Below are 71802 nucleotides of genomic sequence, written 5' to 3'. Positions count from 1 at the left end.
GACCCGGAGTGACCCCGCCCACCAAATCGGACCCAGAGTGACCCCGCCCACCAAATCGGACCCAGAGTGACCCCGCCCACCAAATCGGACCCAGAGTGACCCCGCCCACCAAATCAGACCCAGAGTGACCCCGCCCACCAAATCGGACCCAGAGTGACCCCGTCCACCAAATCGGACCCAGAGTGACCCCGCCCACCAAATCGGACCCAGAGTGACCCCGCCCACCAAATCGGACCCAGAGTGACCCCGCCCACCAAATCGGACCCAGAGTGACCACGCCCACCAAATCGGACCCTGAGGGGCCCCGCCCACCAAATCGGACCCTGAGGGGCACCGTCCACCAAATCGGACCCTGAGGGGCCCCGCCCACCAAATCGGACCCTGAGGGGCCCCGCCCACCAAATCGGACACTGAGGGGCCCCACCCACCAAATCAGCGCCTGAAGGGCACCCAAGTGTGAAAGTCTTGCAGGGGCAGCCCGGGCACCATTCCAAAGCACTATCTGTAGTTCCTTCAGGAAATACCCATCTAGTTATAGTGCTTTGTAAAAAGCACTGTATTGTTATTCCACCGTAGACAACTTCTTATTATAGTGCTTTGTAAAAAGCACTGTATTGTTATTCCACCGTAGACAACTTCTTATTATAGTGCTTTTGTAAAAAGCACTATATTGTTATTCCCCCGTAGACAACTTCTTATTCTTCTTATTCTTATTATTATTAGGCTTTTTTCCGCAATTAATGCGGCCCGAACCGCTGCACGCACAGACTCCAGTGAGGTGTCATTTCGAAGCCAGCGTCCACGAGAGGTGTGCTAAGTATTTTTCGTGTCGATCGGATTTGTAGTTTTGGCGCAATTAACGTTTGAAAATTGTTTTTCTCTCATTGGAATGCATTGCCAATGCATTTCAATAGGGAAATTTTGCCATAAGGTATAATGGCTGATATCTGAGGCAATTTAAAAAATAACTGCCAACTGCCACCTCGCTGATCAGCTCATTGATATGCGAAGCCAGACCCAGTTACTATGCCAACGCCTACAAACTCTACATGACCCCACCAGGACACAGTTTTGCCAGATAATATTAGCTCTTAAAGTGACCCGCACACCAAATCTGACCGTGAAGTGCCCAGTGCACCCCCGATCCCGTCTGTGAAAAGTAAGTGCACCCCCGGTCCCGTGTGTGAAAAGTAAGTGCACCCCTGTTCCTGGTGTGAAAAGTAAGTGCACCCCGGTCCCATGTGTGTGAAAAGTAAGTGCACCCCCGGTCCCTTGTGTGAAAAGTAAGTGCACCCCGGTCCCATGTGTGTGAAAAGTAAGTGCACCCCGATCCCGTTTGTGAAAAGTAAGTGCACCCCCAGTCCCGTGGGTGAAAATTAAGTGCACCCCAGTCCCGTGTGTGAAAAGTAAGTGCACCCCCGGTCCTGAGTGTGAAAAGTAAGCGCACCCCAGGTCCCGTGTGTGAAAAGTAAGTGCACCCCCGGTCCTGAGTGTGAAAAGTAAGCGCACCCCAGGTCCCGTAAGTGAAAAGTAAGTGCACCCTCGGTCCCGTGGGTGAAAAGTAAGTGCACCCCGGTCCCGTGTGTGAAAAGTAAGTGCATCCCTGGTCCCGGGTGTGAAAAGTAAGTGCACCCCCGGTCCCGTGGTTGAAAAGTAAGTGCACCCCCGGTCCCGTGTGTGAAAAATAAGGGCACCCTCGGTCCCGTGGGTGAAAAGTAAGTGCACCCCGATCCCGTGTGTGAAAAGTAAGTGCATCCCTGGTCCCGGGTGTGAAAAGTAAGTGCACCCCCGGTCCCGTGGGTGAAAAGTAAGTGCACCCCCGGTCCCGTGGGTGACAAGTAAGTGCACCCCTGGTCCCGTGGGTGAAAAGTAAGTGCACCCAGGTCCCGTGTGTGAAAAAGTAAGTGCGCCCCCGCCCCCCAAATCGGACCCTGAGTGACCCTGCCCCCGAATCGGACCCCGAGTGACCCGGACCCCCGAATCGGACCCCGAGTGGCCCCGCCCCCCAAATTGGACCCAGAGTGACCCCGCCCACCAAATCTGACCCAGAGTGACCTCGCCCACCAAATGTGACCCAGAGTGACCCCGCCCACCAAATGTGACCCAGAGTGACCCCGCCCACCAAATGTGACCCAGAGTGACCCCGCCCACCAAATCGGACCCCGCCCACCAAATGTGACCCCACCCACCAAATGTGACCCAGAGTGACCCCGCCCACCAAATGTGACCCAGAGTGACCCCGCCCACCAAATGTGACCCCGAGTGGCCCCGCCCACCAAATGTGACCCCGAGTTGCCCCGCCCACCAAATGTGACCCCGAGTTGCCCCGCCCACCAAATGTGACCCCGAGTGACCCCGCCCACCAAATGTGACCCAGAGTGACCCCGCCCACCAAATGTGACCCAGAGTGACCCCGCCCACCAAATGTGACCCAGAGTGACCCCGCCCACCAAATGTGACCCAGAGTGACCCCGCCCACCAAATGTGACCCAGAGTGACCCCGCCCACCAAATGTGACCCAGAGTGACCCCGCCCACCAAATGTGTCCCAGAGTGACCCCGCCCACCAAATGTGACCCAGAGTGACCCCGCCCACCAAATGTGACCCAGAGTGACCCCGCCCACCAAATGTGACCCAGAGTGACCCCGCCCACCAAATGTGACCCAGAGTGACCCCGCCCACCAAATGTGACCCAGAGTGACCCCGCCCACCAAATGTGACCCCGCCCACCAAATGTGACCCCGCCCACCAAATGTGACCCCGCCCGCCAAATGTGACCCCGCCCACCAAATGTGACCCAGAGTGACCCCGCCCACCAAATGTGACCCCGCCCACCAAATGTGACCCAGAGTGACCCCGCCCACCAAATGTGACCCCGCCCACCAAATGTGACCCAGAGTGACCCCGCCCACCAAATGTGACCCCGCCCACCAAATGTGACCCAGAGTGACCCCGCCCACCAAATGTGACCCAGAGTGACCCCGCCCACCAAATGTGACCCAGAGTGACCCCGCCCACCAAATGTGACCCAGAGTGACCCCGCCCACCAAATGTGACCCAGAGTGACCCCGCCCACCAAATGTGACCCAGAGTGACCCCGCCCACCAAATGTGACCCAGAGTGACCCCGCCCACCAAATCGGACCCAGAGTGACCCCGCCCACCAAATCGGACCCAGAGTGACCCCGCCCACCAAATGTGACCCAGAGTGACCCCGCCCACCAAATGTGACCCAGAGTGACCCCGCCCACCAAATGTGACCCCGCCCACCAAATGTGACCCCGCCCACCAAATGTGACCCCGCCCGCCAAATGTGACCCCGCCCACCAAATGTGACCCAGAGTGACCCCGCCCACCAAATGTGACCCCGCCCACCAAATGTGACCCAGAGTGACCCCGCCCACCAAATGTGACCCCGCCCACCAAATGTGACCCAGAGTGACCCCGCCCACCAAATGTGACCCCGCCCACCAAATGTGACCCAGAGTGACCCCGCCCACCAAATGTGACCCAGAGTGACCCCGCCCACCAAATGTGACCCAGAGTGACCCCGCCCACCAAATGTGACCCAGAGTGACCCCGCCCACCAAATGTGACCCAGAGTGACCCCGCCCACCAAATGTGACCCAGAGTGACCCCACCCACCAAATGTGACCCAGAGTGACCCCGCCCACCAAATCGGACCCAGAGTGACCCCGCCCACCAAATCGGACCCAGAGTGACCCCGCCCACCAAATCGGACCCAGAGTGACCTCGCCCACCAAATCGGACCCAGAGTGACCCCGCCCACCAAATCGGACCCAGAGTGACCCCGCCCACCAAATCCGACCCAGAGTGATCCCGCCCACCAAATCCGACCCAGAGTGACCCCGCCCACCAAATCGGACCCAGAGTGACCCCGCCCACCAAATCGGACCCAGAGTGACCCCGCCCACCAAATCGGACCCAGAGTGACCCCGCCCACCAAATCGGACCCTGAGGGGCCCCACCCACCAAACGGGCACCTGAGGGGCACTCAAGTGTGAAAGCCTTGCAGGGGCAGCCCGGGCACCATTCCAAAGCACTATCTGTAGTTCCTTCAGGAAATACCCATCTAGTATTATTATTGTAATCCGAACGTGGTTAACTTATTATTTTTAGGCTTTTTTCCGCAATTAATGCGGCCCGAACCGCTGCACGCACAGACTCCATTGAGGTGTCGTTTCGAAGCCAGCGTTCCTGAGAGGTGTGCTAAGTATTTTTCGTGTCGATCAGATGTGTAGTTTTGGCGCAATATGCGTTTGAAAATTTTGTCTCGATGCATTTCAATGGGGAAATTGTTCCAATAGGGTATAATGGCTGATTTCTGAGGCAATTTCAAAATAACTGCCACCTGGCTGATTAGCTCATTGATATGCGCAGTCAGACCCAGTTACTATGCCAACGCCTACGAACTCTACATGACCCCACCAGGACACAGTTTTCCAGATAATATCAGCTCTTAAAGTGACCCGCACACCAAATCTGACCCTGAGGTGCCCCGCCCACCAAATCGGCCCCCGAGGTGCCCCGCCCACCAAATCGGCACCTGAGGGGCCCCGCCCACCAAATCGGCCCCTGAGGGGCCCCGCCCACCAAATCGGACCCTGAGGGGCCCCGCCCACCAAATCGGACCCTGAGGGGCCCCGCCCACCAAATCGGCCCCTGAGGGGCCCCGCCCACCAAATCGGACCCTGAGGGGCCCCGCACACCAAATTGGACTCAGAGGGGCCCCGCCCACCAAATCGGCCCCTAAGGGGCCCCGCCCACCAAATTGGCTCCTGAGGGGCCCCGCCCTCCAAATTGTCTCCTGAGGGGCCCCACCCACCAAATCGGTCCCTGAGGGGCACCACCCACCAAATCGGCCCCTGAGGGGCCCCGCCCACCAAATCGGACCCTGAGGGGCCCCGCCCACCAAATTGGACTCAGAGGGGCCCCGCCCACCAAATCGGCCCCTAAGGGGCCCCGCCCACCAAATTGTCTCCTGAGGGGCCCCGCCCTCCAAATTGTCTCCTGAGGGGCCCCACCCACCAAATCGGACCCTGAGGGGCCCCACCCAACAAATCAAACCCTGAGGGGCCCCGCCCACCAAATCGGACCCTGAGGGGCCCCGCCCACCAAATCGGACCCTGAGGTGCCCTGCCCACCAAATCGGACCCTGAGGTGCCTCGCCCACCAAATCGGACCCTGAGGTGCCCCGCCCACCAAATCGGACCCTGAGGTGCCCCGCCCACCAAAGATGACCCTGAGGGGCCCCGCCCACCAAAGATGACCCTGAGGGGCCCCGCCCACCAAATCGGACCCTGAGGTGCCCCGCCCACCAAATCAGACCCTGAGGTGCCCCGGCTACCAAATCGGACCCTGAGGTGCCCCGCCCACCAAATCGGACCCTGAGGGGCCCGGCCCACCAAATCGGACCCTGAGGGGCCCCACCCACCAAATCGGACCCTGAGGGGCCCCGCCCACCAAATCGGACCCTGAGGGGCCCCGCCCACCAAATCGGACCCTGAGGTGCCCCGCCCACCAAATCGGACCCTGAGGGGCCCCGCCCACCAAATCGGACCCTGAGGGGCACCCAAGTGTGAAAGTCTTGCAGGGGCAGCCCGGGCACCATTCCAAAGCACTATCTGTAGTTCCTTCAGGAAATACCCATCTAGTTCTTCTTATTCTTATTATTATTAGGCTTTTTACCGCAATTAATGCGGCCCGAACCGCTACACGCACAGACTCCAGTGAGGTGTCATTTCGAAGCCAGCGTCCATGAGAGGTGTGCTAAGTATTTTTCGTGTCGATCGGATTTGTAGTTTTGGCGCAATGTGCGTTTAAAAATTGATTCCCCCTCATTGGAAAGCATTGCCGCTATGCATTTCAATAGAGAAATTTTGACATAAGGTATAATGGCTGATTTCTGAGGCAATTTAAAAATAACTGCCAACTGCCACCTGGCTGATTAGCTCATTGATATGCGAAGTCAGATCCAGTTACTATGCCAACGCGTACGAACTCTACATGACCCCACCAGGACACAGTTTTGCCAGATAATATCAGCTCTTAAAGTGACCCGCGCACCAAATTGGCACCTGAGGTGCGCAGCCCACCAAATCGGACCCGAGTGGCCCCGCCCACCAAATCGGACCCCGAGTGGCCCCGCCCACCAAATCGGACCCCGAGTGACCCCGCCCACCAAATCGGACCCCGAGTGACCCCGCCTACCAAATCGGACCCAGAGTGACCCCGCCCACCAAATCGGACCCAGAGTGACCCCGCCCACCAAATGTGACCCAGAGTGACCCCGCCCACCAAATGTGACCCAGAGTGACCCCGCCCACCAAATGTGACCCAGAGTGACCCCGCCCACCAAATGTGACCCAGAGTGACCCCGCCCACCAAATGTGACCCAGAGTGACCCCGCCAACCAAATGTGACCCAGAGTGACCCCGCCCACCAAATGTGACCCAGAGTGACCCCGCCCACCAAATGTGACCCAGAGTGACCCCGCCCACCAAATGTGACCCAGAGTGACCCCGCCCACCAAATGTGACCCAGAGTGACCCCGCCCACCAAATGTGACCCAGTGACCCCGCCCACCAAATGTGACCCAGTGACCCCGCCCACCAAATCGGACCCAGAGTGACCCCGCCCACCAAATCGGACCCAGAGTGACCCCGCCCACCAAATCGGACCCAGAGTGACCCCGCCCACCAAATCGGACCCAGAGTGACCCCGCCCACCAAATCGGACCCAGAGTGACCCCGCCCACCAAATCGGACCCCGAGTGACCCCGCCCACCAAATCGGACCCCGAGTGACCCCGCCCACCAAATCGGACCCCGAGTGACCCCGCCCACCAAATCGGACCCCGAGTGACCCCGCCCACCAAATCGGACCCCGAGTGACCCCGCCCACCAAATCGGACCCCGAGTGACCCCGCCCACCAAATCGGACCCCGAGTGACCCCGCCCACCAAATCGGACCCCGAGTGACCCCGCCCACCAAATCGGACCCCGAGTGACCCCGCCCACCAAATCGGACCCCGAGTGACCCCGCCCATCAAATCGGACCCCGAGTGACCCCGCCCACCATATCGGACCCCGCCCACCAAATCGGACCCCGAGTGACCCCGCCCACCAAATCGGACCCCGAGTGACCCCGCCCACCAAATCGGACCCCGAGTGACCCCGCCCACCAAATCGGACCCCGAGTGACCCCGCCCACCAAATCGGACCCCGAGTGACCCCGCCCACCAAATCGGACCCCGAGTGACCCCGCCCACCAAATCGGACCCCGAGTGACCCCGCCCACCAAATCGGACCCCGAGTGACCCCGCCCACCAAATCGGACCCCGAGTGACCCCGCCCACCAAATCGGACCCCGAGGGGCCCCGCCCACCAAATCGGACCCCGAGGGGCCCCGCCTACCAAATCGGACCCTGAGGGGCCCCGCCCACCAAATCAGCACCTGAAGGGCACCCAAGTGTGAAAGTCTTGCAGGGGTAGCCCGGGCACCATTCCAAAGCACTATCTGTAGTTCCTTCAGGAAATACACATCTAGTTATTCTTATTATTAGGCTTTTTTCCGCAATTAATGCGGCCCGAACCGCTGCACGCACAGACTCCAGTGAGGTGTCATTTCGAAGCCAGCGTCCATGAGAGGTGTGCTAAGTATTATTCGTGTCGATCGGATTTGTAGTTTTGGCGCAATGTGCGATTGAAAATTGTTTTTCCCTCATTGGAAAGCATTGTCAATGCATTTCAATAGGGAAATTTTGCCATAAGCTATAATGGCTGATATCTGAGGCAATTTAAAAAATAACTGCCAACTGCCACCTGGCTGATCAGCTCATTGATATGCGAAGTCAGACCAAGTTACTATGCCAACGCGTACAAACTACATGACCCCACCAGGACACAGTTTTGCCAGATAATATCAGCTCTTAAAGTGACCTACCCACCAAATTGTTACCTGAGGTGTCAGCCCACCAAATCGGACCGAGTGACCCCGCCCAACAAATTGGACCCAGAGGGTAAGTGCACCCCCGCCCCGTGTGTGCAAAAGTAAGTGCACCCCTTGTGTATGCAAAACTAAGTTCACCCCCACCCCAAGTGTATAAAAGTAAGTGCACCCCCACCCTGTGTGTGCAAAAGTAACTGCACCCCCGCCCCCGTGTGTGCACAAGTAAGTGCACCCCCGCCCCCGTGTGTGAAAAGTAAGTGCGCCCCCGGCCCTGGATGTGCAAAAGTAAGTGCACCCCCGACCCCGTGTGTGAAAAGTAAGTGCGCCCCCGGCCCCGGATGTGCAAAAGTAAGTGCACCCCCGGTCCCAGTTGTGCAAAAGTAAGTGCGCCCCCGCCCCCGTGTGTGCAAAAGTAAGTACGCCCCTGCCCCCGTGTGTGCAAAAGTAAGTGCACCCTGCCCCGTGTGTGAGAAGTAAGTGCGCCCCCGGCCCAGGATGTGCAAAAGTAAGTGCGCCCCCGGCCCCGGGTATGCAAAAGTAAGAGCGCCCCGGCCCCGGGTGTGCAAAAGTGTGCCCCGGGTGTGCAAAAGTAAGTGCGCCCCGGGTGTGCAAAAGTAAGTGTGCCCCGGGTGTGCAAAAGTAAGAGCGCCCCGACCCCATGTGTGCAAAAGTAAGTGCGCCCCCGGCCCCGGGTGTGCAAAATTAAGTGCGCCCCCGGCCCCGGATGTGCAAAAGTAAGTGCACCCCCGGTCCCAGGTGTGCAAAAGTAAGTGCGCCCCTGCCCCCGTGTGTGCAAAAGTAAGTACACCCCCGCCCCCGTGTGTGCAAAAGTAAGGGCACCCTGCCCCGTGTGTGAGAAGTAAGTGCGCCCCCAGCCCAGGATGTGCAAAAGTAAGTGCGCCCCCGGCCCCGGGTATGCAAAAGTAAGTGCGCCCCGGCCCCGGGTGTGCAAAAGTAAGTGGGCCCCGGCTGTGCAAAAGTAAGTGCGCCCCGGGTGTGCAAAAGTAAGAGCGCCCCCGACCCCATGTGTGCAAAAGTAAGTGCGCCCCCGGCCCCGGGTGTGCAAAATTAAGTGCGCCCCCGGCCCCGGGTGTGAAAAGTAAGTGCACCCCCGGTCCCGGGTGTGAAAAGTAAGTGCACCCCCAATTCTGTGGGTGAAAAGTAAATGCACCACCGCTCCCATGGGTGAAAAGGAAGTGCACCCTCGGTCCCGTGGGTGAAAAGTAAGTGCACCCCCGGTCCCGTGAGTTAAAAGTAAGTGCAACCCCGGTCCCGGGTATGCAAAAGTAAGAGCGCCCCGGCCCCGGGTGTGCAAAAGTGTGCCCCGGGTGTGCAAAAGTAAGTGCGCCCCGGGTGTGCAAAAGTAAGTGTGCCCCGGGTGTGCAAAAGTAAGAGCGCCCCGACCCCATGTGTGCAAAAGTAAGTGCGCCCCCGGCCCCGGGTGTGCAAAATTAAGTGCGCCCCCGGCCCCGGGTGTGCAAAAGTAAGTGCACCCCCGGTCCCAGGTGTGCAAAAGTAAGTGCGCCCCCGCCCCCGTGTGTGCAAAAGTAAGTACACCCCCGCCCCCGTGTGTGCAAAAGTAAGGGCACCCTGCCCCGTGTGTGAGAAGTAAGTGCGCCCCCAGCCCAGGATGTGCAAAAGTAAGTGCGCCCCCGGCCCCGGGTATGCAAAAGTAAGTGCGCCCCGGCCCCGGGTGTGCAAAAGTAAGTGCGCCCCGGGTGTGCAAAAGTAAATGCGCCCCGGGTGTGCAAAACTAAGTGCGCCCCGGGTGTGCAAAACTAAGTGGGCCCCGAGTGACCCCACCAGGACACAGTTTTGCCAGATAATATCAGCTCTTAAAGTGACCCGACCACCAAATCGGACCCTGAGGGGCACCGCCCACCAAATCGGACCCTGAGGGGCCCCGCCCACCAAATCGGCCCCTGAGGGGCCCCGCCCACCAAATCGGCCCCTGAGGGGCCCCGCCCACCAAATCGGACCCAGAGTGACCCCGCCCACCAAATCGGACCCAGAGTGACCCCGCCCACCAAATCGGACCCAAAGTGACCCCGCCCACCAAATCGGACCCAGAGTGACCCCGCCCACCAAATCGGACCCAGAGTGACCCCGCCCACCAAATCGGACCCAGAGTGACCCCGCCCACCAAATCGGACCCAGAGTGACCCCGCCCACCAAATCGGACCCAGAGTGACCCCGCCCACCAAATCGGACCCAGAGTGACCCCGCCCACCAAATCGGACCCAGAGTGACCCCGCCCACCAAATCGGACCCAGAGTGACCCCGCCCACCAAATCGGACCCAGAGTCGCCCCGCCCACCAAATTGGCCCCCTGAGCGGCCCCGAACACCAAATCGGTCCCAGAGTCACCCGGCCCACCAAATCGGACCCAGAGTGACCCCGCCCAAAAAATCGGACCCAGAGTGACCCCGCCCACCAAATCGGACCCAGAGTGACCCCCGCCCACCAAATCGGACCCAGATTGACACCGCCCACCAAATCGGCCCCTGAGGGGCCCCAACCACCAAACGGGCACCTGAGGGGCACTCAAGTGTGAAAGTCTTGCAGGGGCAGCCCGGGCACCATTCCAAAGCACTATCTGTAGTTCCTTCAGGCAATACCCATCTAGTTCTTATTCTTCTTATTATTATTAGGCTTTTTTCCGCAATTAATGCGGCCCGAACCGCTACACGCACAGACTCCAGTGAGGTGTCATTTCGAAGCCAGCGTCCCCAAGAGGTGTGCTAAGTATTTTTCGTGTCGATCGGATTTGTAGTTTTGGCGCAATTAACGTTTGAAAATTGTTTTTCTCTCATTGGAATGCATTGCCAATGCATTTCAATAGGGAAATTTAGCCATAAGGTATAATGGCTGATTACTGAGGCAATTTAAAAAATAACTGCCAACTGCCACCTGGCTGATCAGCTCATTGATATGTGCAGTCACAACCAGTTACTATGACAACGCCTACGAACTCTACATGACCCCACCAGGACACAGTTTTGCCAGATAATATCAGCTCTTAAAGTGACCAACCCACCAAATTGTTACCTGAGGTGTCCAGCCCACCAAATAGGAGGCCGAGGGGCCCCGACCACCACATCGGAGGCCGAGGGGCCCCGACCTCCAAATCGGAGGCCGAGGGGCCCCGACCTCCATATCGGAGGCCGAGGGGCCCCGACCTCCAAATCGGAGGCCGAGGGGCCCCGACCTCCATATCGGAGGCCGAGGGGCCCCGACTTCCAAATCGGAGGCCGAGGGGCCCCGGCCTCCATATCGGAGGCCGAGGGGCCCCGACCTCCAAATCGAAGGCCGAGGGGCCCCGACCTCCATATCGGAGGCCGAGGGGCCCCGGCCTCCATATCGGAGGCCGAGGGGCCCCGACCTCCATATCGGAGGCCGAGGGGCCCCGGTCTCCATATCGGAGGCCGAGGGGCCCCGGCCTCCATATCGGAGGCCGAGGGGCCCCGACCTCCATATCGGAGGCCTAGGGGCCCCGATCTCCATATCGGAGGCCGAGGGGCCCCGATCTCCATATCGGAGGCCGAGGGGCCCCGGCCTCCATGTCGGAGGCCGAGGGGCCCCGGCCTCCAAATCGGAGGCCGAGGGGCCCCGACCTCCAAATCGGAGGCCGAGGGGCCCCGGCCTCCAAATCGGAGGCCGAGGGGCCCCGGCCTCCAAATCGGAGGCCGAGGGGCCCCGGCCTCCAAATCGGAGGCCGAGGGGCCCCGGCCTCCAAATCGGAGGCCGAGGGGCCCCGGCCTCCAAATCGGAGGCCGAGGGGCCCCGACCTCCAAATCGGAGGCCGAGGGGCCCCGGCCTCCAAATCGGAGGCCGAGGGGCCCCGGCCTCCAAATCGGAGGCCGAGGCGCCCCGGCCTCCAAATCGGAGGCCGAGGGGCCCCGGCCTCCAAATCGGAGGCCGAGGGGCCCCGGCCTCCACTTCGGAGGCCGAGGGGCCCCGGCCTCCAAATCGGAGGCCGAGGGGCCTCGGCCTCCAAATCGGAGGCCGAGGGGCCCCGGCCTCCAAATCGGAGGCCGAGGGGCCCCGGCCTCCAAATCGGAGGCCGAGGGGCCCCGGCCTCCAAATCGGAGGCCGAGGGGCCACGGCCTCAAAATCGGAGGCCGAGGGGCCCCGGCCTCCAAATCGGAGGCCGAGGGGCCCCGGCCTCCAAATCGGAGGCCGAGGGGCCCCGGCCTCCAAATCGGAGGCCGAGGGGCCCCGGCCTCCAAATCGGAGGCCGAGGGGCCCCGGCCTCCAAATTGGAGGCCGAGGGGCCCCGACCTCCAAATCGGAGGCCGAGTGGCCCCGGCCTCCAAATCGGAGGCCGAGGGGCCCCGGCCTCCAAATCGGAGGCCGAGGCGCCCCGGCCTCCAAATCGGAGGCCGAGGGGCCCCGGCCTCCAAATCGGAGGCCGAGGGGCCCCGGCCTCCAATTCGGAGGCCGAGGGGCCCCGGCCTCCAAATCGGAGGCCGAGGGGCCTCGGCCTCCAAATCGGAGGCCGAGGGGCCCCGGCCTCCAAATCGGAGGCCGAGGGGCCCCGGCCTCCAAATCGGAGGCCGAGGGGCCCCGGCCTCCAAATCGGAGGCCGAGGGGCCACGGCCTCAAAATCGGAGGCCGAGGGGCCCCGGCCTCCAATTCGGAGGCCGAGGGGCCCCGGCCTCCAAATCGGAGGCCGAGGGGCCCCGGCCTCCAAATCGGACCCTGAGGGGCCCCGACCACCAAATCGGACCCTGAGGGGCCCCGACCTCTAAATCGGACCCTGAGGGGCCCCGACCACCAAATCGGACCCTGAGGGGCCCCGACCACCAAATCGGACCCTGAGGGGCCCCGACCACCAAATCGGACCCTGAGGGGCCCCGACCACCAAATCGGACCCTGAGGGGCCCCGACCACCAAATCGGACCCTGAGGGGCCCCGACCACCAAATCGGACCCTGAGGGGCCCCGACCTCCAAATCGGACCCTGAGGGGCCCCAACCACCAAATCGGACCCTGAGGGGCCCCGACCTCCAAATCAGACCCTGAGGGGCCCCGACCTCCAAATCGGACCCTGAGGGGCGCCGACCTCCAAATCGGACCCTGAGGGGCCCCGACAACCAAATCGGACCCTGAGGGGCCCCACTTACCAAATCCGCGCCTGAAGGGCACCCAAGTGTGAAAGTCTTGCAGGGACAGCACGGGCACCATTCCAAAGCACTATCTGTAGTTCCTTCAGGAAATACCCATCTAGTTATAGTGCTTTGTAAAAAGCACTATATTGTTATTCCACCGTAGTAAACTTCTTATTCTTCTTCTTCTTATTCTTATTATTATTAGGCTTTTTTCCGCAATTAATGCGGCCCGAACCGCTACACGCACAGACTCCAGTGAGGTGTCATTTCGAAGCCAGCGTCCATGAGAGGTGTGCTAAGTATTTTTCGTGTCGATCGAATTTGTAGTTTTGGCGCAATGTGCGTTTAAAAATTGATTCCCCCTCATTGGAAAGCATTGCCGCTATGCATTTCAATAGAGAAATTTTGACATAAGGTATAATGGCTGATTTCTGAGGCAATTTAAAAATAACTGCCAACTGCCACCTGGCTGATTAGCTCATTGATATGCGAAGTCAGATCCAGTTACTATGCCAACGCGTACGAACTCTACATGACCCCACCAGGACACAGTTTTGCCAGATAATATCAGCTCTTAAAGTGACCCGCGCACCAAATTGGCACCTGAGGTGCGCAGCCCACCAAATCGGACCCGAGTGGCCCCGCCCACCAAATCGGACCCCAAGTGGCCCCGCCCACCAAATCGGACCCCGAGTGACCCCGCCCACCAAATCGGACCCCGAGTGACCCCGCCCACCAAATCGGACCCCGAGTGACCCCGCCTACCAAATCGGACCCAGAGTGACCCCGCCCACCAAATGTGACCCAGAGTGACCCCGCCCACCAAATGTGACCCAGAGTGACCCCGCCCACCAAATGTGACCCAGAGTGACCCCGCCCACCAAATGTGACCCAGAGTGACCCCGCCCACCAAATGTGACCCAGAGTGACCCCGCCCACCAAATGTGACCCAGAGTGACCCCGCCCACCAAATGTGACCCAGAGTGACCCCGCCCACCAAATGTGACCCAGAGTGACCCCGCCCACCAAATGTGACCCAGAGTGACCCCGCCCACCAAATGTGACCCAGAGTGACCCCGCCCACCAAATGTGACCCAGAGTGACCCCGCCCACCAAATGTGACCCAGAGTGACCCCGCCCACCAAATGTGACCCAGAGTGACCCCGCCCACCAAATGTGACCCAGAGTGACCCCGCCCACCAAATGTGACCCAGAGTGACCCCGCCCACCAAGTGACCCAGAGTGACCCCGCCCACCAAATGTGACCCAGAGTGACCCCACCCACCAAATGTGACCCATAGTGACCCCGCCCACCAAATGTGACCCAGAGTGACCCCGCCCACCAAATGTGACCCAGAGTGACCCCGCTCACCAAATCGGACCCAGAGTGACCCCGCCTACCAAATCGGACCCAGAGTGACCCCGCCCACCAAATCGGACCCAGAGTGACCCCGCCCACCAAATTGGACCCTGAGGGGCCCCGCCCACCAAATCGGACCCAGAGTGACCCCGCCCACCAAATCGGACCCTGTGGGGCCCCGTCCACCAAATCGGACCCTGAGGGACCCCTTCTACCAAATCGGACCCTGAGGGACCCCGTCCACCAAATCGGACCCTGAGGGACCCCCTCCACCAAATCGGACCCTGAGGGGCACCGTCCACCAAATCGGACCCTGAGGGGCCCCGCCCACCAAATTGGACCCTGAGGGGCCCCGCCCACCAAATCAGCACCTGAAGGGCACCCAAGTGTGAAAGTCTTGCAGGGGTAGCCCGGGCACCATTCCAAAGCACTATCTGTAGTTCCTTCAGGAAATACACATCTAGTTATAGTGCTTTGTAAAAAGCACTATATTGTTATTCCCCCGTAGTAAACTTCTTATTATAGTGCTTTTGTAAAAAGCACTATATTGTTATTCCACCGTAGTAAACTTCTTATTATAGTGCTTTGTAAAAAGCACTATATTGTTATTCCACCGTAGTTAACTTCTTCTTATTATTATTATTCAGTCCGCAATTAATGCGGCCCGAACCGCTGCACACACAGACTCCAGTGAGGTGTCATTTTGAAGCCAGCGTTCCTGAGAGGTGTGCTAAGTATTTTTCGTGTCGATCGGATTTGTAGTTTTGGCGCAATTGGCGTTTGAAAATTTCGTCTCAATGCATTTCAATGGGGAAATTGTTCCAATAAGGTATTTCTGATTTCTGAGGCAATTTCAAAATAACTGTCAACTGCCACCTGGCTGATTAGCTCATTGCTATGTGCAGTCATACCCAGTTACTATGCCGACGCCTACGAACTCTACATAACCCCACCAGGACACAGTTTTGCCAGATAATATCAGCTTTTAAAGTGACCCGCACACCAAATATGACCCTGAGGTGCCCAGCCCACCAAATCGGACGCTGAGGGGCTCCACCCACCAAATCGGACCCTGAGGGGCCCCGCCCACCAAATCGGACCCTGAGGGGCCCCACCCACCAAATCGGACCCTGAGGGGCCCCACCCACCAAATCGAACCCTGAGGGGCCCCGCCCACCAAATCAGACTCAGAGGGGCCCCGCCCACCAAATCAGACTCAGAGTGGCCCCGCCCACCAAATCGGACCCAGAGGGGCACCGCCCACCAAATCGGACCCTGAGGGGCCCCGCCCACCAAATCAGACCTTGAGGGGCCCCGCCCCCCAAATCGGCCCCTGAGGGACCCCGGCAACCAAATAGGCCCCTGAGGGGCCCCGCCCACCAAATCGGCCCCTGAGGGGCCCCGCCCACCAAATCGGCCCCTGAGGGGCCCCGCCCACCAAATCGGACTCAGAGGGGCCCCGCCCACCAAATCGGACCCTGAGGTGCCCCGCCCAACAAATCGGACCCAGAGGTGCCCCGCCAACCAAATCGGACCCTGAGGGGCCCCGCCCACCAAATCGGACCCTGAGGGACCCCGCCCACCAAATCGGCCCCTGAGGTGCCCCGCCCACCAAATCGGCCCCTGAGGGGCCCCTCCCACCAAATCAGACCTTGAGGGGCCCCGCCCCCCAAATCGGCCCCTGAGGGACCCCGCCCACCAAATCGGCCCCTGAGGTGCCCCGCCACCAAATCGGCCCCTGAGGGGCCCCTCCCACCAAATCGGCCCCTGAGGGGCCCCACCCACCAAATCGGACCCTGAGGTGCCCCGCCCACCAAATCGGACCCTGAGGTGCCCCGCCAACCAAATCGGACCCTGAGGGGCCCCGCCCACCAAATCGGACCCTGAGGGGCCCCGCCCACCAAACCAGCGCCTGAGGGGCAGCCAAGTGTAAGTCTTGCAGGGGCAGCCCGGGCACCATTCCAAAGCACTATCTGTAGTTCCTTCAGGAAATACCCATCTAGTTCTTCTTCTTATTCTTATTATTATTAGGCTTTTTTCCGCAATTAATGCGGCCCGAACCGCTGCACGCACAGACTCCAGTGAGGTGTCATTTCGAAGCCAGCGTCCATGAGAGGTGTGCTAAGTATTTTTCGTGTCGATCGGATTTGTAGTTTTGGCGCAATGTGCGTTTAAAAATTGATTCCCCCTCATTGGAAAGCATTGCCGCTATGCATTTCAATAGAGAAATTTTGACATAAGGTATAATGGCTGATTTCTGAGGCAATTTTAAAATAACTGCCAACTGCCACCTGGCTGATTAGCTCATTGATATGCGAAGTCAGATCCAGTTACTATGCCAACGCGTACGAACTCTACATGACCCCACCAGGACACAGTTTTGTCAGATAATATCAGCTCTTAAAGTGACCCGCGCACCAAATTGGCACCTGAGGTGCGCAGCCCACCAAATCGGACCCGAGTGGCCCCGCCCACCAAATCGGACCCCGAGTGACCCCGCCCACCAAATGTGACCCAGAGTGACCCCGCCCACCAAATGTGACCGAGTGACCCCGCCCACCAAATGTGACCGAGTGACCCCGCCCACCAAATGTGACCCAGAGTGACCCCGCCCACCAAATGTGACCCAGAGTGACCCCGCCCACCAAATGTGACCCAGAGTGACCCCGCCCACCAAATGTGACCCAGAGTGACCCCGCCCACCAAATGTGACCCAGAGTGACCCCGCCCACCAAATGTGACCCAGAGTGACCCCGCCCACCAAATGTGACCCAGAGTGACCCCGCCCACCAAATGTGACCCAGAGTGACCCCGCCCACCAAATGTGACCCAGAGTGACCCCGCCCACCAAATGTGACCCAGAGTGACCCCGCCCACCAAATGTGACCCAGAGGTGCCCCGCCCACCAAATCTGACCGAGGTGCCCCGCCCACCAAATCTGACCCAGAGGTGCTCTGCCCACCAAATCTGACCCAGAGTGGCCCCGCCCACCAAATCTGACCCAGAGTGGCCCCGCCCACCAAATCGGACCCAGAGTGGTCCCGTCTACCAAATCGGACACAGAGTGGCCCCGCCCACCAAATCATCCCCTGAAGGGCCCCGCCCACCAAACCAGCGCCTGAAGGGCACCCAAGTGTGAAAGTCTTGCAGGGGCAGCCCGGGCACCATTACAAAGCACTATCTGTAGTTCCTTCAGGAAATACCCATCTAGTTATAGTGCTTTTGTAAAAAGCACTATATTGTTATTCCACCGTAGTCAACTTATTCTTCTTCTTATTATTATTCAGTCCGCAATTAATGCGGCCCGAACCGCTGCACGCACAGACTCCAGTGAGGTGTCATTTCGAAGCCAGCGTTCCTGGCAGGTGTGCTAAGTATTTTTCGTGTTGATTGGATTTGTAGTTTTGGCGCAATTTGCGTTTGAAAATGTTGTCTCAATGCATTTCAATAGGGAAATCTTGCCATAAGCTTATAATGGCAGTTATTTTGAAATTGCCTCAGAAATCAGCCCAACTGCCACCTGGCTGATTAGCTCATTGATATGCGAAGTCAGACCCAGTTACTATGCCAACGCCTATGAACTCTACATGACCCCACTAGGACACAGGTTTGTCAGATAATATCAGCTCTTAAAGTGACCCGCGCACCAAATCGGACCCTGAGGTGCCAGCCCACCAAATTGTTACCTGAGGTGTCCAGCCCACCAAATAGGAGGCCGAGGGGCCCCAACCACCACATCGGAGGCCGAGGGGCCCCGACCTCCAAATCGGAGGCCGAGGGGCCCCGACCTCCAAATCGGACCCTGAGGGGCCCCGACCACCAAATCGGACCCTGAGGGGCCCCGACCACCAAATCGGACCCTGAGGTGCCCCGACCTCCAAATCGGACCCTGAGGGGCCCCGACCTCCAAATCGGACCCTGAGGGGCCCCGACCACCAAATCGGGCCCTGAGGGGCCCCGACCTCCAAATCGAACCCTGAGGGGCCCCGACCTCCAAATCGGACCCTGAGGGGCCCCGACCACCAAATCGGACCCTGAGGGGCCCCGACCTCCAAATCGAACCCTGAGGGGCCCCGACCTCCAAATCGGACCCTGAGGGGCCCCGACCTCCAAATCGAACCCTGAGGGGCCCCGACCTCCAAATCGGACCCTGAGGGGCCCCGACCTCCAAATCGGACCCTGAGGGGCCCCGACCACCAAATCGGACCCTGAGGGGCCCCGACCACCAAATCGGACCCTGAGGGGCCCCGACCACCAAATCGGACCCTGAGGGGCCCCGACCACCAAATCGGACCATGAGGGGCCCCGACCTCCAAATCGGACCTTGAGGGGCCCCGACCTCCAAATCGGGACCTGAGGGGCCCCGACCACCAAATCGGACCCTGAGGGGCCCCGACCACCAAATCGGACCCTGAGGGGCCCCGACCACCAAATCGGACCCTGAGGGGCCCGACCTCCAAATCGGACCCTGAGGGGCCCCGACCTCCAAATCGGACCCTGAGGGGCCCCGACCTCCAAATCGGACCCTGAGGGGCCCCGACCACCAAATCGGACCCTGAGGGGCCCCGACCTCCAAATCGGACCCTGAGGGGCCCCGACCACCAAATCGGACCCTGAGGGGCCCCGACCACCAAATCGGACCCTGAGGGGCCCCGACCACCAAATCGGACCCTGAGGGGCCCCGACCACCAAATCGGACCCTGAGGGGCCCCGACCACCAAATCGGACCCTGAGGGGCCCCGACCACCAAATCGGACCCAGAGTGGTCCCGTCTACCAAATCGGACACAGAGTGGCCCCGCCCACCAAATCATCCCCTGAGGGGCCCCGCCCACCAAACCAGCGCCTGAAGGGCACCCAAGTGTGAAAGTCTTGCAGGGGCAGCCCGGGCACCATTACAAAGCACTATCTGTAGTTCCTTCAGGAAATACCCATCTAGTTATAGTGCTTTGGGACAAAGCACTATATTGTTATTCCACCGTAGTCAACTTATTCTTCTTCTTATTATTATTCAGTCCGCAATTAATGCGGCCCGAACCGCTGCACGCACAGACTCCAGTGAGGTGTCATTTCGAAGCCAGCGTTCCTGGCAGGTGTGCTAAGTATTTTTCGTGTCGATCGGATTTGTAGTTTTGGCGCAATTGGCGTTTGAAAATTTCGTCTCAATGCATTTCAATGGGAAATTGTTCCAACAATAAGGGATAATGGCTGATTTCTGAGGCAATTTCAAAATAACTGCCAACTGCCACCTGGCTGATTAGCTCATTGCGATGTGCAGTCAGACCCAGTTACTATGCCAACGCCTACGAACTCTACATGACCCCACCAGGACACAGTTTTGCCAGATAATATCAGCTCTTAAAGTGACCCGCGCACCAAATTGGCACCTGAGGTGCGCAGCCCACCAAATCGGACCCGAGTGGCCCCGCCCACCAAATCGGACCCCGAGTGGCCCCGCCCGCCAAATCTGACCCAGAGTGACCCCGCCCACCAAATGTGACCCAGAGTGACCCCGCCCACCAAATGTGACCCAGAGTGACCCCGCCCACCAAATGTGACCCAGAGTGACCCCGCCCACCAAATGTGACCCAGAGTGACCCCGCCCACCAAATGTGACCCAGAGTGACCCCGCCCACCAAATGTGACCCAGAGTGACCCCGCCCACCAAATGTGACCCAGAGTGACCCCGCCCACCAAATGTGACCCAGAGTGACCCCGCCCACCAAATGTGACCCAGAGTGACCCCGCCCACCAAATGTGACCCAGAGTGACCCCGCCCACCAAATGTGACCCAGAGTGACCCCGCCCACCAAATGTGACCCCGCCCACCAAATGTGACCCCGCCCACCAAATGTGACCCCGCCCACCAAATGTGACCCCGCCCACCAAATGTGACCCAGAGTGACCCCGCCCACCAAATGTGACCCAGAGTGACCCCGCCCACCAAATGTGACCCAGAGTGATCTCGCCCACCAAATGTGACCCAGAGTGACCCCGCCCACCAAATGTGACCCCGAGTGGCCCCGCCACTAAATCGGACCGCGAGTGGCCCCGCCCACCAAATCAGACCCAGAGGTGCCCCACCCACCAAATCGGACCCAGAGTGACCCCGCCCACCAAATGTGACCCAGAGTGACCCCGCCCACCAAATGTGACCCAGAGTGAACCCGCCCACCAAATGTGATCCAGAGTGACCCCGCCCACCAAATGTGACCCAGAGTGACCCCGCCCACCAAATGTGACCCAGAGTGAACCCGCCCACCAAATGTGACCCAGAGTGACCCCGCCCACCAAATGTGACCCAGAGTGACCCCGCCCACCAAATGTGACCCAGAGTGACCCCGCCCACCAAATGTGACCCAGAGTGACCCCGCCCACCAAATGTGACCCAGAGTGACCCCGCCCACCAAATGTGACCCAGAGTGACCCCGCCCACCAAATGTGACCCAGAGAGACCCCGCCCACCAACTGTGACCCAGAGTGACCCCGCCCACCAAATGTGACCCAGAGTGACCCCGCCCACCAAATGTGACCCAGAGTGACCCCGCCCACCAAATGTGACCCAGAGTGACCCCGCCCACCAAATGTGACCCAGAGAGACCCCGCCCACCAAATGTGACCCAGAGAGACCCCGCCCACCAAATGTGACCCAGAGTGACCCCGCCCACCAAATGTGACCCAGAGTGACCCCGCCCACCAAATGTGACCCAGAGTGACCCCGCCCACCAAATGTGACCCAGAGTGACCCCGCCCACCAAATGTGACCCAGAGTGACCCCGCCCACCAAATGTGACCCAGAGTGACCCCGCCTACCAAATGTGACCCAGAGTGACCCCGCCCACCAAATGTGACCCAGAGTGACCCCGCCCACCAAATGTGACCCAGAGTGACCCCGCCCACCAAATGTGACCCAGAGTGACCCCGCCCACCAAATGTGACCCAGAGTGACCCCGCCCACCAAATCGGACCCAGAGTGACCCCGCCCACCAAATCGGACCCAGAGTGACCCCGCCCACCAAATCGGACCCAGAGTGACCCCGCCCACCAAATCAGACCCAGAGTGACCCCGCCCACCAAATCGGACCCAGAGTGACCCCGCCCACCAAATCGGACCCAGAGTGACCCCGCCCACCAAATCGGCCCCTGAGGGGCCCCACCCACAAAACGGGTGCCTGAGGGGCACTCAAGTGTGAAAGCCTTGCAGGGGCAGCCCGGGCACCATTCCAAAGCACTATCTGTAGTTCCTTCAGGAAATACCCATCTAGTATTAAAATTGTAATCCGAACGTGGGAAACTTATTCAGTTTTTTTCCGCAATTAATGCGGCTCGAACCGCTGCACGCACAGACTCCAGTGAGGCATCATTTCGAAGCCAGCGCCCACGAGAGGTGTGCTAAGTATTTTTCATGTCTATCCGATTTGTAGTTTTTTTAAAAAAAAAAATAAAAAATCGCATTTAAAAAAAAATAAATTCCCATAGGAAATAATGGCGAACTTTCCATTACCCCCAACTTGACCTTCCAAAGATGGCAGCTATGCAAATGTACAGTGTCCATTTTAGGACATGATCATTTATCAAAGTCAAACATCAGAATAATGTGACTATGACACCCTCTCGTCCCGTGTGTGAAAAGTAAGTGCGCCCCCGGCCCCCAAATCGGACCCCAAGTGACCCCGCCCCACAAATCGGAACCTGAGTGACCTCGCCCCCAAATCAGACCCGAGTGACCCCGCCCCCCAAATCGGACCCCGAGTGACCCCGCCCCCCAAATCGGACCCCGAGTGACTCCGTCCCCCAAATCGGACCCAGAGGGGCCCCGCCCACCAAATCGGCCCCTGAGGGGCCCCACCCACCAAATCGGACCCTGAGGGGCCCCGCCCACCAAATGTGACCCAGAGTGGCCTCGCCCACCAAATCGGACCCTGAGGGGCCCCGCCCACCAAATCGGACCCTGAGGGGCCCCGCCCACCAACTCGGACCCTGAGGGGCCCCGCCCACCAACTAGGACCCTGAGGGGCCCCGCCCACCAACTAGGACCCTGAGGGGCCCCGCCCACCAACTAGGACCCTGAGGGGCCCCGCCCACCAAATCGGTCCCTATGGTGCCCCGCCCACCAAATCGGACCCAGAGTGACCCCGCCCACCAAATCGGACCAAGAGTGACCCCGCCCACCAAATCGGACCCAGAGTCACCCCGCCCACCAAATCAGACCCAGAGTGACCCCGCTTACCAAATCGGACCCAGAGTGACCCTGCCCACCAAATCGGACCCAGAGTGGCTCCACCCACCAAATCGGACTCAGAGTGACCCCGCCCACCAAATCGGACCCCCAGGGGCTCCGCCCACAAATCGGACCGCGAGGGTCCCCGCCCACCAAATCGGACCCCCAGGGGCCCCGCCCACCAAATCGGACCCAGAGTGACCCCACCCACCAAATAGTCCCCTGAGGGGCCCCGCCCACCAATTCGGCCTCTGAGGGGCCCCGCCCACCAAACCAGCACCTGAGGGGCACCCAAGTGTGAAAGTCTTGCAGGGGCAGCCCGGGCACCATTCCAAAGCACTATCTGTAGTTCCTTCAGGAAATACCCATCTAGTTATAGTGCTTTGTAAAAAGCACTATATTGTTATTCCACCGTAGATAACTTCTTATTATAGTGCTTTGGAACAAAGCACTATATTGTTATTCCACCGTAGTCAACTTATTCTTCTTATTTTTATTCAGTCCGCAATTAATGCGGCCCGAACCGCTGCACGCACAGACTCCAGTGAGGTGTCATTTCGAAGCCAGCGTTCCTGGCAGGTGTGCTAAGTATTTTTCGTGTTGATCGGATTTGTAGTTTTGGCGCAATTTGCGTTTGAAAATGTTGTCTCAATGCATTTCAATAGGGAAATCTTGCCATAAGCTTATAATGGCAGTTATTTTGAAATTGCCTCAGAAATCAGCCCAACTGCCACCTGGCTGATTAGCTCATTGATATGCGAAGTCAGACCCAGTTACTATGCCAACGCCTATGAACTCTACATGACCCCACTAGGACACAGGTTTGTCAGATAATATCAGCTCTTAAAGTGACCCGCGCACCAAATCGGACCCTGAGGGGCCCCGACCTCCAAATGGGACCCCGAGGGGCCCCGACCTCCAAATGGGACCCCGAGGGGCCCCGACCTCCAAATGGGACCCCGAGGGGCCCCGACCTCCAAATGGGACCCCGAGGGGCCCCGACCTCCAAATGGGACCCCGAGGGGCCCCGACCTCCAAATGGGACCCCGAGGGGCCCCGACCTCCAAATGGGACCCCGAGGGGCCCCGACCTCCAAATGGGACCCCGAGGGGCCCCGACCTCCAAATGGGACCCCGAGGGGCCCCGACCTCCAAATGGGACCCCGAGGGGCCCCGACCTCCAAATGGGACCCCGAGGGGCCCCGACCTCCAAATGGGACCCCGAGGGGCCCCGACCACCAAATCGGACCCCGAGGGGCCCCGACCACCAAATCGGACCCCGAGGGGCCCCGACCACCAAATCGGACCCCGAGGGGCCCCGACCACCAAATCGGACCCCGAGGGGCCCCGACCACCAAATCGGACCCTGAGGGGCCTCTCCCACCAAATTGGACTTAGAGTGAACCCGCCCACCAAATCGGTCCCTGAGGGGCTCCACCCACCAAACCGGCGCCTGAGGGACACCCAAGTGTGAAAGTCTTGCAGGGGCAGCCCGGGCACCATTCCAAAGCACTATCTGTAGTTCCTTCAGGAAATACCCATCTAGTTCTTATTATTATTAGGCTTTTTTCCGCAATTAATGCGGCCCGAACCGCTGCACGCACAGACTCCAGTGAGGTGTCATTTCGAAGCCAACGTCCATGAGAGGTGTGCTAAGTATTTTTCGTGTCGATCGGATTTGTAGTTTTGGCGCAATTGTCGTTTGAAAATTTTTTTTTTTCTCATTGGAAAGCATTGCCTAAGGTATAATGGCTGATTTCTGAGGCAATTTAAAAATAACTGCCAACTGCCACCTGGCTGATCAGCTCATTGCTATGTGCAGTCAGACCCAGTTATGATGCCAACGCCTACGAACTCTACATGACTCCACCAGGACACAGTTTTGCCAGATAATATCAGCTCTTAAAGTGACCGACCAACCAAATTGTTACCTGAGGTGTCCAGCTCACCAAATCGGAGGCCGAGAGGCCCCGCCCACCAAATCAGACCCCGAGTGGCCCCGCCCATCAAATCGGAGGCTGAGGGCCCCCGCCCACCAAATCGGAGGCCGAGGGCCCCCGCCCAACCAAATCGGAGGCCGAGGGCCCCCGCCCAACCAAATCGGAGGCCGAGGGCCCCCGCCCAACCAAATCGGAGGCCGAGGGCCCCCGCCCAACCAAATCGGAGGCCGAGGGCCCCCGCCCAACCAAATCGGACCCTGAGGGGCCCCGACCACCAAATCGGACCCTGAGGGGCCCCACTTACCAAATCGGACCCTGAGGGGCCCCACTTACCAAATCGGACCCTGAGGGGCCCCACTTACCAAATCGGCGCCTGAAGGGCACCCAAGTGTGAAAGTCTTGCAGGGCAGCCCGGGCACCATTCCAAAGCACTATCTGTAGTTCCTTCAGGAAATACCCATCTAGTTCTTATTATTATTAGGCTTTTTTCCGCAATTAATGCGGCCCGAACCGCTGCACGCACAGACTCCAGTGAGGTGTCATTTCGAAGCCAGCGTCCACGAGAGGTGTGCTAAGTATTTTTCGTGTCGATCCGATTTGTAGTTTTTTTAAAAATCGCATTTAAAAAAAAAAAATCCCATAGGAAATAATGGCGAACTTTCCATTACCCCCAACTTGACCTTCCAAAGATGGCAGCTATGCAAATGTACGGTGTCCATTTTAGGACATGATCATTTATCAAAGTCAAACATCATAATAAAGTGACTATGACACCCTCTCGCCCCGTGTGTGAAAAGTGCACCCCCGGTCCCGTGGGTGAAAAGTAAGTGCACCCCCGGTCCCGTGGGTGAAAAGTAAGTGTACCCCCATTCCCGTGGGTGAAACGTAAGTGCACCCCGGTCCCGTGTGTGAAAAGTAAGTACACCCCAGGTCAGGTCCCGTGGGTGAAAAGTAAGTGCACCCCCGGTCCCGTGGGTGAAAAGTAAGTGCACCCCCGGTCCCGTGGGTGAAAAGTAAGTGCACCCCTGGTCCCGTGGGTAAAAAGTAAGTGCACCCCCGATCCTTTGGGTGAAAAGAAAGTGCACTCCCGGTCTCGTGGGTGAAAAGTAAGTGCACCCCGGTCCCGTGGGTGAAAAGTAAGTGCACCCCGGTCCCGTGGGTGAAAAGTAAGTGCACCCACGATCCCGTGGGTGAAAAGTAAGTGCACCCCCGATCCTTTGGGTGAAAAGAAAGTGCACTCCCGGTCTCGTGGGTGAAAATTAAGTGCACCCCGGTCCCGTGTGTGAAAAGTGAGTGCACCCTCGGTCCCGGGTGTGACAAGAAAGTGCACCCCCGGTCCCGTGGGTGAAAAGTAAGTGCACCCCCGGTCCCGTGGGTGAAAAGTAAGTGCACCCCCGGTCCCGTGGGTGAAAAGTAAGTGCACCCCCGGTCCCGTGGGTGAAAAGTAAGTGCACCCCCGATCCGTGGGTGAAAAGTAAGTGCAACCCCGACCCCGTGGGTGAAAAGTAAGTGCATCCCCGGTCCCGTGGGTGAAAAGTAAGTGCACCCCAGGTCCCGTGTGTGAAAATAAGTGCACACCCGGTCCCATGTGTGAAAAGTAAGTGCACCCCTGATCCGTGTGTGAAAAGTAAGTGCACCGTCGGTCCCGTGGTTGAAAAGTAAGTGCACCCCCGGTCCCGTGGGTGAAAAGTAAGTGCACCCCCGGTCCCGTGGGTGAAAAGTAAGTGCACCCCCGGTCCCGTGGGTGAAAAGTAAGTGCACCCCCGGTCCCGTGGGTGAAAAGTAAGTGCACCCCCGGTCCCGTGGGTGAAAAGTAAGTGCACCCCCGGTCCCGTGGGTGAAAAGTAAGTGCAGCCCCAGTCCTGTGGGTGAAAAGTAAGTGCACGCACGGTCCCATGTGTGAAAAGTAAGTGCACCCCCGGTCCTGTGGGTGAAAAGTAAGTGCAGCCCCAGTCCTGTGGGTGAAAAGTAAGTGCACGCACGGTCCCATGTGTGTAAAGTAAGTGCACCCCCGGTCCCGTGGGTGAAAAGTAAGTGCACCCCCGGTCACGTGGGTGAAAAGTAAGTGCACCCCCGGTCCCGTGTGTGAAAAGTAAGTGCACCCCCGATCCGTGGGTGAAAAGTAAGTGCAACCCCGACCCCGTGGATGAAAAGTAAGTGCATCCCCGGTCCCGTGGGTGAAAAGTAAGTGCACCCCAGGTCCCGTGTGTGAAAATAAGTGCACACCCGGTACCATGTGTGAAAAGTAAGTGCACCCCTGATCCGTGTGTGAAAAGTAAGTGCACCGCCGGTCCCGTGGGTGAAAAGTAAGTGCACCCCCGGTCCCGTGGGTGAAAAGTAAGTGCACCCCCGGTCCCGTGGGTGAAAAGTAAGTGCACCCCCAGTCCCGTGGGTGAAAAGTAAGTGCACACACGGTCCCATGTGTGAAAAGTAAGTGCACCCCTGGTCCCGTGGGTGAAAAGTAAGTGCACCCCCGGTCCCGTGGGTGAAAAGTAAGTGCACCCCCGGTCCCGTGGGTGAAAAGTAAGTGCACCCCCGGTCCCGTGGGTGAAAAGTAAGTGCACCCCCGGTCCCGTGGGTGAAAAGTAAGTGCACCCCCGGTCCCGTGGGTGAAACGTAAGTGCACCCACGGTCCCGTGGGTGATAAGTAAGTGCACCCCCGATCCCGTGGGTGAGAAGTAAGTGCACCCCAGGTCCCGTGAGTGAAAAGTAAGTGCACCTCGCTCCCATATGTGAAAAGTAAGTGCACCCCCGATCCCGTGTGTGAAAAGTAAGTGCACCCCCGATCCCGTGTGTGAAAAGTAAGTGCACCCCCGATCCCGTGTGTGAAAAGTAAGTGCACCCCCGGACCCGTGTGTGAAAAGTAAGTGCACCCCCCGTTCTGTGTGTGAAAAGTAAGCGCACCCCCAGTATCGTGGGTGAAAAGTAAGTGCACCCCCGGACCCGTGGGTGAAAAATAAGTGCGCCCCCAGTATTGTGGGTGAAAAGTAAGTGCACCCCCGGACCCGTGGGTGAAAAATAAGTGCACCCCCTGTCCCGTGGGTGAAAAGTAAGTGCACCCTGGTCTTGTAGGTGAAAAGTAAGTGCACCCCAGTCCCGTGGGTGAAAAGTAAGTGCACCCCTGGTTCCGTGGGTGAAAAGTAAGTGCATCCCCGGTCCCGTGGGTGAAAAGTAAGTGCACCTCCGGTCCTGTGTGTGAAAAGAAAGTGCACCCCCGCTCCCGTGGGTGAAAAGTAAGTGCACCCCCAGTCCCGTGTGTGAAAAGTAAGTGTACCCCCGGTTCTGTGTATGAAAAGTAAGTGCACCCCCGGTCCCGTAGGTGAAAAGTAAGTGCACCCCCGGTCCCGTAGGTGAAAAGTAAGTGCACCCAGGTCCCGTGTGTGCAAAAGTAAGAGCGCCCCCGCCCTCCAAATTGGACCCAGAGTGTCCCCGCCCACCAAATCGGACCCAGAGTTGCCTCGCCCACCAAATCGGACCCAGAGTGGCCCCGCCCACCAAATCGGACCCAGAGTGGCCCCGCCCACCAAATCGGACCTAGAGTGGCCCCGCCCACCAAATCGGACCTAGAGTGGCCCCGCCCACCAAATCGGACCCCCAGGGGCTCCGCCCACCAAATCGGACCCCCAGGGGCCCCGCCCACCAAATCGGACCCCCAGGGGCCCCGCCCAGCAAATCGGACCCCCAGGGGCCATGCCCACCAAATCGGACCCCGAAGGGCCCCGCCCACCAAATCGGACCCCGAGTGACCACGCCCACCAAATCAGACCCAGAGTGGCCCCACCCACCAAATCGGTTCCTATGGTGCCCCGCCCACCAAATCGGACCCAGAGTGGCCCCACCCACCAAATCAGACCATGAGTGGCCCCGCCCACCAAATCGGTTCCTATGGTGCCCCGCCCACCACATCGGACCCAGAGTGTCCCCGCCCACCAAATTGGACATAGAGTGGCCCCGCCCACCAAATAGGCCCCTGAGGGGCCCCGCCCATCAAATAGGCCCCTGAGGGGCCCCGCCCACCAAACCAGCACCTGAAGGGCACCCAAGTGTGAAAGTCTTGCAGGGGCAGCCCGGGCACCATTCCAAAGCACTATCTGTAGTTCCTTCAGGAAATACCCATCTAGTTCTTATTATTAGGCTTTTTTCCGCAATTAATGCGGCCCGAACCGCTGCATGCACAGACTCCAGTGAGGCGTCATTTCGAAGCCAGCGTCCACGAGAGGTGTGCTAAGTATTTTTCGTGTCGATCCGATTTGTAGGTTTTTTAAAAATCGCATTTAAAAAAAAAATTTCCCATAGGAAATAATGGCGAACTTTCCATTACCCCCAACTTGACCTTCCAAAGATGGCAGCTATGCAAATGTACAGTGCTCATTTTAGGACATGATCATTTATCAAAGCCAAACATCAGAATAAAGTGACTATGACACCCTCTCGTCCCATGTGTGAAAAGTAAGTGCACCCCCGATCCCGTGTGTGAAAAGTAAGTACACCCCCCGGTCCTGTGAGTGAAAAGTAAGTGCACCCCCGGTCCCATGTGTGAAAAGTAAGTGCACCTCCCGGTCTCGTGTGTGAAAAGTAAGTGCACCCCAGTCCCGTGTGTGAAAAGAAACTGCACCCCTGGTCCCATGTGTGAAAAGTAAGTGCACCCCCCGGTCCCGTGGGTGAAAAGTAAGTGCACCCGAGGTCCCGTGTGTGAAAAGTAAGTACACCCCCCCGCTCCTGTGGGTGAAAAGTGCACCCGAGGTCCCGTGTGTGAAAAGTAAGTACACCCCCTGGTCCTGTGGGTGAAAAGTAAGTGCAACCCCGGTCCCGTGTGTGAAAAGTAAGTACATCCCCCGGTCCTGTGGGTGAAAAGTAAGTGCACCCCCGTTCCCGTGTGTGAAAAGTAAAAGCACCCACGGTCCCGTGTGTGAAAAGTAAGTGCACCCCCGTTCCCGTGTGTGAAAAGTAAGTGCACCCCCGGTCCCGTGGGTGAAAAGTAAGTGCACCCCAGGTCCCGGGTGTGAAAAGTAAGTGCATCCCCCGATCCCGTGGATGAAAAGTAAGTGCACCCTCGGTCCCTGGGTGAAAAGTAAGTGCACCCCCGGTCCCGTGAGTGAAAAGTAAGTGCACCCCTGCTCCCATATGTGCAAAGTAAGTGCACCCCCAATCCCGTGTGTGAAATGTAAGTGCACCCCCAGTCCCGTGTGTGAAAAGTAAGTGCACCCCCGGTCCCGTGTGTGAAAAGTAAGTGCACCCCCGATTCCGTGTGTGAAAAGTAAGTGCACCCCAGGTCCCGTGTGTGAAAAGTAAGTGCACCCCCGCTCCCGTGTGTGAAAAGTAATTGCACCCCAGGTCCCGTGTGTGAAAAGTAACAGCACCCCCGTTCCCGTGTGTGAAAAGTAAGTGCACCCCAGGTCCCGTGTGTGAAAAGTAAGTGCACCCCCGCTCCCATATGTGAAAAGTAAGTGCACCCCCAATCCCGTGTGTGAAAAGGAAGTGCACCCCCGGTCCCGTGTGTGAAAAGTAAGTGCACCCCCGGTCCCGTGTGTGAAAAGTAAGTGCACCCCCAGTCCCGTGTGTGAAAAGTAAGTGCACCCCCGCTCCCATATGTGAAAAGTAAGCGCACCCCCAATCTCGTGTGTGAAAAGTAAGTGCACCCCCGGTCCCGTGTGTGAAAAGTAAGTGCACCTCCGATCCCGTGGGTGAAAAGTAAATGCACCTCAGGTCCCGGGTGTGACAAGTAAGTGCACCCCCGGTCCCGTGGATGAAAAGTAAGTGCACCCTCGGTCCCGTGAGTGAAGAGTAAGTGCACCCCCACTCCCATATGTGAAAAGTAAGTGCACCCCCAATCCCGTGGGTGAAAAGTAAGTGCACCCCAGGTCCCGGGTGTGAAAAGTAAGTGCATCCCCCGGTCCCGTGGATGAAAAGTAAGTGCACCCTCGGTCCCTGGGTGAAAAGTAAGTGCATCCGAGGTCCCGTGTGTGAAAAGTAAGTACATCCCCCGGTCCTGTCGGTGAAAAGTAAGTGCACCCCCAATCCCGTGGGTGAAAAGTAAGTGCACCCCAGGTCCCGGGTGTGAAAAGTAAGTGCATCCCCCGGTCCCGTGGATGAAAAGTAAGTGCACCCCCCGGTCCCGTGGGTGAAAAGTAAGTGCATCCGAGGTCCCGTGTGTGAAAAGTAAGTACATCCCCCGGTCCTGTCGGTGAAAAGTAAGTGCACCCCCGATCCCGTGTGTGAAAAGTAAGTGCACCCCGGTCCCGTGTGTGAAAAGTAAGTGCACCCCCGGTCCCATGTGTGAAAAGTAATTGCACCCCCCGGTCCTGTGGGTGAAAAGTAAGTGCACCTGAGGTCCCGTGTGTGAAAAGTAAGTACACCCCCCGGTCCTGTGAGTGAAAAGTAAGTGCACCCCCGGTCCCATGTGTGAAAAGTAAGTGCACCTCCCGGTCTCGTGTGTGAAAAGTAAGTGCACCCCAGTCCCGTGTGTGAAAAGAAAGTGCACCCCTGGTCCCATGTGTGAAAAGTAAGTGCACCCCCCGGTCCCGTGGGTGAAAAGTAAGTGCACCCGAGGTCCCGTGTGTGAAAAGTAAGTACACCCCCCCGCTCCTGTGGGTGAAAAGTAAGTGCACCCCCGGTCCCGTGTGTGAAAAGTAAGTACATCCCCCGGTCCTGTGGGTGAAAAGTAAGTGCACCCCCGTTCCCGTGTGTGAAAAGTAAAAGCACCCACGGTCCCGTGTGTGAAAAGTAAGTGCACCCCCGTTCCCGTGTGTGAAAAGTAAGTGCACCCCCGGTCCCGTGGGTGAAAAGTAAGTGCACCCCAGGTCCCGGGTGTGAAAAGTAAGTGCATCCCCCGGTCCCGTGGATGAAAAGTAAGTGCACCCTCGGTCCCTGGGTGAAAAGTAAGTGCACCCCCGGTCCCGTGAGTGAAAAGTAAGTGCACCCCTGCTCCCATATGTGCAAAGTAAGTGCACCCCCAATCCCGTGTGTGAAAAGTAAGTGCACCCCCAGTCCCGTGTGTGAAAAGTAAGTGCACCCCCGGTCCCGTGTGTGAAAAGTAAGTGCACCCCCGGTCCCGTGTGTGAAAAGTAAGTGCACCCCCGATTCCGTGTGTGAAAAGTAAGTGCACCCCCGCTCCCGTGTGTGAAAAGTAAGTGCACCCCCGCTCCCGTGTGTGAAAAGTAATTGCACCCCAGGTCCCGTGTGTGAAAAGTAACAGCACCCCCGTTCCCGTGTGTGAAAAGTAAGTGCACCCCAGGTCCCGTGTGTGAAAAGTAAGTGCACCCCCGCTCCCATATGTGAAAAGTAAGTGCACCCCCAATCCCGTGTGTGAAAAGGAAGTGCACCCCCGGTCCCGTGTGTGAAAAGTAAGTGCACCCCCGGTCCCGTGTGTGAAAAGTAAGTGCACCCCCAGTCCCGTGAGTGAAAAGTAAGTGCACCCCCGCTCCCATATGTGAAAAGTAAGCGCACCCCCAATCTCGTGTGTGAAAAGTAAGTGCACCCCCGGTCCCGTGTGTGAAAAGTAAGTGCACCTCCGATCCCGTGGGTGAAAAGTAAATGCACCTCAGGTCCCGGGTGTGACAAGTAAGTGCACCCCCGGTCCCGTGGATAAAAAGTAAGTGCACCCTCGGTCCCGTGAGTGAAGAGTAAGTGCACCCCCACTCCCATATGTGAAAAGTAAGTGCACCCCCAATCCCGTGTGTGAACAGTAAGTGCACCCCCGGTCCCGTGTGTGAAAAGTAAGTGCACCCCCGGTCCCGTGTGTGAAAAGTAAGTGCACCCCCGGTCCCGTGTGTGAAAAGTAAGTGCACCCCAGGTCCCGTGAGTGAAGAGTAAGTGCACCCCCGCTCCCATATGTGAAAAGTAAGTGCACCCCCAACGCCGTGTGTGAAAAGTAAGTGCACCCCCGGTCCCGTGTGTGAAAAGTAAGTGCACCCCCGGTCCCGTGTGTGAAAAGTAAGTGCACCCCCGGTCCAGTGAGTGAAAAGTAAGTGCACCCCCGCTCCCATATGTGAAAAGTAAGTGCACCCCCGGTCCCGTGTGTGAAAAGTAAGTGCACCTCCGGTCCCGTGGGTGAAAAGTAAGTGCACCCCAGGTCCCGGGTGTGAAAAGTAAGTGCACCCCCGCTCCCATATGTCAAAAGTAAGTGCACCCCCAATCCCGTGTGTGAAAAGGAAGTGCACCTCCGGTCCCGTGGGTGAAAAGTAAGTGCACCCTCGGTCCCATGGGTGAAAAGTAAGTGCACCCCCGGTCCCGAGGGTGAAAAGTAAGTGCACCCCGGTCCCGTGGGTGAAAAATAAGTGCACCCCGGAACCGAATGTGCAAAAGTAAGTGCGCCCCCGGCCCCGGGTGTGCAAAAGTAAGTGCACCCCCAGCCCCGGGTGTGCAAAAGTAAGTGCGCCCCTAGCTGTGCAAAAGTAAGTGCACCCCCGGTCCCGTGGGTGAAAAGTAAGTGCACCCCAGGTTCCGGGTGTGAAGAGTAAGTGCACCCCGCTGCCATATGTGAAAAGTAAGTGCACCCCCGATCCCGTGTGTGAAAAGTAAGTGCACCCCCGGTCCCGTGGGTGAAAAGTAAGTGCACCCCCGCTCCCGTGGGTGAAAAGTAAGTGCACCCCCGCTCCCGTGTGTGAAAAGTAATTGCACCCCAGGTCCCGTGTGTGAAAAGTAACAGCACCCCAGGTCCCGTGTGTGAAAAGTAACAGCACCCCCGGTCCCGTGTGTGAAAAGTAAGTGCACCCCCGTTCCCATTTGTGAAAAGTAAGTGCACCCCTGGTCCTGGTATAAAAAGTAAGGACACTTTTCACCCACGGGATTGGGGGTAAGTGCACCCCGGTCCCATGTGTGAAAAGTAAGTGCACCCCCGGTCCCGTGTGTGAAAAGTAAGTGCACCCCCGGTCCCGGGTGTGAAAAGTAAGTGCACCCCCAGTCCCATGGGTGAAAAGTAAGTGCACCCCCGGTCCCGTGGGTGAAAAGTAAGTGCACCCCGGTCCCGTGGGTGAAAAGTAAGTGCACCCCCGGTCCCGTGTGTGAAAAGTAAGTGCACCCCCGGTCCCGTGGGTGAAAAGTAAGTGCACCCCCGGTCCCGGGTGTGAAAAGTAAGTGCACCCCCGGTCCCGGGTGTGAAAAGTAAGTGCACCCCCGCTCCCATATGTGAAAAGTAAGTGCACCCCCAATCCCGTGTGTGAAAAGGAAGTGCACCCCCGGTCCCGTGTGTGAAAAGTAAGTGCACCCCCGGTCCCGTGAGTGAAAAGTAAGTGCACCCCCGGTCCCATATGTGAAAAGTAAGCGCACCCCCAATCTCGTGTGTGAAAAGTAAGTGCACCCCCGGTCCCGTGTGTGAAAAGTAAGTGCACCTCCGATCCCCCCCGGGGGTGAAAAGTAAATGCACCTCAGGTCCCGGGTGTGAAAAGTAAGTGCACCCCGGTCCCGTGGATGAAAAGTAAGTGCACCCCCGGTCCCGTGAGTGAAGAGTAAGTGCACCCCCACTCCCATATGTGAAAAGTAAGTGCACCCCCAATCCCGTGTGTGAACAGTAAGTGCACCCCCGGTCCCGTGTGTGAAAAGTAAGTGCACCCCCGGTCCCGTGTGTGAAAAGTAAGTGCACCCCCGGTCCCGGGTGTGAAAAGTAAGTGCACCCCAGGTCCCGTGAGTGAAGAGTAAGTGCACCCCCGCTCCCATATGTGAAAAGTAAGTGCACCCCCAATGCCGTGTGTGAAAAGTAAGTGCACCCCCGGTCCCGTGTGTGAAAAGTAAGTGCACCCCCGGTCCCGTGTGTGAAAAGTAAGTGCACCCCCGGTCCAGTGAGTGAAAAGTAAGTGCACCCCCGGTCCAGTGAGTGAAAAGTAAGTGCACCCCCGCTCCCATATGTCAAAAGTAAGTGCACCCCCAATCCCGTGTGTGAAAAGGAATTGCACCTCCGGTCCCGTGGGTGAAAAGTAAGTGCACCCTCGGTCCCATGGGTGAAAAGTAAGTGCACCCCCGGTCCCATAGGTGAAAAGTAAGTGCACCCCCGGTCCCGTGGGTGAAAAATAAGTGCACCCCGGCACCGAATGTGCAAAAGTAAGTGCGCCCCCGGCCCCGGGTGTGCAAAAGTAAGTGCACCCCCAGCCCCGGGTGTGCAAAAGTAAGTGCGCCCCTAGCTGTGCAAAAGTAAGTGCACCCCCGGTCCCGTGGGTGAAAAGTAAGTGCACCCCAGGTTCCGGGTGTGAAAAGTAAGTGCACCCTGTTATGGCTGGCAATCAGGCAACACAGCGTGCAGTAATCAGCGCACATACAGAGATCTGGCAATAACCAAAAACAATAGGACGAGCTCTGAGACGTGGAATCTCTGTAGACTGCAGTACCTGATCTATCCTCACACAACTATAAGCAGCAGTGGATTGCGCCTATCACTACCTATGCAACTCGGCACTGCCTGAGGAGCTGACTAGCCTGAAGATAGAAATACAAGCCTGACTTACCTCAGAGAAATACCCCAAAGGGCAGGCAGCCCCCCACATATAATGACTGTTAGCAAGATGAAAAGACAAACGTAGGAATGAAATAGATTCAGCAAAGTGAGGCCCGATATTCTAGACAGAGCGAGGATAGCAAAGAGAACTATGCAGTCTACAAAAAACCCTAAAACGAAAACCACGCAAAGGGGCAAAAAGACCCACTGTACCGAACTAACAGCACGGCGGTGCACCCCTTTGCTTCTCAGAGCTTCCAGCAAAAGTTAATAGCAAGCTGGACAGAAAAAACAGAAAACAAACTAGAAGCACTTATCTAGCAGAGCAGCAGGCCCAAGGAAAGATGCAGTAGCTCAGATCCAACACTGGAACACTGACAAGGAGCAAGGAAGACAGACTCAGGTGGAGCTAAATAGCAAGGCAGCCAACGAGCTCACCAAAACACCTGAGGGAGGAAGCCCAGAGACTGCAATACCACTTGTGGCCACAGAATTCACAACAGCACCCCCGGTCCCGTGGGTGAAAAGTAAGTGCACCCCCGGTCCCGTGTGTGAAAAGTAATTGCACCCCAGGTCCCGTGTGTGAAAAGTAACAGCACCCCCGTTCCCGTTTGTGAAAAGTAAGTGCACCCCTGGTCCTGGTGTAAAAACTAATGACACCCCCAATCCCGTGGGTGAAAAGTAAGTGCACCCCCAATCCCGTGGATGAAAAGTAAGTGCACCCTCGGTCCCTTGGGTGAAAAGTAAGTGCACCCCCGGTCCCGTGGGTGAAAAGTAAGTGCACCCTCGGTCCCGGGTGTGAAAAGTAAGTGCACCCCCAATCCCGTGGATGAAAAGTAAGTGCACCCTCGATCCCTTGGGTGAAAAGTAAGTGCACCCCCGGTCCCGTGAGTGAAAAGTAAGTGCACCCCCGCTGCCATATGTGAAAAGTAAGTGCACCCCCGATCCCGTGTGTGAAAAGTAAGTGCACCCCCGGTCCCGTGTGTGAAAAGTAAGTGCACCCTCGGTCCCGTGGGTGAAAAGTAAGTGCACCCCGGTCCCATGTGTGAAAAGTAAGTGCACCCCCGGTCCCGTGTGTGAAAAGTAAGTGCACCCCTGGTCCCGGGTGTGAAAAGTAAGTGCACCCCCGGTCCCGTGAGTGAAAAGTAAGTTCACCCCCGCTGCCATATGTGAAAAGTAAGTGCACCCCTGATCCCGTGTGTGAAAAGGAAGTGCACCCCCAGTCCCATGGGTGAAAAGTAAGTGCACCCCCGGTCCCGTGGGTGAAAAGTAAGTGCACCCCGGCACCGAATGTGCAAAAGCAAGTGCGCCCCCGGCCAAGGGTGTGCAAAAGTAAGTGTGCCCCCGGTCCCGTGGGTGAAAATTAAGTGCACCCCCGATCCTGGGTGTGAAAAATAAGTGCACCCCCGAACCCGTGGATGAAAATTAAGTGCACCCCAGGTCCCTTGGGTGAAAAGTAAGTGCACCCCGGGTCCCGTGAGTGAAAAGTAAGTGCACCCCCGCTGCCATATGTGAAAAGTAAGTGCACCCCCGATCCCGTTTGTGAAAAGTAAGTCCACCCCCGATCCCGTGTGTGAAAAGTAAGTCCACCCCCGATCCCGTGTGTGAAAAGTAAGTGCACCCCGGTCCCGTGTGTGAAAAATAAGTGCACCCCCGTTCCCGTGTGTGAAAAGTAAGTGCACCCCCCGGTCCCGGGTGTGAAAAGTAAGTGCACCCCCAGTACCGTGGGTGAAAAGTGCACCCCCGGTCCCGTGGGTGAAAAGTAAGTGCACCCCGGTCCTGTGTGTGAAAAGTAAGTGCATCCCCGATCCCGGGTGTGAAAAGTAAGTGCACCCCCGGTCCCGGTTGTGAAAAGTAAGTGCACCCCCGGTCCCGGGTGTGAAAAGTAAGTGCACCCTCGGTCCCGTGAGTGAAAAGTAAGTGCACCCCCGCTGTCATATGTGAAACGTAAGTGCACCCCTGATCCCGTGTGTGAAAAAGAAGTGCACCCCCGGTCCCGTGTGTGAAAAGTAAGTGCACCCTCGGTCCCGTGGGTGAAAAGTAAGTGCACCCCGGTCCCGTGTGTGAAAAGTAAGTGCACCCCCGGTCCCGTGTGTGAAAAGTAAGTGCACCCCCGGTCACGTGGGTGAAAGGTAAGTGCACCCCCTCCCGTGTGTGAAAAGTAAGTGCACCCCTGGTCCTGTGCATAGTAACATAGTAACATAGTTAGTAAGGCCGAAAAAAGACATTTGTCTATCCAGTTCAGCCTATATTCCATCATAATAAATCCCCAGATCTACGTCCTTCTACAGAACCTAATAATTGTATGATACAATATTGTTCTGCTCCAGGAAGACATCCAGGCCTCTCATATAGTAACATAGTATGAAAAGTAAGTGCACCTCCGGTCCCGTGGGTGAAAAGTAAGTGCACCCCCGGTCCCGTGGGTGAAAGTAAATGCACCCTCGGTCCCGTGGGTGAAAAGTAAGTGCACCCCCGGTCCCGTGGGTGAAAAGTAAGTGCACCCTCGGTCCCGTGGGTGAAAAGTAAGTGCACCACCAGTCCCGTGGGTGAAAAGTAAGTGCAACCCCGGTCCCATGGGTGAAAAGTAAGTGCACCCCTGTTCCCGTGGGTGAAAAATAAGTGCACCCCGGCACCGAATGTACAAAAGTAAGTGCTTCCCCGGCCCCGGGTGTGCAAAAGTAAGTGCGCCCCCGACCCGGGTGTGCAAAAGTAAGTGCGCCCCAGGTGTGCAAAAGTAAGTGCACCCCCGGTCCCGTGAGTGAAAAGTAAGTGCACCCCCGCTGCCATATGTGAAAAGTAAGTGCACCCCGATCCCGTGTGTGAAAAGTAAGTGCACCCCCGTTCCCGTGTGTGAAAAGTAAGTGCACCCCCGGTCCCGTGTGTGAAAAGTAAGTGCACCCCCGGTCCTATGTGTGAAAAGTAAGTGCACCCACGGTTCCGTGCGTGAAAAGTAAGTGCACCCCTGTTCCCGTGTGTGAAAAGTAAGTGCACCCCCGGTCCTGGTGTGAAAAGTAAGTGCACCCCCGGTCCCGTGGGTGGAAAAGTAAGTGCACCCTTGGTCCGGTGGGTGAAAAGTAAGTGCACCCCGGCACCGAATGTGCAAAAGTAAGTGCGCCCCCGGCCAAGGGTGTGCAAAAGAAAGTGCGCCCCTGGTGTGCAAAAGTAAGTGCACCCCCGGTCCTTTGGGTGAAAAGTAAGTGCACCCCCGGTCCCGGGTGTGAAAAGTAAGTGCACCCCCGATCCCGTGGATGAAAAGTAAGTGCACCCTCGGTCCCTTGGGTGAAAAGTAAGTGCACCCTCGGTCCCGTGGGTGAAAAGTAAGTGCACCCCAGTCCCGTGTGTGAAAAGTAAGTGCACCCCTGGTCCCGTGTGTGAAAAATAAGTGCACCCCCGGTCCCGGGTGGGAAAAGTAAGTACACCCCCAGTCCCTTGGGTGAAAAGTAAGTGCACCCCCGGTCCCGTGTGTGAAAAGTGCACCCCCGGTCCCGTGTGTGAAAAGTAAGTGCACCCACGGTCCCGTGTGTGAAAAGTAAGTGCACCCCCGTTCCCGTGTGTGAAAAGTAAGTGCACCCCTGTTCCCGTGTGTGAAAAGTAAGTGCACCCCGGTCCTGGTGTGAAAAGTAAGTGCACCCCCGGTCCCGGGTGGGAAAAATAAGTACACCCCCAGTCCCTTGGGTGAAAAGTAAGTGCACCCTCGGTCCCGTGGGTGAAAAGTAAGTGCACCCCAGTCCCGTGTGTGAAAAGTAAGTGCACCCCTGGTCCCGTGTGTGAAAAATAAGTGCACCCCCGGTCCCGGGTGGGAAAAGTAAGTACACCCCCAGTCCCTTGTGTGAAGAGTAAGTGCACCCCCGGTCCCGTGTGTGAAAAGTAAGTGCACCCCCGGTCCCGTGTGTGAAAAGTAAGTGCACCCACGGTCCCGTGTGAAAAGTAAGTGCACCCCCGTTCCCGTGTGTGAAAAGTAAGTGCACCCCCGGTCCTGGTGTGAAAAGTAAGTGCACCCCCTGTCCCGTGGGTAAAAAGTAAGTGCACCCTCGGTCCCGTGGGTGAAAAGTAAGTGCACCCACGGTCCGTGGGTGAAAAGTAAGTGCACCATCGGTCCCGTGGGTGAAAAGTAAGTGCACCCTCGGTCCCGTGGGTGAAAAGTAAGTGCACCCCCGGTCCCGTGGGTGAAAAGTAAGTGCACCCTCGGCCCTGTGGGTGAAAAGTAAGTGCACCCCCGGTCCCGTGGGTGAAAAGTAAATGCACCCCGGCACCGAATGTGCAAAAGTAAGTGCGCCCCCGGCCAAGGGTGTGCAAAAGTAAGTGCGCCCCCGGTCCCGTGGGTGAAAAGTAAGTGCACCCCCGATCCCGTGGATGAAAAGTAAGTGCACCCGAGGTCCCTTGGGTGAAAATTAAGTGCACCCCGGGTCCCGTGAGTGAAAAGTAAGTGCACCCCCCGCTGCCATTTGTGAAAAGTAAGTGCACCCCCGGTCCCGTGGGTGAAAAGTAAGTGCACCCCCGTTCCCGTGGGTGAAAAATAAGTGTACACCGGCACCGAATGTACAAAAGTATGTGCGTCCCCGGCCCTGGGTGTGCAAAAGTAAGTGCGCCCCCGACCCCGGGTGTGCAAAAGTAAGTGCGCCCCAGGTGTGCAAAAGTAAGTGCACCCCCGGTCCCGTGGGTGAAAATTAAGTGCACCCACGCTCCCGGGTGTGAAAAGTAAGTGCACCCCCAGTCCCGTGAGTGAAAAGTAAGTGCACCCCCACTGCCATATGTGAAAAGTAAGTGCACCCCGATCCCGTGTGTGAAAAGTAAGTGCACCCCCGGTCCCGTGGGTGAAAAGTAAGTGCACCCCCGGTCCCGTGAGTGAAAAGTAAGTGCACCCCCGGTCCTGGTGTGAAAAGTAAGTGCACGCCCGGTCCCGTGGGTGAAAAGTAAGTGCACCCTTGGTCCAGTGGGTGAAAAGTAAGTGCACCCCGGCACCGAATGTGCAAAAGTAAGTGCGCCCCCGGCCAAGGGTGTGCAAAAGTAAGTGCGCCCCCGATCCCGTGGATGAAAAGTAAGTGCACCCTCGGTCCCTTGGGTGAAAAGTAAGTGCACCCCCGGTCCCGTGAGTGAAAAGTGCATCCCCGCTGCCATATGTGAAAAGTAAGTGCAACCCCGGTCCCGTGTGTGAAAAGTAAGTGCACCCCGGTCCCGTGTGTGAAAAGTAAGTGCACCCCTGGTCCCGTGTGTGAAAAGAAAGTGCACCCCCGGTCCCGGGTGGGAAAAGTATGTACACCCCCAGTCCCTTGGGTGAAAAGTAAGTGCACCCTCTGTCCCGTGGGTGAAAAGTAAGTGCACCCCGGCACCAAATGTGCAAAAGTAAGTGCGCCTCCGGCCCCAGGTGTGCAAAAGTAAGTGCGCCCCCGGCCCCGGGTGTGCAACAGTAAGTGCGCCCGGGTGTGCAAAAGTAAGTGCACCCCCGGTCACGTAGGTGAAAAGTAAGTGCACCCCCGGTCCCGTGTGTGAAAAGTAAGTGCACCCCCGGTCCCGTGTGTGAAAACTAAGTGCACCCCTGGTCCCGTGGGTGAAAGTAAGTGCACCCAGGTCCTGTGTGTGCAAAAGTAAGGGCGCCCCGCCCCCCAAATAGGACCCCGAGTGACCCTGCCCACCAAATCGGACCCAGAGAGGCCCCGCCCACCAAATCGCACCCAGAATTGCCCCGCCCCCCAAATCGGACCCAGAGTGGCCCCGCCCACCAAATCAGACCCCCAGGGGCTCCGCCCGCAAATCGGACCCCAAGGGGCCCCGCCTGCCAAATCGGACCCCCAGGGGCCCCGCCCACCAAATTGGACCCCCAGGGGCCCCACCCACCAAATTGGACCCCCAGGGGCCATGCCCACCAAATCGGACCCCGAGGAGCCCTGCCCACCAAATCGGACCCTGAGTGGCTCCGCCCACCAAATCGGACCCAGAGTGGCCCCGCCCACCAATTCGGTTCCTATGGTGCCCCACCCACCAAATTGGATCCAGAGTGGCCTCGCCCACCAAATCGGACCCAGAGTGGCCCCACCCACCAAATCAGACCCAGAGTGACCCCACCCACCCAATCGGTTCCTATGGTGCCCCGCCCACCAAATCGGACCCATAGTGTCCCCACCCACCAAATCGGACCCAGAGTGGCCCCGTCCACCAAATAGGCCCTTGAGGGGCCCCACCCACCAAATAGGCCCCTCAGGGGCCCCACCCACCAAATAAGCCCCTGAGGGGCCCCGCCCACCAAACCAGCGCCTGAAGGGCACCCAAGTGTGAAAGTCTTGCAGGGGCAGCCCGGGCACCATTCCAAAGCACTATCTGTAGTTCCTTCAGGAAATACCCATCTAGTTCTTTTTCTCTTTGTGACTTCTTTAAGTATCTTTGGTGTCGCTGTCCTGCTGGAAGACCCATGACCTAATTTGATGCAAACCCAGCTTTCTGACCCCAAGCACTACATTGCAAAACAAAATCCTTTGGGGATAGTAACATTTCAAGGCACCCAGGGCAACAGGCAAAAAAACAAAATAAGTGTGTATATATGTATATTAGATGGTGGCCCGATTCTAACACATTGGGTATTCTAGAATATGCATGTCCACGTAGTATATTACACAGCCCAAGTAGTATATTGCCCAGCCACGTAGTATATTGCACAGCCACTTAGTATATTGCCCAGCCACGTAGTATATTGCACAGCCACGTAGTATATTGCCCAGTCACGTAGTTTATTGCCCAGTCACGTAGTATATTGCCCAGCCACGTAGTATATTGCCCAGCCACGTAGTATATTGCCCAGCCACGTAGTATATTGCCCAGTCACGTAGTATATTGCCCTTCTACGTAGTATATTGCCCAGTCACATAGTATATTGCCCAGAGACGTAGTATATTGCCCAGCGACTCAGTATATTGCCCAGCGACATAGTATTCAGCACAGAGCCACATAGTACATTGCCCAGTCATATAGTATATTGCCCAGTCACGTATATTGCCCAGCTACGTAGTATATTGCCCAGCCACGTAGTATTTGCCCAGTCACGTAGTATATTGCCCAGTCACGTAATATATTGCCCAGTCACGTAGTATATTGCCCAGCCACGTAGTATATTGCCCAGCCACGTAGTATATTGCCCAGTCACGTAGTATATTGCCCAGTCACGTATATTGCCCAGCCACGAAGTATATTGCCCAGCCACGTAGTATATTGCCCAGCCACGTAGTATATTGCCCAGTCACGTAGTATATTGCCCAGTCATGTAGTATATTGCCCAGTCACGTAGTATATTGCCCAGCCACGTAGAATATTTCCCAGACACGTAGTATATTGCCCAGTTACGTAGTATATTGCCCAGTCACATAGTATATTGCCCAGTCACGTAGTATATTTCCCAGCGACGTAGTATATCTCCCAGCGGCGTAGTATTCAGCATAGAGCCACGTAGTATATTGGCCAGCGACATAGTATATTGGCCAGTGACGTAATATATTGCCCAGTCACGTAGTATATTGCCCAGTCACGTAATATATTGCCCAGTCACGTATATTGCCCAGCCACGTAGTATATTGCCCAGCCACATAGTATATTGCCCAGTCACGTAAAATATTGCCCAGCCATGTAGTATATTGCCCAGTCACGTAGTATTTTGCCCAGCTACATAGTATATTGCCTAGTCACGTAGTATATTGCACAGTCACGTATATTGCCCAGCCACATAGTATATTGCCCAGCCACATAGAATATTGCCCAGCCACATAGTATATTGCCCAGCCACGTACTATATTGCCCAGCCACGTACTATATTGTCCAGTCACGTAGTATATTGCCAGTAACGTAGTATATTGCCCAGTCACGTAGTATATTGCCCAGCGACGTAGTATTCAGCACAGAGCCACGTAGTATATTGCCCAGCCACGTAGTATATTGGCCAGGCACGTAGTATATTGCCCAGTCATGTAATATATTGCCCAGTCACATAGGTATATAACACTGCCCACGCAGTATTTAGCAGTGTGGGCACCATATCCCTGTTCAAAAAAGTAATTAAAATAAAAAATAGTTATATACTCACCCCTGGGATCCAGCGAAGCTGTGTGATGCGGCCGCCATCTTCCGTTCCCAAGATGCATTGCGAAATTACCCAGATGACTTAGCGGTCTCGCAAGACCGCTAAGTCTTCTGGGTAAGTTCGCAATGCATCTCTGGGAATGGAAGATGGCGGCCGGTGCGAGCGGCTCAGCGGACAACGGAGGGTGAGTATAGCAGGTTTTTTGTTTTTTTTATTATTTTTAACATTACATCTTTTTACTATTGATGCTGCCTATGCAGCATCAGTAGTAAAAACTTGGTCACACAGGGTTAATAGCACTGGATACAGAGTGCGTTACCGGCGGCAAAACGCGGTCCGTTACCGCTGGCATTAACCCTGTGTGAGCGGTTACTGGAGGGGAGTATGGAGCGGGCTCTGACTGCGGGGAGTATGGAGCGGGCGCCAGGGACACTGACTGCAGGGAGCGGGGAGTATGGAGCGGAGCGCCGGGGACACTGACTGTGGGGAGCGGGGAGTATGGATCGGAGCACCGGTGACAGTGACTGCGGGGAGTATGGAGCGGAGCGCCGGGGACACTGACTGCAGGGAGTGGGGAGTATGGAGCGGAGCTCCGGGGACACTGACTGTGGGGAGTATGGAGCGGAGCGCCGGGGACACTGACTGCAGGGAGTGGGGAGTATGGAGCAGAGCGCCGGGGACACTGACTGCGGGGAGTATGGAGCGGGCGGCGGGCACTGTGACTGTAAGGGAGGGACTAATCGGACTGTGCCCGTCGCTGATTGGTCGCAGCAGCCATGACAGGCAGCTGCCGAGACCAATCAGCAGCGCGTGATTTCCGTTACGGAAGTTGAGGACAGAAAGACGGAAGTACCCCTTAGACAATTGTATATATATATATATATATATATATATATATATATATATATATTTGAACCGCCACCATATTTGACTGTAAGTACTTTGTTCTTTTATTTGTAGGCCTCATTCGAATTACACTAAACAGTAGAATTATGTGCTTTACCAAACAAACTCTATTTTGGTCTCATCGGTCCAGAACAAACCTGCTGGCCTTCTAACAATAGAAAGGGCCGCCTGATGGCCCTCTACAAATAGTGATAGCAGGCTGACAGCCCTGGAAAAATAAAAATGAATTTCAATGTGTCTGATCATGTCTCACAGACCACATGGCCATATAAAGTATTAAATGATAAAATTATATTGCCTGTAAAATGTTATTTTCACCATTGAAAGAAATACAAAAGTGCAAAAGAGCAGCAAAAACAGTACCTGTGAACTTAACCCAAGGTGTGGAGGAGCATTTTTTTTTCTATAATTTATTTTGCCTTCTATACAGCTCATTATCCTGGAAAGAACGTTTCTGAACACCTTTTCTAGTCATATCCATTTTAAGTGCAGTTTTGTAAGTTTTATTGTCAGTTTGTAAAAGTGGGATAATACTCTGACAACATTATTCTCAGCATCGACCGGGGATTCCGAGATGTTTCAAAAAGGGGTCTTCCCCATACTTTCCCATGCCATTTCAGTGATGTTAACATAATTTTCAGCTATTTTTAGACCCCTCTTCAGACGTCCGAGAGGGAGGGCTGCTGGAAAAATGTTAGAGTTTCCCATTGACTTCCATTATACTCGTTACTCAGGTCGAGCATTACGATTTGGTCGACTCGAGAAACGAGTACGCAAGCATTTTAGAGCTCGTTCATCGTTTTTACCTACCTAAAACAAAACCCCCCACTAAAACAGTGATGGAAGAACAAAGTTTTGGATACTTCCTCCCCTTTCTCTTCCAACTACACTGCTCTGTCCACCTCCTTCAAGAACTCTACTTGGACTTCCACCTCCAGGTTCAAGATTACAGGCCCACCCCAAAATACAAGCATGTTCCTCATCAAAGAGACAGACTGTTGGTGACTAAGGGCAGCCTGTGGGCAGGGCTTTCCTTTTTTTCTTTGGCATAGAGCACAAAGGTAAGACTCTGTCTACAGTCCCACCCTGAAGCACAGGCATATCATTAATTGAAAACTTCAAAGGCCGGGATCACACATACGCGAGATATGACCGAGTCTCGCAGGTGAAAACCCAGCTCTGGCACCGGCACTCCGGAACCGAGCGTGTAGCTCCATGTATTGCTGTGCGGCTGCACGCTCCGCTCCGGAGTGCCGGCACCAGAGCTGGGTTTTCACCTGCGAGACTCGGCCAAATCTCACATATGTGTGATCCCGGCCTAACACTGATTACACAAGAGCCACAAGGCGGATTTCTTCACAGAAGGTATCATTTTAATCAGTGTAACAGTGACAACATGAAAATGCCTGTAGTTTACTCAATCCTGCTGACAAGTTCACTTTAAAGGCATTAAGAATAGTTTAACTGCTAGATAACAAGTACAGTGTTTGTAATAGAACGTTGCACAGGTATTGTACTTAGTTGCACTGCTGTGTCATAATATACTGTATTGACCATATTATTGTACAGTAACCTGCCATAAAAAGCTTTCATGTATGTATATATAATTATAAATAGATTTCACTTATGTGTTAGTCAAATAGTGTAGGTTAAAGGGAAACTGTCAGCAGGATTGTTTAGAGTAACCTACAGACAGTGTCAGGCTGACGCTCTTATACTAATTAAAATGACACCTTGGTTGATTAAATCCGTCTTGTGGTTGTTGTTTAATCTTTATTTTCAGTTTTCAGTTAATGAGATTCTCGTGCTTTGGGGCAGCCTGTGAGGCGGGCTTTATGTGGTGCTCTGCTTAGATATTCATACTCATGGCTTATGACATATCCGTGATCCTTCACTGACCGCACCTCTATTTTACATGCTGAATATAATATGTTTTGAAAAAAAAAATCAAATTCAGCAGGCAGGCTCCGGCGGCAGAACCTGTGCTGTAGCAAGATTGCATGTAAAATGTCCAATTAACGATTTTATTTGGTGATATAAATGTATTCAGAAAAAAAATGATCTCTCAGAATGGCGCGGGCCATGATTGTGCAGCAGCATCTATTGGGAACCCGATGGATTTAACTGCTTAGGCACTGGTGGCGCAATTTTGCTACAGTAAAAAAAAAATTGTCTCCACCAGTATGGCGCCAGCTGGGACTGTGCAATGGCATCTGCTGATAGATACTACTGTGCAGGCTAGGCCGTTGAAATTTTGAGAGAATTTTTTTTTCTGAATTAATTTATTTCACCAAATACACCAAATATTATACCTGCGATCATGCTGCAGCGCAGGTTCATGCGCTGGCGCCTGCCTGAGGAATGTGATTTATTTTTTGAAACATATTACATTCAGTATGTAAAATAGGGAGCAGGTCACTGAGGGATTAGTTAAGTAAATAAGGCAGCACACTGCAGCGCTAAAACATGCAAACTTGAAAACACGAAATTTGAACTGCATTACTGCACTAGAAATATGAAAAATGAGAGCTTTTAGCGCATAAAAATAGCCAATTTTATGTGTACCTGGTAGCCCCTTTACGGCATCTCTCTTATACCAGGTCCTACGCTTGCCTTCCTCGCTGAGAATAAACATCTCCATCTGAATGGGTGCATGTGAAACCTCTTCTTAGAATAAAATTCTCTCTCTCTGTGGAGGGGTATTGGACCTGCTGTAATTAAAACACCTGAAAGCTAGGAGGCGGAGTGCATGATCAGAAGGCTAGAGAATACATTTCAAAAACCTGACCTGCACATCAAAACATAGACCCAGTGTGAACAGGTGCTGAACCTAGAGTCGCCAACTCGCATATAGTTAAGTAAATAAGGCAGCACACTGCAGCGCTAAAACATGCAAACTTGAAAACACGAAATTTGAACTGCATTACTGCACTAGAAATATGAAAAATGAGAGCTTTTAGCGCATAAAAATGGCCAATTTTATGTGTACCTGGTAGCCTCTTTACGGCATCTCTCTTATACCAGGTCCTACGATTGCCTTCCTCGCTGAGAATAAACGTCTCCATCTGAATGGGTGCATGTGAAACCTCTTCTTAGACTAAAATTCTCTCTCTCTGTGGAGGAGTATTGGACCTGCTGTAATTAAAACACCTGAAAGCAAGGAGGCGGAGTGCACGATCAGAAGGCTAGAGAATACATTTCAAAAACCTGACCTGCACATCCAAACATAGACACAGTGTGAACAGGTGCTGAACCTAGAGTCGCCAACTTGCATATAGTTAAGTAAATAAGGCAGCACACTGCAGCGCTAAAACATGCAAACTTGAAAACACGAAATTTGAACTGCATTACTGCACTAGAAATATGAAAAATGAGAGCTTTTAGCGCATAAAAATGGCCAATTTTATGTGTACCTGGTAGCCTCTTTATGGCATCTCTCTTATACCAGGTCTTACGCTTGCCTTCCTCGCTGAGAATAAACGTCTCCATCTGAATGGGTGCATGTGAAACCTCTTCTTAGACTAAAATTCTCTCTCTCTCTGTGGAGGGGTATTGGACCTGCTGTAATTAAAACACCTGAAAGCTAGGAGGCGGAGTGCACGATCAGAAGGCTAGAGAATACATTTCAAGGACCTGGACGAAACCTGGACGAAACCTGGGGAACACCTTGGAGTGTAACACACCGTCTCTCTACACCCCACCCCATACCAAATTTGTAGGCCTAATGCAGTGTAGTTTGCAACAACTACTAAACGAGAGTAGGAAGATCGAAGCAATGTGGACGAAACCTGGGGAACACCTTGGAGTGTAACACACCGTCTCTCTACACCCCATACCAAATTTGTAGGCCTAATGCAGTGTAGTTTGCAACAACTACTAAACGAGAGTAGGAAGATCGAAGCAATGTGGACGAAACCTGGGGCACACCTTGGGGCGGCAGACACCGTTAGTAGGCCCTACCAAGGTTGTAGCCCCAATGCAGTTTTAAAATTCCTAGAGGCTGAAAACAAGACTATTGACGCTCAGCTTTTTTCAAAGGAACACAGCTGTATTGAGTGGCGCAGACAGACACAGGTAGTAGGCCTTTAACCAAAAATGTGGCTCACTGCAGTTTAAAAAGGTTACTGGGGTACACAGCAGCATTGCTCTGGGCAGTGGAGGACAATTTCAATAGTGGACCGCAAACAGACTTTGTACGCCTACTATTAAAAAAAGGATGCTCTATGCAATTAAAAATAGGTTCCAGGGGTCCACGGGCAGCAGTGGTGTGGTCAGTGGAGGAGTAGTAGAAAGAACAGGCCGCAGACAGGCTTCGAAGGCCTAACATAAAAAAATTTTGGGGTGTAGGCACTTTTAAATAGGTTCCAGGGGTACACGGGCAGCAGTGGTCTGGTTAGTGTAGGAGTAGTAGAAAGAACGGGCCGCAGACAGGCTTCGAAGGCCTAACATTAAAAAAAATTGGGCTGTAGGCACTTTTAAATAGGTTCCAGGGGTACACGGGCAGCAGTGGTCTGGTCAGTGTAGGAGTAGTAGAAAGAACGGGTCGCAGACAGGCTTCGAAGGCCTAACATAATAAAATATTGGGCTGTAGGCACTTTTAAATAGGTTCCAGGGGTACACGGGCAGCAGTGGTCTGGTCAGTGTAGGAGTAGTAGAAAGAACGGGCCGCAAACAGGCTTCGAAGGCCTAACATAATAAAATTGGGCTGTAGGCACTTTTAAATAGGTTCCAGGGGTACACGGGCAGCAGTGGTCTGGTCAGTGTAGGAGTAGTAGAAAGAACGGGCCGCAGACAGGCTTCGAAGGCCTAACATAATAAAATTGGGCTGTAGGCACTTTTAAATAGGTTCCAGGGGTACACGGGCAGCAGTGGTCTGGTCAGTGTAGGAGTAGTAGAAAGAACGGGTCGCAGACAGGCTTCGAAGGCCTAACATAATAAAATATTGGGTTGTAGGCACTTTTAAATAGGTTCCAGGGGTACACGGGCAGCAGTGGTCTGGTCAGTGTAGGAGTAGTAGAAAGAATGGGCCGCAGACAGGCTTCGAAGGCCTAACATAATAAAATTGGGCTGTAGGCACTTTTAAATAGGTTCCAGGGGTACACGGGCAGCAGTGGTCTGGTCAGTGTAGGAGTAGTAGAAAGAACGGGCCGCAGACAGGCTTCGAAGGCCTAACATAAAAAAAATGGCGCTGTAGGCATTTTTAAATAGGTTCCAGGGGTACACGGGCAGCAGTGGTCTGGTCAGTGTAGGAGTAGTAGAAAGAACGGGCCGCAGACAGGCTTCGAAGGCCTAACATAATAAAATTGGGCTGGCTGTAGGCACTTTACAATTGGTTCCAGGGGTACACGGGCAGCAGTGGTCTGGTCAGCGGAGGCCGATTGTAATGAGTGTCTGCCAGTTAGTAGTCCAAAACAATACATAAATGTGAATGTCTCGCATTAAAACAAAACGAAAACACTAAAGTGTGCAATCATTAGGTACAGGGGTGGGATCCTCTGCGTAGTTTCAGACCTAATTTGGCGCAAAGTATTTACTTGGGTAAAGAGAGGACACTGCCCCTGACTATGTTAAGTACCATCATACATGTCAACACAATGGTATTGTCAGTGGCAGGAATGGAAGGATGTCAGCGCATAGACTAAACATTGGTGGAAGTGTGAGAGATAATTGTGGAAGTGGTAGAGCAATGTTTGACCTGGGGGTGGGTGAACTCTCTTGTGGCCGGCGGTACAGGCCCAGGGCCCCTCATGTTACAACAGTGTGTCTGACGTTGGTTGCACACCACCACCGCCAGAGACACTTTATTGTACTATGAGGGACCCTGTGGCAGTGCTGTCGACCAAAAGCGGGCACACCCACCTCTTCAGACAAACAGCACTCTCACGGGTGCTTGCGCCAAGTCGCGATACCACGCCCCCGTGTGGGGAGTTTGGACATTTAGGGAGGTCTAAACATGTCGTATGCTGGACAATCAGCTGCAGCAAATTAAGACATTAGAAAAGTAATTCACAGTAGTCCACACTCCACAGGCAAGAGCTTTTCATAGGAAAGCTAGGTGTCGGCCGGGCAAGGTGGGGCAAAAGAATTCGAAATCCAGTTGTGGTTCATTTTAATGAATGTTAGATCTTCAACATTTTGGGTAGCCAGACGAGTCCTTTTTTTAGTTAATATTGAACCTGCAGCACTGAATACTCTTTCTGATAGGACACTAGCTGCCGGGCAAGCAAGCTCCTGCAATGCATATTCTGCCAATTCTGGCCAGGTGTCTAATTTGGATGCCCAGTAATCAAATGGGAATGACGGTTGAGGGAGAACATCGATAAGGGATGAAAAATAGTTTTTAACCATACTGGACAAATGTTGTCTCCTGTCACTTTGAATTGATGCAGCAGTACCTGTCCTGTCTGCGGTCATAGCAAAATCACTCCACAACCTGGTCAGAAAACCCCTCTGTCCAACGCCACTTCTGATGTGTGCACCCCTAACACTCCTGGTCTGCTGCCCCCTGCAGCTCGTGTGAGAACGATCACGGGCGCTGTGTGCTGGGAATGCCTGAAGCAAACGGTCAAGAAGAGTTGATTGTTTGGTTGCTAATATTAGTTCCAAGTTCTCATGTGGCATAATATTTTGCAATTTGCCTTTATAGCGAGGATCAAGGAGGCAGGCCAACCAGTAATCGTCATCGTTCATCATTTTAGTAATGCGTGTGTCCCTTTTGAGGATACGTAAGGCATAATCTGCCATGTGGGCCAAAGTTCCAGTTGTCAAATCTGCGGTTGTGATTGGTTGAGGGGCAGTTTCAGGCAAATCTACGTCACTTGTGTCCCTCAAAAAAACAGAACCCGGCCTTGCCACGCCACCAATTTCCAGTGCCCCCGGGAAAGCTTCCTCATTAAAAATATACTCATCCCCATCATCCACTTCGTCCTCCACCTCCTCTTCGCCCGCTACCTCGTCCTGTACACTGCCCTGACCAGACAATGGCTGACTGTCAACAAGGCTTTCCTCTTCCTCTGGTGCAGACGCCTGATCCTTTATGTGCGTCAAACTTTGCATCAGCAGACACATTAGGGGGATGCTCATGCTTATTATGGCGTTGTCTGCACTAACCAGCCATGTGCATTCCTCAAAACACTGAAGGACTTGACACATGTCTTGTATCTTCGACCACTGCACACCTGACAACTCCATGTCTGCCATCCTACTGCTTGCCCGTGTATGTGTATCCTCCCACAAAAACATAACAGCCCGCCTCTGTTCGCACAGTCTCTGAAGCATGTGCAGTGTTGAGTTCCACCTTGTTGCAACGTCTATGATTAGGCGATGCTGGGGAAGGTTCAAAGACCGCTGATAGGTCTGCATACGGCTGGAGTGTACAGGCGAACGGCGGATATGTGAGCAAAGTCTACGCACTTTGAGGAGCAGGTCGGAGAACCCAGGATAAGTTTTCAATAAGCACTGCACCACCAGGTTTAAGGTGTGAGCCAGGCAAGGAATGTGTTTCAGTTGGGAAAGGGAGATGGCAGCCATGAAATTCCTTCCGTTATCACTCACTACCTTGCCTGCCTCAAGATCTACTGTGCCCAGCCACGACTGCGTTTCTTGCTGCAAGAACTCGGACAGAACTTCCGCGGTGTGTCTGTTGTCGCCCAAACACTTCATAGCCAATACAGCCTGCTGACGCTTGCCAGTAGCTGGGCCATAATGGGACAACTGGTGTGCAACAGTGACAGCTGCCGATGGAGTGGTTGGGTGACTGCGGTCTGTGGAAGAGCTCTCGCTTCTGCAGGAGGATGGGGAGGAGGAGGGGGTGCGAATGCCTACAGCCAACTGTTTCCTAAACCGTGGGCTAGGCACAACTGTCCAGAAAAATTGATGTCCCCTGTGGACCCTGCATCCACCACATTCACCCAGTGTGCTGTGATGGACACGTAATGTCCCTGGCCATGCCTACTGGTCCATGCATCTGTTGTCAGGTGCACCTTTGTACTCACAGATTGCTTGAGTGCATGGACGATGCGCTGTTTAACATGCTGGTGCAGGGCTGGGATGGCTTTTCTTGAAAAGAAGTGTCGACTGGGTAGCTCGTAGCGTGGTTCAGCGTACTCCATCAGGGCTTTGAAAGCTTCGCTTTCAACTAACCGGTAGGGCATCATCTCTAACGAGATTAGTCTAGCTATGTGGGCGTTAAAACCCTGTGTACGCGGATGCGAGGATAAGTACTTCCTTTTTCTAACCAGAGTCTCATGTAGGGTGAGCTGGACTGGAGAGCTGGAGATCGTGGAACTAGCGGGTGTGCCGGTGGACATGGCAGACTGAGAGACGGTTGGAGACGGTATTGTTTCTGCCGGTGCCCTAGATGCAGTATTTCCTCCTACGAAACTGGTGATTCCCTGACCCTGACTGCTTTGGGCTGGCAAAGAAACCTGCACAGATACTACTTGTGGTGCAGAAAATGGTGGCCTTACAGTGACGGAAGGGATGTAGCGTTGCTGACTAGCTTCATTGGCCGAGAGTGCTACAACCTTAAGAGACGTTTGGTAGTTAGTCCAGGCTTGCAAATGCATGGTGGTTAAATGTCTATGCATGCAACTTGTATTGAGACTTTTGAGATTCTGACCTCTGCTTAAGCTAGTTGAACATTTTTGACAGATGACTTTGTGCGGATCAATTGGATGTTGTTTAAAAAAATGCCAGACTGCACTCTTTCGAGCCTCGGATCCCTTTTCAGCCATTGCAGACTGAGCTTTAACCGGATGGACACGCTGTCCTCCAACAGTTTTTGGCTTTGCCACACGTTTTGGGCCAGATACGGGCCCGGCAGATGGAACCTGTTGCGATATTGATGCCTGCTGCGGCCCCTCCTCCTCCGCTTCAGAACTACTGCCGCCTGCACCCTGTTCCCCCAATGGCTGCCAATCGGGGTCAACAACTGGGTCATCTATAACCTCCTCTTCTAGCTCGTGTGCACCTTCGTCTGTGTCACCGTGTAAGTCGGTGGTAGAGCGTTCGTGATGGGGCAACATAGTCTCATCAGGGTCTGATTCTGGATCAGTACCCTGCGTGGGCAATGTTGTGGTCTGAGTCAAAGGACCAGCATAGTAGTCTGGCTGTGGCTGTGCATCAGTGCACTCCATGTCAGATTCAACTTGTAATGGGCATGGCCTGTTAACTGCTTCACTTTCTAAGCTAGGGACGGTATGTGTAAAGAACTCCATGGAGTAACCCGTTGTGTCGCCTGCTGCATCCTTCTCTGTTGTTGTTTTTGCTGAAGAGGACAAGGAAGCGACTTGTCCCTGACCGTGAACATCCACTAACGACGCGCTGCTTTTACATTTACCAGTTTCAAAAGAGGAGGCAAAAGAGCTAGAGGTTGAGTCTGCAAGGTAAGCCAAAACTTGCTCTTGCTGCTCCGGCTTTAAAAGCGGTTTTCCTACTCCCAGAAAAGGGAGCATTCGAGGCCTTCTGTAGCCAGACGACGAACCTGGCTCCACAGCTCCAGACTTAGGTGCAATATTTCTTTTCCCATGACCACCTGATGCTCCACTACCACTACCATCATTACCAGCTGACAATGAACGCCCACGGCCACGACCTCTTCCACCAGACTTCCTCATTGTTTTAAAAACGTAACCAAAGTAACGGTATTTGTTGCTGTCAAACAACTTACACGGTGAGCTATAACTTCAGTATGATTTCGATATCCCTTTACAGGTTGGTGAGACCGCAAGGAAAATCAGGCACAATGTTGCACACTCTGTTTTCTGTGGCACCAAATCAGAGAGATGCCACACACGCAGGACTGTCACTCAAGCACAAATGTCAATATTAATCTCCCACTGTATTTTTTTTTTATTTCAGGGAGAATTTAGAAAGCAAAAAAAAAAAAAAATTGCCTTTCTATGGCCCAGTTCCCACTATTTGAGAGAGAGAGATGGCACACCCAGGAGTCAAGACTGGCACACAAGCAGAAAGGGCAATATTAATCTCCCACTGATTTTTTTTTTCAGGGAGACTTTAGAAACAAAATAAAATAAAATGATTTTTTCAGGAAGAATTTAGAAACCCAAAAAAAAAGTAAAATGATTTTTTCCGGGAGAATTTAGAAACCAAATAAAAAAAAATTGCCTTTCTATGGCCCAGTGCCCACTATTTGAGAGAGAGAGATGGCACACCCAGGAGTCAAGACTGGCACACAAGCAGAAAGGGCAATTTTAATCTCCCACTGATTTTTTTTTTCAGGGAGACTTTAGAAACAAAATAAAATAAAATGATTTTTTCAGGAAGAATTTAGAAACCAAATAAAATAAAAGGATTTTTACCGGGAGAATTTAGAAACCAAAAAAAAAAAAAATAGGCTTTCTATGGCCCACTGAGTGAGAGATGGCACACACAGGAGTCAGGAGTGGCACACAAGCCCAGAGGCCAATATTTATCTCCCACTGATTGATTTATTGATTTTTTCAGGTACAATTTAGAAACCAAATCAACAAAAAAATAAATAGGCTTTCTATGGCCCACTGAGTGAGAGATGGCACACACAGGAGTCAGGAGTGGCACACAAGCCCAGAGGCCAATATTTATCTCCCACTGATTGATTTATTGATTTTTTCAGGTAGAATTTAGAAACCAAATCAACAAAAAAAAAATAGGCTTTCTATGGCCCACTGAGTGAGAGATGGCACACACAGGAGTCAGGAGTGGCACACAAGCCCAGAGGCCAATATTTATCTCTCACTGTTTGATTTATTGATTTTTTCAGGTAGAATTTAGAAACCAAATCAACAAAAAAAATTAATAGGCTTTCTATGGCCCACTGAGTGAGAGATTGCACACACTGGAGTCAGGAGTGGAACACAAGCCCAGAGGCCAATATTTATCTCCCACTGATTGATTTATTGATTTTTTCAGGTAGAATTTAGAAACCAAATCAACAAAAAAAAAATAGGCTTTCTATGGCCCACTATGTGAGAGAGATGGCACACACAGGGATGGCACTCTAGCAGAAATGCCAATCTTAATCTCCCACAACTTATTTTTTGTAGGGAGAATTAAAAAAATAAATAAATAAATAAAAGGGACTGTCCTAAAATTACTATCTCCCTGCAGTAATCTCAGCCAGGTATGGCAGGCAGCAATAAGGAGTGGACTGATGCACAAATTAAATAAAAAGTGTGGACAAACAAAAAAGATAGCTGTGCAGAAAGGAAGGAACAAGAGGATTTGTGCTTTGAAAAAAGCAGTTGGTTTGCACAGCGGCGTACACACAGCAATGCAGCTATCAGGGAGCCTTCTAGGGCAGCCCAATGAGCTACAGCGCTGAGAAAAAAAGAAAATGTAGCTTCCACTATCCCTGCAAACCGAAGGTGGTGTTGGACAGTGGAAATCGCTACAGCACAAGCGGTTTGGTGGTTAATGGACCCTGCCTAACGCTATCCCTGCTTCTGACGAAGCGGCAGCAACCTCTCCCTAAGCTCAGATCAGCAGCAGTAAGATGGCGGTCGGCGGGAACGCCTCTTTATAGCCCCTGTGACACCGCAGACAGCAAGCCAATCACTGCAATGCCCTTCTCTAAGATGGTGGGGACCAGGACCTATGTCATCACGCTGCCCACACTCTGCGTTCACCTTCATTGGCTGAGAAATGGCGCTTTTTATTTTATTGAAACGCGACTTTGGCGCGAAAGTCGCGTACCGCATGGCCGACCCCACACAGGGGTCGGGTTTCATGAAACCCGACTTTGCCAAAAGTCGGCGACTTTTGAAAATGAACGACCCGTTTCGCTCAACCCTACTAATCAGATCACCACATGAAGACCCCCCCACAAGCCGCCCAAAGCATGAGAATCTCATTAACTGAAAACTGAAAATAAAGATTAAACAACAGCCACAACAGGGGCGGACACAGACAGCTTGGGGCCCCTGTGCAGAAAATGTATATATATATATATATATATATACAAACACACACTAAGGGACTGTGCTATACATAAGTGAGTACACTTTATACTAAGGGACTGGGTTAGGCATAATAATTGACAATAACGTCTTCCTCTACTTTCCCCTGTTCCTAAATCCATTATAAATCCCCCTTCCTCCCATCCCAATCCCCCACACCCCTCATTGTCCTCCTCCCCCTCGCATCCCATTATACCCTCTCCCCCACCCCCATTTTTGCTTTTTCCTCACCACCCCATTATTGCCCATTCACAACCTCCATCATTTCCTCCTTCCCCACCACCCCCATTATTGCCCATTCACAACCTCCATCATTTCCTCCTCCCCATCACCCCATCATTGTCCTTTCCACTGCCACCATCATTGCCTTTTCCCCACCACACCATCATTACCCATTCCACCACCTCCATCATTTCCTCCTCCCCACCACCCCTTTATTGCCCATTCACAACCTCCATCATTTCCTCCTCCCTCACCAACCCTATAATTGCCCTCTCTGTCAACCCAATCATTGCCTTCTGCCCCATCATTGCCCTCAACCCAATCACTGCCTTCTGCCCCATCACCCCATCATTGCCCTCTCCTCCACCTACACACAGACACACACAGCACCAGTCACCTCTCTACACGCACACACTACCATTCACCTCTCTGCACACACACACACCACCATTCACCTCTCTGCACACACACACAGCACCAGTCACCTCTCTGCACACACACACCACCATTCACCTCTCTGCACACACACCACCATTCACCTCTCTGCACACACACACAGCACCAGTCACCTCTCTGCACACACACACCACCATTCACCTCTCTGCACACACACCACCATTCACCTCTCTGCACACACACACAGCACCAGTCACCTCTCTGCACACACACACCACCATTCATCTCTCAGCACATACACACACACTCACAGCACCAGTCACCTCTCTGCATACACACACCTTACCACACGGTATCCCAAATCACACCATCGCCGGCAGCTTTGACTTCTGCTCCCTCGGGTATATGGTGCCAGCTTGTGCTCTGTCCCCCAGTTATACAGCAGATGTCTCGTCCTCATTGCTTCATATCCGTACACCCCCCACCTCGGGGACGGATGCCGCTCCTCACCTGCACCGGTCTGCGTGGCTGGCCCCTGGGGGCCCCAGTTGTGCTTGTGGTTGCCATGGTGTTGGGAGCAGCCACTCAAACGGGCTTCTGAATTTCCAGGGATCTTGTGGCCCTGCCCCCCACAATGTGCAGAGGATTGTGGTAGGATCGTTCAGTCAGCACTTGCACTGCAGCAAGAAAGGCAGGAAGTGAGAGTGAAATGGATCAATTCCCTGCAGCTCTGCTCTCATTTTCTGTTGCAGGCAGCAGGGAGCAGAGATTGCTCCCTAGCCACCGCACATGAGAGCAATCTGGCCAGGGGCCCCTTGGGGCCGGATAAACTGGCCAGATTGCCCTCATTATTAGCTTCCCTGCAGGGACCCCCTGGAGCCTCTGAGCCCTGGTGCAGCCACACTGGTTGAACTGGCGGTATGTCCGCCCATGAACCACAAGATGGATTTAATCAACCAATGTACCATTTCATAATAGTATAACGGCACCGACCTGACACTGTCTGTAGGTTTCTCAGCACAATCCTTGTGACAAGTTCCCAATAGCACTGTCACCATTGTCTGCACGGTTGCATCCAAACAACCTGCTTACATTACAATGTTTTCTGAAAGTATAAATAGGTTTACACCACATTAGAAAATTCTGTGTATATGCTGCTGGTAAATATTATCAATGTCATTTCCAATAGTATTTCTTCATTACTCACATATATACCAAAATTATGGTCATTTCTTTTGGCATGTGTTTTGCCCAGTATACATTGAAATAGTGTAGCTCCTACTGTACTGAAAATCTATGTAGACTAAAAAGAAAAACGTACATTGTGTCAAATGATCCCGTCATGGAACATGGTGTAAGCTTAGGTTGAGATATACAGGTTTTCTTTATGGTGACTTACCTTGTTTACATATAATTTTTAAAAAAGTTGATCAGACAAACATAATGGACATTTTGTAACCAGGCCAGACCTTTCTCTCTTTAGATTGCAAGGTCAGTTTCTAAAGGTTTTGCTGATCTAAACAGTTCTATAAACCCTACACGAAAGGCAACCAATTAAAGTACAGTCACACTGTATCACACAAAGAGGATGACATACATTGCACCTTTCATCTGAATGTTTTGAGAACAGTTCATTTGTATGGAGAATGCAGATCAGCTTCATGGCATGTCTTATATAAAGTTTCAGAGTCACTCTATAGGGTGACAAAGCTAAAAACGCCGGAATCTTCATCATGGGCAAGGTAAAACGAGTCTAATACCCAAACTATATGAATCAACAATGTACAGAATCAAATATTTCATGGTTGTTGTTTTGAAATTTGGAATTATACATTCTAGTTTTCAACTACCGTATGTCTATCTATTATAACCGCCTATATTGCTCTTTATAATTACTAATTATTATTATTATTATTATTATGTTTCTATATTTTAGCTTTGGTTTTAAATGATGTTAAGCAGTAGTTTATTATTACTGCACTGAATGTTCATGTTTTCAACTATTGTTTTTCAACAGATCATTTTTTATGAAGACAGGAACTTTAATGGAAAGTCCCATGAATGTTCAGGAGACAATGCAGATCTGCATACTTATTTTGCTCATTGTAACTCAATCTTGGTAGAAAATGGATGCTGGGTAATCTACGAGCGTTCTAATTACATGGGCCATCAGTATTACCTTAAAAGTGGGGAATATCCTGACTACCAGAGTTGGCTGGGCTTGAATGACTCTATTAGGTCTTGCCATTCAATTCCAAATGTAAGTCTTAGATTTATGCTAAAAAATGAATTTTTTTCTTATGTACAGCAGTTCCACAACATAAGTGGCATGCAGTATATCATCATTTTCTTTAACCCTTATTGCATGTGCTAGAATGAATTTTCTTTGATATTCCTACTGTTAGTATAAATACTACATTTCAATATTGATGGTGTGAATTGATGCTTGTAGTGTTAATCTACAGAGCAGATATCTTATCGTTGGTCATTGCTGATTCATAGGCCCATGAGCTCTTACTCATATTTTACTCTTTACAGCACCATGGATCTTACAGAATCAGGTTGTATGAGAGAGAAGATTTCCGTGGTCAGATGAAGGAGTATGTTAACGACTGTTCAAATATTTATGAAAGTTTCCATACAAATAACATTTTGTCCTGCAGTGTTCTTGATGGTTACTGGATTTTTTTTGAAGAACCTGGTTTTAAGGGAAATCAGTATTTCCTTAAACCTGGTGAATACAGAAGATATGCCAGTTGGGGATCTACAAATTCTAAAGTTGGGTCACTGAAGAAAATTGCAGATTTTCATTAATTCTATTGTAATTCATATAACTCATCAAAAACAAATAAAATAATTTGACCTCATTAATTTCATGTGTTATATATATATATACAGTTATATATATATATATATATATATATATATAATTGCCTAAGGGTTTTTCCGTCTGTCTGTCTTTCTGTCTGTCTGTCTGTCCTGGAAATCCCGCGTCTCTGATTGGTCGAGGCCGCCGGGCCTCGACCAATCAGCGACGGGCACAGCGACGATGATGTCATAATGGTTGCCATGGCGACGATGATGTCATAAAGGTTGCCTCGACCAATCAGCGACGGGCACAGTCTGCCGCGAATTCTGGAATCATCATTGTCCATATACTACGGGGACATGCATATTCTAGAATACCCGATGCGTTAGAATCGGGCCACAATCTAGTATATATATAATTGTCTAAGGGTTTTTCCGTCTGTCTGTCTTTCTGTCTGTCTGTCTGTCTTTCTGTCTGTCTGTCTGTCCTGGAAATCCCACCTCTCTGATTGGCCAGCAACGGGCACAGCGACGATGATGTCATAAAGGACGTAGACATCCCGCGTCTGATTGGTCGAGGCCGTCATTTCAGAGATGAAAGGGACTGATACTCTACTGCCAACTATAGGAAGTAGCAATCCGAAAGTTCAACCCATTTTAGGTCAATTAGGATTACCATAATTATTAATATTTGCCAAATGCCAGAATAATGAGAGAGAGAATGTTTTATAGCATTTTAAGTACTTACAGCACAGTTAAAGTTTACATACATTTCATTAGCATTTGATACCATTGCCCTTAAACTGAGTAACTTGGGTCAATCTTTTGGGATATCCTCCCACAAGATTCTCAAAATAGTTGGTCTGACTTTGGGCCCATTTATTCTGACAAAAATGGTGTAAACTGATCCAGGTTTGTAGGTGCCTACATATGATGGATGCCGTGTGTTTGGCAGCTTCTAATAGTTTTTTTGACAACATCGAGATCATTAGAGACAAACCTGTGGATGTATTTTAATGCACACCTGAAACATACTGCTTCTTTGTGTAGCATAATGGGAAAGTCAAAAGAAATCAGCCAAGATATCAGGAAGATGATGATAATAGTAATAACTTCCCAGTTAGGCTGGTTTCACATTTGCGTTTTTTACTGCTGCGTTTGTACAGCATATAAACGCATGCATCTTGTTTTCCTATATTTAACATTAAAAACGCATGCTTTTATTTTGTTCGCGTTTGGCCGCGTTTGACGACTCATGCGTCTTTTTGTCGCTTGCGGCTTGGCGCGGAAATGCAACATGTAGTATTTCTAGAGGTGTCTATTTGCCGCCAGGAAACGCATGTGTTCGATTGCGCACAGTAAAAAAAGCATTGCTGTCTATGTAAACGCATTCGTTTTTAAGCACATGCGTTTGGTTTTGTTTTTGAACGCATGCGTTTCAATAGAGAAAAACAAGTCTAGACACTGATAAGCCACCCCCCACCATCAAGGTGATAAAGGGATCCAAACCCTAACCCTAAACCTAGCCCTAACCCTAACCCTAGCCCTAACCCTAAGCCACCATCAAGGTGATAAAGGGATCCAAACCCTAACCCTAACCCTAGCCCTAACCCTAGCCTTAACCCTAATCCTAACCCTAGCCATAACCCTAACCCTAAGCCACCATCAAGGTGATAAAGGGATCCAAACCCTAACCCTAACCCTAGCCCTAACCCTAAGCCACCATCAAGGTGATAAAGGGATCCAAATCCTAAGCCTAACCCTAGCCCTAACCCTAACCTTAGGCCTAACCCTAACCCTAGCTCTAACCCTAATGGGAAAATGGAAATAAATACATTTTTTTAATTTTTCCCTAACTAAGGAGTTGATGAAGGGGGTTTGATTTCTATTGATAAAGGGTTTTCTAGTGGATTTTTATGATTGGCAGCTGTCACACACCGAAAGACGCTTTTTATTCCAAAAAATATTTTTTGCGTTACCACATTTTGAGAGCTACAATTTTTCCATATTTTGGTCCACAGGGTCATGTGAGGTCTTGTTTTTTGCGGAACGAGTTGACATTTTTATTGGTAACATTTTCAGGCTCGTGACATTTTTGATTGCTTTTTTTATTTCGATTTTTGTGAAGCAGAATGAACAAAAACCAGCTTGTGAAATTTCTCATCATGCGTACCAAATGCGCAAACGCAGACAAAAACGCATGTAAACGCATACAATTGCGGAGTTTTTTTAACCGCATGCGACAACGCATGCGTCTAAAAAATTGAACGTTTGTACGCGTTTACATGCGTTTTTTTCACCACTTGCGGATGCGTTTTAAACGCTGCGGATTTAAACTTAAATGTGAAACCAGCCTTACACAGTGGTGAAGTACAGTGGGTACAAAAAGTATTCAGACCCCTTTAAATTTTTCACTCTTTATTTCATTGCAGCTGTAATGACACATAGTGTGTGTCACCTGAGGAGCCTAGGGTGTGCTTGCAGGGTCCGAGCGCATGGAATGTAAGAGCTAACGCACACAGTGTGCACAGGACTATTGATGAGCGAATATACTCGTTACTCGAGATTTCCCGAGCACGCTTGGGTGACCTCCGAGTACTTTTTAGTTTTCCTCACCTCAGCTGAATGATTTATATCTCTTAGCCAGCTTGATTACATGTGGGGATTCCCTAGCAACCAGACAACCCCCACATGTACTTATGCTGGCTAATAGATGTAAATCATTCAGCTGCGGCGATGAAAACTAAATCTAAATACTCGGAGGTCATCCGAGCATGCTCGAGAAATCTCGAGTAAGGCCACTTTCACACTAGCGTTTTTTTCAATACGTCGCAATGCGTCGTTTAGGGGAAAAAACGCATCCTGCAAAGTTGTCTGCAGGATGCGTTTTTGCCCCATAGACTAACATTAGCGACGCATTGACACACATCGCAACCATTGTGCGACGGTTGCACCGTGTTGTGGCGGACCACCGGGAGCAAAAAACGCTACATGTAACGTTTTTTGCTTCCGACGGTCCTCCATTTCCGACCGCGCATGCGCGGCCAGAACTCCTCCCCCACCTCCCCGCACCTCACAATGGGGCAGCAGATGCGCTGGAAAAATGCATCCGCTGCCCCTGTTGTGCGGCGCATTCACTGCTAGCGTCGGTACCTCAGCCCGACGCACTGCGACGGGCCGAGTACGACGTTAGTGTGAAAGTAGCCTAACAAGTATATTCTCTCATCACTACACTGGACCTGACACTAAACAGTCACGTGATCGCAGGGGGCGGACTACCACGCGTTAGGATGGGGAAGCAGCTGAGAGCGCAGAATATGGGGCACAAAACATAATTGTAGTCAAATGGAGGGTCAAAGCCAAACGAGAGCGAGGTACCAAGGGATGAGACAGTGAGTGAACGAGACGAGCAAAGGGGTCAGAGAACCAGGAAGGACAGGGCAGTACAGAGCACAACACAGAGGCAGAAGTCAGGGGACGAACTAGGTCATACACCGAAAAGATCACATGCACAGAGACACAACGATAACAGATGAGTAACCTAGGTCAGCAATCCCTAGCCGAGTAAACGGAAGTATCACCGACACTGGACCCAGGAACTACCAGCATTACATAGCCACCCCAGAACCAAAGAGAAGTATTTTAACCCTAACCTGACCAGGATGGAGCCAGAAGCACCCCATCCTGAGTCATGACAGCAGCCATTTGGTAAATTCAAAAAAGTTCATTTTTTTCACATTAATGTACACATTGCACCCCATCTTGACAGAAAAAAATAGAAATGTAGAAATGTTGGCAAATGCAATAAAAAAGAAAAAGTGAAATATCACAAGGTCCTAAGTATTCAGACCCTTTGCTCAGACACTCATATTTAAGTCACATGCTGTCCATTTCCTTGTGATCCTCCTTGTGATGGTTATACTCCTTCATTGGAGTCCAGCTGTGTTTATTTAAACTGATAGGACTTGATTTGGAAAGGCACACACCTGTCTATATAAGACCTCACAGTTCACAATGAATGTCAGACCAAATGAGAATCATGAGGTCAAAGAAACTGGCTAAGGAGCTAAGAGACAGAATGTGGCAAGGCACAGATCTGGCCAACGTTACCCCATTTCTGCAGTACTCAATATTCCGAAGAGAACAGTGGCTTCCATAATCCTTAAATAGAAGAAGTTTGGGACCAGCAGAAGTCTTCCTAGACCTGGCCGTCCAGCCAAACTGAGCAATCGTGGGAGAAGAGCCTTAAGGTACCTTCACACTGACCAACTTCACAACAATATCGCTAGCGATCCGTGACGTTGCAGCGTCCTGGATAGCGATATCGTTGTGTTTGACATGCAGCAGCGATCTGGATCCTGCTGTGACATCGTTGGTTGGAGCAGAAAGTCCAGAACTTTATTTTGTCGCTGGATCTCCCACAGACATCGCTGAATCGGTGTGTGACGCCGATTCAGCGATGTCTTCACTGGTAACCAGGGTAAACATCGGGTTACTAAGCGCAGGGCCGCGCTTAGTAACCTGATGTTTACCCTGGTTACCAGTGTAAATGTAAAAAAAAACCAAACACTACATACTTACATTCCGGTGTCTGTCGCGTTCCTCGGCGTTCTGCTTCCCTGCACTGTCAGCACCGGCCAGCCGTAAAGCAGATTACAGCGGTGACGTCACCGCTGTGCTTTACAGCCAGCCGGCGCTCACAGTCAGTGCAAGAAAGCACAGCGCCGGGGGACAGACACCGGAATGTAAGTATGTAGTGTTTTTTTTTTACATTAGCACTGGTAACCAGGGTAAACATCGCGCGGCCCTGCGCTTAGTAACCCGATGTTTACCCTGGTTACCAGGAGACTTTGCATAGTTGGTCGCTGGAGAGCTGTCTGTGTGACAGCTCTCCAGCGACCATACAGCGACGCTGCAGCGATCGGCATCGTTGTCTAGATCGCTGCAGCGTCGCTAAATGTGACGGTACCTTTAGTGAGAGAGGTAAAGAAGAACCCCAAGATCATTGTAGCTGTGCTCCAGAGAGATTGGAGACAGTTCCACAAAGTCAACTATCACTGCAGCCCCACATTTATGGCAGAGTGTCTGACAGAAGCCTCTCCTCAGTGCAAGACATATGAAAGCCCACATAGAGTTTGCTAAAAAACACATGAAAGACTCCCAGACTATGAGAAATAAGATTCTCTGGTCTGATGAGACAAAGATAGACCTTTTTGGTGGTAATTCTAAGCGGTATGTTTGGAGAAAACCAGGCACTGCTCATCACCTGCCCAATACAATCCCAACAGAGAAACATGGTGATGGCAGCATCATGCTATGGGGGTGTTTTTCAGCTGCAGGGACAGGACAACTGGTTGTCATTGAAGGAAACATGAATGCAGCCAAGTACAGAGATATCTTGGATGAAAACCTCTTCCAGAGTGCTCTGGACCTCAGACCTGGTCAAAGTTCACCATCCAATAAGACAATGACCCCAAACACACAGCTAAAATAACAAAGGAGTGGCTTCAGAACAACTCTGTGACCTGAAAATGGTTGTCCACCAATGTTCATCATCCAACCTGAAGGAACTGGAGAGGATCTGCAAGGAAGAATGGCAGAGGATCCCCAAATCCAGGTGTGAAAAACTTGTTGCATCATTCCCAAGAAGACTCTTGGCTGTATTAGCTCATAAGGGTGCTTCTACTCAATACTGAGCAAAGGGTCTGAATACTTATGACCATGTGATATTTCAGTTTTTCTTTTTTAATGCATTTGCAAAAATGACTACATTTCTGTTCTTTTTTTCTGTCAAGATGGGGTGCAGAGTGTGCATTAATGAGAAAAAAATGAACTTTTTTGAATTTACCAAATGGCTGCAATGAAGCCAAGAGTGAAAAATTTAAAAGGGTATGAATACTTTCCATACCCACTGTAATTGTACATTGTTATGTTTATACCAAAAATTGTAAATTGGCACAGCAAGTTTTTTTACTATCTCAGAACCTAGGTCGTTCTGCACTTGCGCGCTGTCCTCTTTTCAATAGTAGATAAACTGTGCCATTGTTGTTCACTTAGATGTCAGTAAACTAAAAAGTTAATACTAAGAAGAAAAAACAATGATTACAGTTACACAGTGACTTGTTACCTGCAACAAAGTGAAACAAAAACTGATGAATATATGATAAACATAATACGACATGGTCTCCCTATCTTACCTGCACAAGGATATCGGAAGGAGATATAAAAGGGGAGACAAGGGGCGGAGAGTCTAAGTGTAGGTGTATATTCACAGCAAGAAATATATGTTGTTGCACTCACCCTTTGGATGTCTTGTATGTACATTCAATTGATCCGTTTGATGGATCCACGCCTTATAATATTCCGGTATGCAGCACTATTGCAGGAACTATGCCAGCCTTGATCCAAGGATTGCGTGTAAATACAATGGTTAGAGAAAAAAAAAAATTCCTTTCTTGGCGCTTCCGGAAGACAAGGATAGTTTGAAGGTTGAGATAATTTGCTCAGTACCAAATTTATTAGGACACTTTAATAAGAACAAAACAACGTGTTTCCACAACGGCCTTCATCAGGTATTATATGTGCTTTTAAAAATGTTTTAAAAGAAAGTTATCTTTATAGACTGGTGACTAGGGTTGAGCGAAACAGATCGGCACTTTTCAAAAGTCGCCGACTTTTAGCAAAGTCGGGTTTCGTGAAACCCGACCCGATCCCACTCTGGGATCGGGTCGGCGGTCGGCGATCTCTACTTAAAAGTCGGGTTTCGTTTTACATATATATATATTGTAAGGGTTCCACTCACTCAGCTGCGACGGCTGACACTCAGGAGGCAGGTTCCTTTAAAGTTCACTGGGTTTATTGCTCCATAAACCATATGACAAAACAACAGAAAGCAAATAGCCTTTGGGTCAGGCAAAGAAAAACAAGGATCCAGTTCATCCGGCTCAGTCCTGAAGCCGTAACACACTCAGGAGGGTTTCACCTCCACACATCTCTCTGTGTTAAGCATTAGGCTTTCTTTTATATGTCTAACCACACCCAGAACCCATCACATGACCAGACATGTGGTTGTGACATCACCACAGGTCCTGAAACACATATAGGTAGCTATGGTTACATCACAGTAGCAAGCCATCTATAAGGGACATATCTCCCATCGATTAGACACCCTTTAGCCACGCTACATACCTCCCCCCTCTGCCTAAAGCCGTGGGGCTTGGCACTTTCTCCCACTAGACAAGGGATTCTTGACAGGGCATCAGCATTACCGTGCAGCTTTCCGGCCCTATGTTCCACATGGAAACAGAAGTCCTGCAGGGCTAAGAACCAACGGGTGACCCTAGCATTTCTACCCTTCGTTTCCCTCATCCACCTAAGTGGGGCATGGTCGGATATCAGTCTAAATTTACGTCCCAGCAAATAGTATCGTAATGTGTCGACTGCCCATTTTATGGCCAAGCACTCCTTTTCAACGACTGAGTAGTTCTTTTCAGACGAGGACAGCTTCCTACTCAGATAGAGAACAGGATGCTCCTCTCCATGTAGTTCTTGGGAAAGGACTGCTCCCACGCCAACATCTGAGGCATCTGTTTGAAGAATAAACTCTTTCTTGAAGTTTGGGGCCATCAGAACGGGTTGCTTACATAAAGCCTCTTTCATTTCTTGGAAGGCTGAATCTGTTTCTTCGGACCACTTAACCATTACTGATTTTGTCCCTTTTAGCAGGTCAGTCAGAGGCGCCGCCATTGTGGCGAAGTTTGGGATGAACCTCCTGTAATATCCCACGATTCCCAGGAAGGCTTTAACTTGCTTCTTGGAAACTGGTTTTGGCCATGTTTGAATTGCCTCCACTTTACTGATTTGGGGTTTTATTTCTCCATGACCCACTATGTATCCAAGGTACTTAGCTTCTTCTTTACCCAATGCACACTTCTTCGGGTTTATTGTAAATCCGGCCTCTCTTATAGCATCAAACACCGCTTGGACTTTCTCCAGATGACTCTCCCAGTCCGGGCTAAAGATGACGATATCATCTAGGTACGCAGCAGCGTATGCCTTGTGGGGTGCAAGGACTCTATCCATAGCCCTTTGGAAGGTGGCCGGAGCTCCCTGTAGGCCAAATGGCATCCGGACATACTGGAAGCACCCATCTGGTGTAGAAAACGCCGTCTTCTCCTTGGCTTCCTGTGCCATGGGGATCTGCCAATACCCCTTCGTCAAATCCAAGGTGGTTATGTACCTGGCGGGCCCAAGCCTTTCGATGAGCTCATCAACGCGGGGCATGGGATATGCGTCGAACTTAGAGACCTCATTCAACTTCCTATAGTCGTTGCAAAATCTCCACTCCCCATCAGGTTTTGGGACCAGGACAATTGGGCTCGACCAACCGCTCTTGGATTCCTCAATGACTCCAAGCCTCAACATACGCTCCACTTCCTTGGAGATAACTTCTCGACGAGCCTCAGGAATACGATAAGGTTTCACATTCACCCGCACATGTGGCTCTGTTAGGACCTCGTGCTCTATGACCTTCGTGTATCCTGGCAATTCTGAAAACAGGTCCCTGTTTTTCTGGAGTAACTCCCGGCACTGCTGTTTCTGGGTCTTTGATAGCGTCTCTGCTATAGTAACCGCTCCAACCTCACCTTCTGGGTTGCTTAACAATGACGGAGTTACTGTCGGCTCTCTATCTTGCCATGGCTTGATGAGGTTGACATGGTAAACTTGGAATGGTTTCCGTCTTCCTGGTTGATGAATTTTATAATTTACCTCACCAAGTTTCTCGACAACCTCATATGGCCCTTGCCATTTGGCCAAGAACTTGCTTTCCACCGTTGGAACTAACACAAGAACTCGGTCTCCCGGATTGAACTGCCTCACTCTTGCAGACCGGTTGTAGACCCTGGCTTGAGCTTCTTGTGCTTGGAGAAGGTGTTCTTTCACGATCGGCATCACCTTTGCAATCCTCTGCTGCATCAGGGCCACATGCTCAATGACGCTTCTGTGGGGCGTGACTTCGGCCTCCCAGGTTTCCTTGGCTATATCCAGGAGTCCTCGTGGATGTCGGCCATATAGAAGCTCAAACGGTGAGAACCCTGTGGAGGCCTGTGGAACTTCACGAATGGAAAACATCAGATAGGGTAAGAGACAATCCCAGTCTCTACCGTCTTTCTCTATAGCTTTTCTCAGCATGCTCTTTAGTGTCTTGTTAAACCTCTCAACAAGGCCATCTGACTGGGGATGGTACACCGAGGTCCTCAACTGGGAGATCTTCAGGGCTTTGCACAACTCCCTCATCACCTTGCTCATGAAAGGTGTACCCTGGTCAGTCAGGATCTCCTTTGGCAGACCTGTCCGGGAAAAGACATGGACCAACTCGCGGGCTATGCTTTTTGAGGAAGAATTTCTCAAGGGAATTGCCTCAGGATAGCGTGTGGCATAGTCCAGGATGACTAATATATACTGATGGCCCCGAGCTGATTTAACTAAGGGACCGACCAAGTCCATGGCAATTCTCTCGAACGGTACCTCAATAATGGGCAGTGGCACAAGGGGGTTCCGGAAATGAGGAGTGGGAGCAGTTAGCTGACATGTAGGGCAGGACCTGCAATAGTTCACCATTTCCCGGTGACACCCAGGCCAATAGAACCTCTGCACAACCCGTTCCTGCATTTTTTCCACCCCCAGGTGTCCACCCAAGATGTGTGAATGGGCCATGTCCAACACTTTCCGTCTATACGGACCCGGCACTATCAACTGCTCTACCAACTCCTCCCTTATTTTCGTGACCCGGTACAACAACTCCCCCCTCAACAGAAAATGGGGAAATCTTGTGTCTGCCCCCGGCTCCTGTACCACCCCGTCAATAACTGTGACATTATTAAAGGCTTCCCTCAGAGTGGGGTCCCTATGTTGGGCAGTCCCAAAATTTTCACCGGTAACTTCTAACTCCAAAATGTCAGATGTAGGGGATACTTCCTCCTCATCCCCAACCAGAACACAAAAAGGAAAGCTGTCTGCCTCTGGGTGTGGCGATACCCTTCCAGGGTTCACTGGTTCCCTGCCAGGGAGCTCAGAACCTTTTCCCCACAAATCCCAAAACAAACAGAAATCCCGGCCAATAATTATAGGGTGCAACAAGTCCTGAACTACGCCGACTATGTGGGACTCAGTGCCACATGCCGTTTCAATGTCCACCCTGGCCATAGGGTAGTCCTTTGCATCACCATGTATGCACCGCACTTCGACCTTCTTTCCTGGGAGCAGGTGGAGAGGAAAAGTGGCCCTCACCAGGGTCACTAGGCTCCCCGAGTCTAACAGTGCCGTTAGTGCTCGACCGTTCACCTTTACGGGACACGCTTGAGGTCCCTCGTTAGATGGAGAGTTCACACTACAGGCGGGATACGCATAGTATGAACAACGGCGTCCCATGCTGCAGTCCATCTGCTCAGTGGTTTGGGAACAACGGGCAGCTATATGTCCTGGCTTGTGGCACCTCCAACAAATAATATCACCCGTGGGGACCTTGGGCACCACCTCCCCCGCCCTTTGTGACCTTGGACGCACCACCCCTTTTTGGGACTCAGCTGCCTTCTGGGACCCCCAGTACGGCATGGGCTGCCTCCCGAAGGAGCCTTCCAACCCTTGGTATCTCTCAACCAGTCCGATCAGCTCGTCGGCATTCTGGGGATCACCCTGGGCAACCCAAGACTGTATAGGCCTCGGGAGGGAATGGACAAACCGATCCATCATCACCCGTTCTACCATCTGTGCAGGCGCAGAGGATTCTGGCTGCAGCCATTTCTGGACCAGGTGCAACAGATCAAACATTTGGGAACGAGGTGGTTTGTCCCGGTGATAGCCCCAGGAGTGAACTCGCTGTGCCCTGACAGTCAGTGTCACCCCCAAACGTGCGAGAATCTCGGCTTTCAATTTGTGATACTCTTTGGCATCCTGCAAGGTCAAATCATAGTACGCCTTCTGGGGTTCTCCTGTCAGGTATGGCGCAAGTACCTCTGCCCGCTGCTCTGGCGGAAGTTTTTCCCTCTCAGCGACCCTCTCAAACACCGTCAGGAAGGCCTCAACATCATCCCCGGGAGTCATTTTCTGCAATGCGCGTCTTACCGTCTTTCGGACGTGGGTGTCATCAGCCAAACCTGGGGTTGGGGCGCTCGCCTTGCCCTGGATGGCGGTTGCCAGAAGCTGCATCTGCTGCTGGCTCTGTTGTACCTGCTGCATCAACAGCCTGTTGGTCTCTTGCTGCCTTTGCTCCTGCTGGACCAAGTGTTTCAGCAAGTCCTCCATTTTCTCCGGCAATGCTTGCTGGCTTGCAACAGCCTTGACCCAGGACATTCAAAAAATAAACTCACTTCTCCGCTGGGAACGCTGCTCGCATGTCTACCACCAATTGTAGGGGTTCCACTCACTCAGCTGCGACGGCTGACACTCAGGAGGCAGGTTCCTTTAAAGTTCACTGGGTTTATTGCTCCATAAACCATATGACAAAACAACAGAAAGCAAATAGCCTTTGGGTCAGGCAAAGAAAAACAAGGATCCAGTTCATCCGGCTCAGTCCTGAAGCCGTAACACACTCAGGAGGGTTTCACCTCCACACATCTCTCTGTGTTAAGCATTAGGCTTTCTTTTATATGTCTAACCACACCCAGAACCCATCACATGACCAGACATGTGGTTGTGACATCACCACAGGTCCTGAAACACATATAGGTAGCTATGGTTACATCACAGTAGCAAGCCATCTATAAGGGACATATCTCCCATCGATTAGACACCCTTTAGCCACGCTACAATATATATATATATATATATATATATAATTCAGACACATATATATATATATTTATATTAACTTCAGCACGATGTAGCAGAAAAGCCGGTAATTCAATTCGACCCTGAAAAACTAAAAGTCGCTCAACCCTACTGGTGACTCCTAAGGCCGGTTTCACACGTCAGTGGCTCCAGTACGTGAGGTGACAGTTTCCTCACCTACCGGAGCCACTGACACATGTAGACACAGTGAAATCAATGCATCTGTGCAGATGTAATTGATTTTTTGCGGACCGTGTCTCCGTGTGCCAAACACGGAGACATGTCAGTGTTCGTGGGAGCGCACGGATTACACGGACCCATTAAAGTCAATGGGTCCGTGTAAAACACATTCCACACATGGACGTTGTTCGTGTGCAGTCCGTGTGCCGTGCAGGAGACAGCGCCACTGTAAGCGCTGTCCCCCCCACTTGTGCCGAAGCCGCGACCCACATCCTCCCCGCAGCAGCGCCCGCCGCAGAGAAGACACGAACAACCGCTTTCAAAACAAAGATCCATGTTCCCACCCCCGCGCGCCCCCCCGCCACCACCAAAACACTTACCCGGCTCCATCGCTGGCAAGCGCCGCCCCCCGCCC

At 52.9% G+C, this 71802-nt stretch overlaps 1 protein-coding gene across 1 annotated transcript; it reads left to right on the top strand.

Annotated features, from left to right (window-relative positions):
* Positions 1-58230: 58230 nt before the first annotated feature.
* LOC138645885 (gamma-crystallin M2-like) lies at positions 58231-59438 on the top strand. The gene is made up of 3 exons (XM_069735383.1): positions 58231-58312; positions 58588-58830; positions 59109-59438. The coding sequence occupies exons 1-3, from the start codon at positions 58304-58306 to the stop codon at positions 59382-59384; spliced, it is 528 nt and encodes a 175-aa protein (XP_069591484.1). The 5' UTR covers positions 58231-58303; the 3' UTR covers positions 59385-59438.
* The last annotated feature ends 12364 nt before the right edge of the window (positions 59439-71802 follow it).

The sequence above is a fragment of the Ranitomeya imitator genome, chromosome 7 (assembly GCF_032444005.1).
Source record: "Ranitomeya imitator isolate aRanImi1 chromosome 7, aRanImi1.pri, whole genome shotgun sequence".
Classification (NCBI taxonomy): domain Eukaryota; kingdom Metazoa; phylum Chordata; class Amphibia; order Anura; family Dendrobatidae; genus Ranitomeya; species Ranitomeya imitator.
This window is presented reverse-complemented; position numbering and strand designations above follow the sequence as displayed.

What these genes read in the sequence shown, in the direction of transcription:
- LOC138645885 (XM_069735383.1), top strand. An exon ending in CTTGCCATTCAATTCCAAAT is followed by an intron (nt 58,831 to 59,108) that starts GTAAGTCTTAGA and finishes TACTCTTTACAG; the next exon opens with CACCATGGATCTTACAGAAT.